The 72,089-nt window shown below is 49.0% G+C and overlaps 2 protein-coding genes across 2 annotated transcripts in view; both read right to left on the bottom strand.

Annotated features, from left to right (window-relative positions):
- LOC119113040 (organic cation transporter 1) overlaps window positions 1–20,060 on the bottom strand; it is a gene marked incomplete in the record, with an annotated part of 36,316 nt that extends 16,256 nt beyond the window's left edge. Inside the window, 1 exon segment of the mRNA XM_037237359.1 lies at window positions 19,749–20,060. Within this exon segment, the coding sequence (XP_037093254.1) occupies window positions 19,749–19,975 (227 nt within the window).
- A 10,502-nt stretch (window positions 20,061–30,562) lies between these two features.
- Window positions 30,563–65,279, bottom strand: LOC119112557 (solute carrier family 22 member 5). The gene is made up of 10 exons (XM_037236772.1): window positions 65,255–65,279; window positions 56,943–57,242; window positions 46,335–46,483; window positions 45,851–46,013; window positions 41,086–41,240; window positions 40,263–40,431; window positions 35,435–35,659; window positions 33,203–33,417; window positions 32,678–32,865; window positions 30,563–32,345 (listed from the first exon to the last, which is right to left on the bottom strand). Exons 2-10 carry the CDS (start codon window positions 57,197–57,199, stop codon window positions 32,211–32,213), a joined length of 1,656 nt encoding a protein of 551 aa, XP_037092667.1. The 5' UTR covers window positions 57,200–57,242; window positions 65,255–65,279; the 3' UTR covers window positions 30,563–32,210.
- Between the last annotated feature and the right edge of the window lie 6,810 nt (window positions 65,280–72,089).

Raw genomic sequence — 72,089 nt, 5'->3', positions numbered from 1 at the left:
GGGAGTGCGCGTGCGAGGTTTGTACCTCTGAGAGAACATTGTTTTGGTATTCTTTAAGTCTAATGACTCCTAATAAAATGTGATATATTGATACCTGCCTCTACCGTTATGTTTGTGTTTGAACATGACGAAGCAGCGCTGGCAAACTAAGAGAAGCGCTAGCACTATGTTGTAGTGATGTACGAAGTCAAGCTGATGCTTGATTATGATCTTGCCAACATTTTGAACCTATTGAGGTATTACAGCATGCAATTAATTCATCGTGTGTCGTCACATTAGCAATTCATTTTAGCCGTAGGGGCTAGTGCATACAACTCATTAATGCACATGCTCAGTATAGGCTCACATTATATGGCTTTGCAAAATTGTCTTTCCCCAAAGAATTCTGAAAGTATGGAGCTATATTATTACTGATGCACATTGTACTGTCTTTACTAATTTTGCATGCAGGCTGGCATTGCTCGTGAGTCATCAATGTCAAAGTTACTGCAACTTGCGTGAGACGCTGGGTGCTGAGAAAGGTGGAAAGGTATTGCCGTTGGTGTCTAGGATAACACTTTTCATACTTTTATCATGAGCCTTGTGTGCACTGGCAGCTTCATGACTTCCTTGCATTTTGCCCATCCAACCATAACTAAATGCACTTGTCATGTTTCCAGCCTTGTGCAAGGTCAGCATGTTTGCAGTGTCATTTGACCACATTAAACATTTCCTATTATTTTGTAGTAAAGCAGCCTGATATCTGTAGCGTGTTGCATGACTGTGGAAGTGGAAGATGTGTTTGCATCTTTCTCAACTGCCTTTTGTGGATTCCCAGAACAGGCTAAGCAAGTGATGCCACTTATTGGCTGTCTGCTTTGTTGAGAGTGATTTGTATATTATTTCATGTATTTTGCTCAGTCATATGCCAGATGGGGAGTCAATACAAGATAGGACACTTGACCCATCTTTTCATGGTGAAGTTTATCATGAAGGCAGCATGGATTGCTGCGCAAAAACCACATCATTTTTCATTATGGCATGCAACAGTACAGCACCGAGGTAGTGCCACAGCTGTTGACCTGCGCCATACACAATGTACCACATTGGTGGACTACTCTGTGAAGCCTATGGGACAAAGCCTATAATTTATAAATGCCTGGTAACACTGATTTAACAATGCCAGAGGACTATCAACAGCAAAAGGTCATTGCACCACAGTGGTTATATCAGGGTTAACCATCAATTGCATAAATAATTCTAAGCACAAAAACAATTGGTAGCCTAACCTTACCATCTTTACCATAGCAATAGCAAAGGTTTGCCAATCAATTCACAGCAGCGTTACAGCTTTATTAATTTTCGTGTGGCACCACATTTCCAGGTACAAACACTAAAGAAAGTAACTACCGTGTACATCGCATGATATCGATGTCAGGACTACAGCACTGCAGGTAACCATGGACGGGCAATAAAGTATTGACAAAATCATCAACAGCACAGCAGCAACAGCAGCAGCACAGCATATCCTGCTGTTATATCAAATATATATCCGCCATAAATGCTCGCGATCGCTACGTTGCTCATGTCAAATAGTCCACCAAACCTTTTCTTACGGCCAGCACCAAGGTAAAAATCCACAAACAACCCACTAATCCGCCACTCCACACAGCCCCCGCGACGAGAATGGCCAGTTGTCGTCAGCTTTCGTGTGTTTCGAGGCATAATTTAGGTCTGACTGTCAGGTGCTGCCAGGCACGGCTGTCGTTACAGAACCATTTCATGACGCCATCAAACAATGACGTAATGGGGCGCATTTATACACACTTTGAAATTCTGCTACTTAGCATCGTTTTTGAACCTTGATAGTTTGCCAATAGTTACAAGAAAGCTTTTTCCATCACATCTCATGCCTACCTCAATATCTTCAAATGTGGAACATTCTCCTCAAATCGCAGGACATCAATGGTTCAGACCACACTTAAAACCGGCATGACTTGAAGATTAATATATATATATGTTCCGGAAAGCAGGATGGGGCCCTCCGAGCATTGCCATGACCGGGACTTCCGTCAACAACGCTGCGTCCTCTGAACTTGAGGAGAAGAACCCATGGTCAATATGGTACACCCCTGTACGAGCGGGGACTGTCCTGGCAAATTAATACATCTGTGCACAAGAACGTCCACGACTTCCCGCAGGGCTTGCGGAAAGGAAGAGAGAGAGAGAGGGATGGAGAGAGAGAGAGAGAGAGAGAGAGAGAGAGAGAGAGAGAGAGAGAGAGAGAGAGAGAGAGAGAGAGAGAGAGAGAGAGAGAGAGAGAGAGAGAGAGAGAGAGAGAGAGAGAGAGAGAGAGAGAGAGAGAGAGAGGAGAGAGAGAGAGAGAGAGAGAGAGAGAGAGAGAGAGAGAGAGAGAGAGAGAGAGAGAGAGAGAGAGAGAGAGAGAGGGAGAGGTGGAGAAGAGGGTGGGAACGAAAGATGAACATACCTTCCCCACGTTATTTCGTCGACGGTATGAGACAACCATATCGAGAGACCCTTCAATTTGAACTGCCTGCGCAACTGATTTCTCGGTCGTGTCTTCTGTTTGGCTGGCTTTTTCAGATTGCATATCTCCGGTAGGCATTGCACGGAGCATTTTCACAAGATTAGTTGTGCTTTAGCTGGATCAATGGTGCTGGTTTTCGTGCGAGCTCCTCTCCGTGTGACGTCGGATCTCATTTTGAGCGCTGATATTAGCGGCGGGGATGCGTGGGACGAACGTTGGGCGGGCGAACGTTTCATCGCTGCTCTCTATGTCGCTGCGATACCAGACATTCGCAAAGCTCTGTGCAAGCCGACTGCGAACAGCATTGCTGTGTTACTCTCCCTGGGTTTGGGTGGAGATCGGAGCAGCCGTATTCGTACGGTGTTGTCGGCCGTTTGAAGGACATTTAAGGTAAAAGTATCTGCAAAAATCGGCACTACCGCGTCATGTGTGCTAGAATGGGTGCTTGTCCAGCCACCGTATGTGCGTCACTTAAGCGCTTTGCTTTGTTTTGCAAGAGAAATCAATATGCTGCTGCACTGGTCAGACCCGCCGTCAATATGCTGAGACCGGTAAGACCAGACCAGTCAGGTGTGCATCCATACCTACACTGAGACCTTCAGGCAGAGGTCGCCCGAGGAGCCCATCTAGTGAAAAGGTGCATGACATAAAATTTGTTATCAATAGATTTAAATTCATATTTCATAGCACGTGGAGGACATGACGCTTTTAACGAAAAGCTACATCAGGACCTCCACCGCCCTTCCATCGTCACCATGGCCTCTACACACATTTTACATATTGCATGACTGAAAATAGCATGCAACCAATTGCGGAACCTATGAATCACAGGAGTGAAATTTATCGTGAACCACTATGTACCCGTTTGGTAGGATTCCAAGTGCAATGCGCAGCGGTAAAAATGGCCTCAAAAAGTGTTTCGAAGTGCCCAGCCATTCAGAGTTTTAGTAGCTTTGTCCATCCAATCTTTAGTCGCGAGCCATTTGGGCCAGAACCAATCGTTCAGGCTCATGAAATGAGATAGAGTGGACAATACTGCAATACTCATGGGACACCTCCGTAAACGAGCCCTGTCCAGCAGAGGGGTCCCTGTTCGGGCTACGTGGGAGCGTTCGGGCGGGATCCCCGCGAGGGCTGACGTTTACGCAAGCGCCAGGCTGACGGCCGCAGACCGCCAGCAGGGATGTGACACTGCAGCACTCAGGACGAAACGTTGAATAGGAGCGGTGTATGGAAATAGAGTCTTATGAAAAATGTCAGCGAGCGGGTAAGTGAGAGACGTGCCACACCACTGCTGATTAGCCGCCTTGCTAAGACTATCCATTCTTAAGCGCAAAAGTCTACACTTGATGCTAATATGTTCGCGACAAACAAATCTCAGCCAACTCATTTTCTTAGCATATACGTCCTATCCACTCACGTGGCTTAAATGAAATTCATTGACACATTATTGGCTTTTTGTTACTCTCTTGGTTCCTTGCTACAAAGTTACTGACAGCACATAGACATGTTTACAAGTAAATTGATTTGGCTGACATTCAGTCCGGCATCGTGATTCAAGAACAAGGTTACAAGTAAATTGATCTGGCTGACAATCAGTCCGGCATCGTGATTCAAAAACAAGGATGCTCGTTTTTGTAACCAGCTGAGGGCTCAGCTAATAAGGTGACGTGACCTTTCTCAAGACCTTGTTTCTCCCGGATTTCGGCCATTTGAATTTACGCTCCCTGTGTCAACGGTCAAACATACTCAGACAACAATTTGACCGATAAGATATTGCTTGACCTGAGAGTGACTTACCATTTCCAGCTGAGGTTTTCTAAGCCTATAATTGGGTGTAATTCACAAAACATTTTTTAGTGAGACGGACCGATATGATCAACGGAAATCGGTCTCGTTTATCGTTCATGGAAGATGGCCCGGGTCGCACAAACTACTTCTATGCAGAATAAAGTGGTGTGGCAATGCAGACCAGAAAACAGAGTGTACATTATGCATTTTCCATAGAGAGGCTAAGGAAAATGTATCATGTGCACTGCCAGCAAGTATATTTATCTAAAAGTAAAGCTGGACTTGCACAATCTCAACAGGCACCACATAACTATGACAGAATACGCAAACGCTGCTGACCACAAGGCGTATCAGAATGGCCGTCCTCATAAAAAGCTGTAGCCAGTGCTTTGATATGCAGAGCATCGAGTGCATTCCGACGCTTGTGCAGCACGTCCTCGATTGAAACAACAGGGGCGTACCTACATAGTAGGCCCTGGAGCATGCGTTCCCCTTTACAAAATTTATGGCATCTATTTAACGTACGCCACTAGATGTTGAGAGTTTAAAAATTTCAAATAGACGCGGAGCAATGAAAAGGTTCAGAACATGCTATGCTGTTTTACGACACATAAGACATTCGACACGGCTAGGGGAGGGGGGGAGGGGGAATCTTAACCTGAAATATAGTTAAAGGCGTCATAGACGTGCGCAATTATGGCACTGTACAGCTAGCATATCCCCAAGGGGTGAAAATTACATTTTCTGTCGAAGAAGAAAGTTGGAGCGGCCTAAATTGTACACTAGAGCCAAATCTATCACACACCGTCCCAACCAAACTATGCATGCGCTAAACCACACAAAACAAATATAAGTTAAGTGCAATGAGTCCTAAACAACCTCAACAACCCCGTTTCGGAACATTCACTTTCCGGCCGTGCCAAAAGCCCCGTGGTTTAGACGTAGGTCTTCGTGCATGAGCGGCCGGCACAGCGGACTTAAGGCCGGTGAGCTCAACGGTTCGGTTCAAAACTAAGACGTCACATGTACGGAGAAAGGCGAGAACCTGTCCGGTCATCTGCCACATCACAACCATAAATGGCATGTAACAAACCCGTGTACGACCCCACGACATACTGAGGTAATACTAACGTTGGAGAAAGAAGTTTTACAGGGCTTAATGCACCCAGTTTTTACCAACTTTGTCTTCATTTCTATAGCTGAAATTTTTACTCTTTGCCACTTTGATATTAGCTGCACGCTCTTTTTGATGTCACATACTGCGTTACCTCAACAAGTGCTCGGATGCGGGGTCAAATTGCCCCCCCCCCCCCGAAGGTTTTCCCAGAATGGTTTCCGAACGACGGAGCATAGCTGCGCCAAATGCTGCGTACCTGTAGACAATTGAATAGCGGATCGTTTGGCACTAACAGTTTAGATGTACCTTGTAAGGTCACTGATCTATGACAGATCAAAGTCAGGCCATGGTTTCATCGAAAGCAATTTCTAGAGAATCGTTCAATCTGATCCAATTACGGAATGTTAGACGAAGTCGCACATCTCTGAGATACTCTCTTAGGCAACACAACACCTGAATGTGCAAATTACATTGACCTCAGGTCAGGTATAAAGGTTAGATCAAGGTCAACCCGTTTTTTATTCTAGACCTTGCTGTATAGGGTAGTTTCCGGTGCTCACTTCGAATTTATTGATAACAGGAACCATATTTTACTCATTCCATAGACTTTTAAGGGTTAGAATAGACCACTGACCTAGAATGACCCGGGTCAAGATTTCATTTTTAGGAACATGCTGCCTAGCGTAATCTTTGTCGCTTATCCAAATGCAAAACTCAAAGCGGTCTTCTTTGATTTTGGTCATCATGACCTTCAAAAGGTCAGACAAGGTCACTAACCATAGATGAGCATGTGACCTTTGCCTTGGAGCAGTTATCTAGGTTCTACGGTTCCTTTGAAGACCAGCCTGAAATTTGACTTTGTTTGACCTTTATGACCTAAAGGTCATGACCTAAGAACCTTAAGCTTTGACCTAAGGGAGGTAACGTACAGGTCAACAGACCCTGTAAAATGGGTGTCTCTAGCTCTCTTAGTTCTTGAGATCTCAGAGGGGTCAAATTGACCCCCACCGGAGCAAAGGGTATCCAACCGGCCACCCGGGCGAGTGGTAAGTTCAAGATTTCTGTGGCATTTTATATCACAACTGTGGCCTATGTCTGTGACTGCGGAGTCTGAATTAAAATTTGACAGTTTCTCATGTTGCTCAAAATTCTTATTTCAGGCAGTTACAATCCACGACCGGAAAATTTTGACCACCCAATCTAGGACCGCCAATCCGTAGCCTTTCTCAGAAAAATTCGTTACAAACCGTTTGTATTTTGTAAGTTGTAATTTAAGGTTTACAAAATCCAGTTAACAACTGTTTCATAAAACAATCCTGTTGTACAATCGAAGCTGTAAAACTCGTTGCCGTGCGCAATTTGTCGACGCCAATCAGCGGTGTTGCCAAGGACGTATAAGAAGTACGCCCGACCGGCTTTTTAGCACCCCATACGCTACGTTGACGTGACGTCACTGGAGTCTTGACACAGCGAGAGCAGCGCGCAGGCCCGCGCAGTGTACATTACGATCTGGGTATTAGCGTTTCCGTTGGTTACAGCTGCTTTCCATGCCAAATTTGATAGGAAAAGCTACCCTTTCCTCCCTCCGTCCCTAAAATGCGTTACGTTATCAAGCGATTAGTTTGGTGTAAATTCGGGAAACCTAACCTAAATTAAATCGCTCACACTGAGCGGACGTTCGTGACAATGCATGCAGTCAGGCTCGCCGTCCTCGCTATCCCCGCTTCTGCCGGCACCGGTTTCCGCGTCACCCATGTGCACATGCCCAGGGTCGCACCCAGAATCTTGGTGGAGCAGGGATAACGCAGGGCCTTACGAAAGGTCCTTGGGTGAGAGAGTCATCAAGTTTTGAGCTGTTTCCAATATTTTTTTCCTTTCGTTTCTTTTTTATCCAGTTATTCCGAAGGGTGTGTTCATGAAGGGGCTATGGAATGGACACACTTGGCAAAATCAGGCCCCTGGGCGAAACGGAGCGAGGTCCTTTGTTGGTTATTGGGCCCACTGTCCGACACATTACCATTCTATTTTGTTATTGCGGGCCCTTTTAGTGCCCTATTTCCTATCTCCCTTTATTGTCGGGGGCCTCGAGCAATGCAAGAGGCCCGCTGACATTCCGGGTCCCGTCGCTGTCCCTTTCTAACAAACGGCCCCGTTGTCGAGTAGCATTCCTTTGCTGACACAGGATCTCTCGTCAGGCACTGTGGCCCCATGATAAGACATAGTGACCTATATTTGTCTGTGTTAAGCTAGCCTCCGCGCCCACTTGCCATTAGTTCGTACCACTAGCAGGGGCACAATCAAGATTTTCTTAAGGGGATGGAGGTAGACCTCGATGAGAACGCATCACGCCAATTTTTAACTTTCTGTTAAGAGCCAGCTACGGTAAAAATGAAGACATGTAGGCGGAATGGGGTGCCCCTTGGCTGTGCTCCTGCGTGACAGTCAAACAGCAGCGACAGCAGGGCTTGTAGACTACTACCTTGTAGGCAGGGGTCGGTTTGTTTCCTTTCTGAGGGCCGTCGTGTGACATCCGTTGCCCAGATTTGGTCGTCCCCCCCCCCCCCCGACAAATCTTCTGATCCGAACGTCACAAAATCTTAGGAAAAGATTAATATCGCAAGAGCCTCCATCAGGCATTACCTGCGGTTGATGACCATACAGTTCCAAACGGATTATTATAAAGGACTATTCCAGACCACCAACTTAAAAGCAGGAGCTGCCGTACATCAAGATAAAGTGGCATTAGAGCCGGTGAGAAACGTATATAGGGCGTGTTAGGTTCCCAGGTTCTCGCAAGGGCGTAATATCACTGAATAATCCGTTGAGGGGGTGGGGGGGGTAGGGGAGTACGGGGGTAGGGGGGTAGGGGGGTAGGGGGGTAGGGGGGGTAGGGGGGGGTAGGGGGGTAGGGGGGTAACGGCTCACCCTACCACAAAACATGCATCTCACCCGGGTCCTGGGCTTACCCATAATCGTTTAGAAAAGTTGACGCCCGCCGTGCTTACAGAATAATAGGAACACTAACCGCAACATCACGACCTTGCTTGATGCTTCTAATCAAGTTTTGAATAGCTCTTAACTGCCTTGCCTCCAATCACTTTAAATGCTGCATCTAACCTATGTTTTCGCTACGCCACGGCGATGGAGCCAGCAGCGGCGGGGCCAAGGACACATGATGGCACCAGTGACGTTATTGCCCTGTGCTGAGTCGCACAGGATTCCACCAATAGGAAATCCAGTGATGCCCCCCCCCCCCCCCCTTCAGTGTTTCACCCGCCAGCTGACATTGCCAATGTCCGAAGAACGCAGGAAAAACAAAATGGATGGATCATCTTCATCATCATTATCATATGGAGCATCATAAATACCGCGATGTACACGCAAAAGCGAAAGAAAATGCACCGCCAGTGTCAGGGAACAGAACATTAGGTTTCCCAACACCAGCAATCAAACACATTTATCATTGTATTCACCGTGCGCTTTATAGTTTTAAGCAGAAGCAAACAAACAGAACATTGGCTGTTATAACAATCAGCGAAACAACGATTCAGTGAATCAGCATAATACCAGTGCTATATTACCATGACAAGCATCGATATTTTACTCACAGACATAGGGCTCATGGATCGTTCACACCCGGCAACAGTGTTCAAAAATTCATTTTTGGCAGGGTGCGCGGATGTAAAAAAAATACTGAAAGGGATGTCGATACCTGATATCAAAACGGGCCTAAAAACGGCGAATGCACCGTCGAAATGATAACATGTAAATAGAACGCGTAGGGACGTCCGTATTCTTTGCTGAACCTTTTGTAAAGATGCAAACATCATATTGCCATCTGCCCATCTGCCCAAATATATATATATATATATATATATATATATATATATATATATATATATATATATATGGTATTCAATATGCACCAAAGGTACCCTTCCGGATTGATCAGCATTCGTCGCTAATACTGAATCCTTTTCCTTTCCAGACCGCCATCAAAGCACGGTCGCATTGGATTCTTTTTCTGAAAGAGACCGGCGGAATCCTGATCTTGAATCCTGTTCATCTTTGAAGAAGTGTTTATGATGCGCCATTTACAAAAATAATATCCTAAAACCGTTGCTCTGTGTTTCCACTTGACCTTTCATGCTATTCGCTAATAACCTTCATAACTGGGGTTCAGGTGAAAAGGGGAAGTAGTTGATAAACGCTATGACTCATGTATCAGGCACCAAATACCTAAGGAGGCAAAATGTTTCAGTGCTCAACTTAAATTGGTGAGCACTGAATAATTGGCATGCGACCAGCATAACGTCCCTTCTTCCAAGAAAAAGGTTTTACATAAATTAGAGGGGCACCAAATAATCACTGTTCACATAGAGACATAATTATGCAATTATCCTATAAACATCTTGTTCATGTTGATACGAATATCAGCAACTTTGATTTGTATTACAACAGTGCCCATGCAGCCAACATCAAATGTCGCCAACTTGCTGGGGTCTGTAGCAACCTGCTCCCTTTACTTCCTACGCCCTGAATAGGAACACTTTGGATTATTCCAAAACTGTCTGATAACAACAAGAAAATGTTATCATAATTAACTTCATGTCCTTCATTTGATGTCACCTAAATCAAGGTACATGCTACCTGCACAAAAAACATTGATGTACATATGCCAGGCATAATTTGGCAAGATACCGTTGGGAGGACTGCCTACTGAGAAATGACAACATGCGCCCACAAAATATGTTTATAAATGGTCTTTCCATGTGTCGTGTTTTTCTAAACGTTTGGGAGCAAAGCAAGAAACCAAGCCGGAGAGCCCACCACTGCATAAGAGACTACATACCTATTATGTTGAGGTCAGTTGAAAAATTAACATCCATACACATAGTTGACAGCCCACCACTGGCCTACACTAATTTCTCGTCCCATCCGTATTCATAGGTGTACATGGTGCGCCATAGTTTTTGAGGCTGGGGCCCGACCTGATTGTGTACAAGCGGCCTGGAGGCATTCTTCTAAGTGAATTATTCACCTTAGCAACATACATTCCTCAAGACCAGGCTTTAGAAAAGATAATCAAGGGCACCATAGATGGGGCAAAGTTTGATGGTTGTTTCACCAATGTGCACGTTGCATAAGTCAAGCACTACACCCCCCACTCATCCAGCACTTCAACACAAATCTGTACGTCCGTTCAACGCGCACCGGCGTTTTTCCAGGTCGCATCCAGTGCTACTAAATCAAAATGTTTTGACATTACGACGCTAAAGTCAATGTAGTGCCCCAGAAGTCGCATAGAACAGCCTGATATTTCCAAGACTCGTAGAAAACAAAAACGCACTTTCTTTGGTCACTAGCTCTTTACAACTGACAGCCAGATAGCCGAAAAAACTAGGATGGACGTTTGGGTGGCACTCTAACGCAGCAGTGACAAATGGAAAATAGACACATGCTGCAATTTCAAGGAAAATTTAGGAAAAAACGTGATTTGAACGATTTGTATGCAACGCGATTTATCATTTTGATAAAATTTTGGTATTTCAGCTGGAGTTAGCTTCAGTTCAGTCATATTAGCCACAAAGAGCAGCTTTAAAACGGGCCCCTGCTCAACTGAAAAAATGACGCCGGAAACCACGAAAAATGCATGGTGTAACGAGAAAGGAAAATGTACATATAAAAGCGCGATCATTTTGACTCACATTTTCTGCACTGCATGACCAAACTCCAAGGTATCGTTTCATATGCCTATGATCTTTAATCGTTCTTGCTGACAGACTAAGCGAGTGCCGCGTTTAGGGTGGTAATCGACATCCCTAGGGTGACAATCGACATCCCGCTGCCGGCGAGGATGAAACTATCGGGGGCTGATCTGGCGCTCGTGTTACGATCCCGATTTGGTAATTTTGCATATCGCCTTGGTTTGTGCATGGCTAGAGATCGGTGGTGAAGACACGATAAAAATAGACCGGTGCCTCTGATCAGAGTGGCATTTGAGATCATCCTAGATTTGGACTGGCTGCAATTGTCTCCAAATAATTGGCACTCCTGTCATTACCTTGTGGTGTGATTATGTCCCCGTGGCCCATGACCGTGTGGTGTAATGGAACACTTCAGTGATGTTGGGTATGCTATTGGCCTGTAGATTGCAGCTACCAGCCTCTTTCTATGCTGATGGAATCTGTCAATGATTGCTGCATTATTGTCATCGAATATTGTTCAGTTTTAGGACGCTTTTGTTCGCGAGTTAACTACATATTCTGTAGGCATGTGGCTCATTTCAATTCACCATGAACTAAAAAGGAATGCATTTGGGTCTCAGGATTGTATTATGATACGCAGACCAGGTCAGGTCAAATACAGACGGGATAAGGCACGCAGGATGCACAGCTATGCACAGATAAGCGATGCAGGATGATAGTTTTAGAGAGGCGTCATCTTCTCCTTCTCTTGTAGATGACATTTTGCAGGATGCAAGATATGATGAAGGATGAACCCAGGTTCTTCTGTTGGGTAACCTGAGATATAAAGTCAGATTGTAGCCATTGAATGCATCACATGATGCAAGTATTGCCCGTATCAAATGCGGCGCATGTAACTCATAGGCCGAATCCTTTGTTAAGTTCTAAATGGCAGTTGATGGTGCGCTCAGAAAACAATTGTTTATTAATTTGATTGGTTTTGTGGTGGAGAGCATGCAATAAAAGATAGTGTGATGATGCATGAAAACAATGAAAAGGTGTCATTTTCCACCCAGATGCCAGACAAATCTAACACTGCCCGCCGCCCGGCGATGGCTGTCCTTGTTTGGCGTCAAGGTGAATGCCGTCGCATGCCCGCGGTTTCATAGATGGAGCGTACCTGCTTTCACTTGTATGAGCAGAAACTACACTTAAAATCAAGATATTCAATAACCTATTAATACAGACATGTCATCCTGGCAGTGACCTGTATGTCAGTAGGTATAATCGCGGAAAATAATCACCTTCGTATCAGTACCTTCCCACCCCTTCCACGCGCGAGCACAAGACAACGCAGGATTTGGATTGCATCGGTGCAGCTGCCTAGGTTGCTCATAATGATGGGTAATAACGCAAATGAATACATTTGCTGCACTCTTGGTTACGCGAGCCATACGCGGAGTTGGAGATTATTTATCCATCAACACCGTCATTGATCTCCTTCCTCTGAGCCTTGTGTTACGCGAGCTCGTTTATCCTCCCTCTTCCTCGGATAATTGGCATATTTTGCTCCGGAAGATTCCTGCAAGCATCTTTCTTCTACGAGCTTCATGTCCACTATCCATTTTTACTGCTGCCATTGTCATCAGCTCACGTTTACCCTTTCTACAACGGGGTAATCCATCGTTAATTTACAGTTACAATTCATGTTTTTGATCTTACAAATGCGCCGCGGCTGGAAAATCAGCTGACGTTTATGAAATGTACCAAAGTACGTTCGTAGAAATTCTCGAGATATTTGCAGAACTTTTGTGTGGATTTGCAGATTTGCAATTTGTAGTGGTTGTTTGTAGGTTTCTGCTTCATGAAACACATTTTTACAAATACACCTACAAATTTACAACCAACTACCTTTATGAGAAAGGCTACAGGAATCCAGCATTCGGTAACCTATTTCATGGTCTGGGTTACATGGATGGCGGGTCTATGTCCATGGTCTGGGTTACATGGATGGCGGGTCTATGTCCATGGTCTGGGTTACATGGATGGCGGGTCTATGTCCATGGTCTGGGTTACATGGATGGCGGGTCTATGTCCATGGTCTGGGTTACATGGATGGCGGGTCTATGTCCATGGTCTGGGTTACATGGATGGCGGGTCTATGTCCACGTTACGAGCGGTACTTAGCGAGATTGGTTAAGTGTTTCAAATCTCGGGCGCTGCGACTGTTTCATTCTATGGCAACCATGTTTAGTGCTGAGCTACAATTTTGATTTCAGACTTATTCAGATCAACGATTGGTTTCAAAATCCCCAACTTTTTAAGTAGCATGTGAGCAGCGTGCATATTATAACCGTCCATAGCATTTCTACGCCAACCTATTATGGGCATATTCACGTGCAGCATATCATATGTTTCAGCTATAGCCCGAGGACTTAATGGCCACATATCGCAAACTCATAAAAGATACGGTCAATACCTACGATCAACGCTTGGCTCCTTGAGTGAATCCTGATTACGTCCCTGACAGACTGATACTCACAACTATATACCAATGTAGCAGGGGATCCTTAGTTTTAATCAATGCCACACTGAAATGCGGCTGTCTGTCAACCAATGTCTACTTTAAATACACATCACATACATACATACATATATATTGTGTGTAATGGTCACTCTACCACGCCCCCCGGCTGGAAAGTCACCCTGACTGCCACGTCCCCAGACCGGAAAGTAACTCTGACTGTCATGCCCCTAGGCCGGAAAACGCGCTTCAGCGGTCAGCGGGTCGTGCAGTGTTCGGCGCTGCCATGATCTGCGCCGAGCCGGACCCTATAAACAGCAGCCGGGCCAGATGGACGACCCTGGCCGATGCCGGCCGCACCGCGCGCCACGTGCGACAGCGCTGTGGAGCTGGGCACGGGAAAGTTCAAAGTACGAAGAGTGGCCCTGGACACTCAGAGCGCGCCACTTGCGACGGCGTGGAGCTGGTCACTAAGACAGCCACCCTGAGTGAGGTCATGGATACCTGTTGGAAATATTCTGTAGCAGACGAAGTGCATGGGCATTTTCGTGGTGCTTGGATTCTGGCTGGGTGGAGACGCGACTATAATATCTCCTATTGATACGGTTTACACTGTTTTGATCCAGCCTTGATGAGTATAGCTAAAATGTACGTACTGCACTGCGTTAAGCTAGGTCAAGCTCTGACGGTTCGTGACCGTATTGAGCCCTTCGAAGGTGATGCCAATCGAAGCGAAATGACATATATTGTAAAGGTTTGGAGGGCCTTCCCATCTCCTAACGTCGTGATTCCTAGGTGATCTCAGCAAAAATGATCTTAAGCAACTGCTTTTTGGTATCATGTGCTCAGGGTTCTCATGCTGATAATTATTTATGTTCAACATGCCAGTGGGACTGATTTTTACATAATTACTATCTTGCCAATATTGGCTGAAAAGCCGTGGAGATCTTATTGATGAACCGTGCATTTGCCGTCAAGTCTAACACAAAGAGAGCGCTTTATTTTCACGTCCGTGGCCTTCCGGTATAGTGTGTCCGGTCCGCCAACTGCGAGGAAAAGAACACTGAACCAGTAATGTTGTTTCTTCATTGATATGCCTTGCTTTGTTCCTAATACGACAGTCAGGGGACCAATATACCAATATTGTGTTATCGCTTTAGACCTCACATGACATCATGTCGTATATCTGAAATGTTCACCCACAATTAAAAAATCAAAAACATTGCAGCTGCCAACGTGGTGCTGAACTGTACCGCCTCAGGTAGTGCTGATGTGCTCGTCGATCCCGCGTCGTAAGGCAGGTAGGATTAAACACAGTTAGCCATGTTTTCCCTCCAATCGTTTCGTGGTAACGACGGTGTAACGACCACGCCCCAGGCGCGTTTTTGTGCCTTCCTCACTCGAAGGGTTCTCAGAGGCTCCCTAAAATCTCGAGCCAGCGAGAGCCACGTAGCGAGAGCCACGTAGAAAACCACATTGGAAAACCCTTGTCAAACTACATCACAAAGATGTAGCAGAACAACGCTGAATGTTACCTTTGACGCATCAAATCAGGTCAAAGGGGTCATGTTTATCCTTTATAAGCCCCTCCTGTTACCTCAAGAAGTAAGCTTGTTGCGACAATGCGGAAGATGGTGTCGAATATCTCTTGAAAATATTCTCAGATGGACACTAGTGTACAGGGGCGGATGCAATCTATTATTTGGAGGAGGCAGACCGTTCTTCTGGAGCATCATGGAGGGCTGATAAGTATTTTGGGACTTACAGAACTGCACGTAGTGTCGCTAAAAAGGTCACATACTCCACATATGGCAGGAGGATGGTGCTTGACAGCGTGACGGTGGCCATCTTTACGCAAGACGGTGCACCCACCCACACAACGTCGAGAGCGCGGGAGAAGTGCCAGGCAAGCCCTTAACGGTTCTGTTAAAGAACCATGTTCGGGAAGTTCCCCTGACCTGAAACCCGTTGAAAATTTGCGAGCACCAATAACAACACCTCAACGAGACAAGCCTCTGTAAGATGACTGTCAAGCTGCAGAAGGTGCTGCACAAAGAGCAGACGGGCATCACACCCTCGTGCAAGAGCATCGCCAAGCTGCAGGGAGTGCTGCACAGGGAGCGGAAGAGAATCTCGCCCTCGTGCAAGAGCAGCAAGGGCAGCAAGTTCCATGGGTCTGATGTGTTTTACAAGCGGTAGAGTAGTGGAGAACTTATAAAAACATCCTGTTCATCTACATTAATGAACAGCTCATGGGCGATGGGTGCCGGTGATAATGTAAGAGCCATGCGCTGCATAGACAGGCTGTAATGCGGGGCTTCCTGCTGATCAGCTGTGATGGAACAGCATAATTTCCATATGGGTGTTTGTTACGTAATGCCATTTTTGGTGCAACGAAACTGATTGAAAAGCAATTTAAATCTATCGCTTAATTTCTGAGGTAGTTGTTTGGATTGGATAATCCCTTGCACTGGCACACGATTTTCACCATCAATAATGATGCATTCGTTCTAATAGTAAAGAAGAGTAGCGTAATCAAGCTCTTTCCCATCAACATGCATTAACTGGCCACAACCAACGATAGGCAGCAAAAGACGTCCACACCATGCTATCAGATATAGTATCCCAGGCTGGTGTGGACACCAATAGGGAAGGTTATTGCTGTGAAATCCGTGGACGTAGGGTGAGCTGGCTAATAAGTGGCGTGTCCGTTCGGATCAACGATCCAGTCACACTGATCATAACCGCCATGGGAGGTGTAAGCCAAGCCATGCAGAGCCAGTCAGTCCACCATCCCCGCCAGCCAGTCAATGCTGGCTTGATCTCTCCTTGATCCGCCTAGGTTTTTCCTGCACCATCAGACACTTGTTGTCACTGGTTTTGCTCAACTGTATCTTGGACAGCGTTTATGAAGAGCTGACATGGTCTAATTGTCTGACCCCGGGCACCAGGTGCAATATGACTGTGTGGTGAGTGCGGGTGGTAGGTGCACATCATCCCTCTTACTCAAGCAGCAGTGGATAGGAACCTAACTTAGCACCAAATCTGAGATATTAAAGAAGCGATCAAGCAGGGACAGGGCCGTGGTTTGCCGTTAGGGCCATCGAAGTTGCCGCAGTTTTTAATTTAGGAAAGTTTGCGTGTATACCTATTCGACATTTCACCTTAACGGTGCTTTATGCTTGGGTCCCTTAGGATCAAAAATACAAACGTAAAATGGTAAAGTAGTATACGCTGAATAGACAAAAACGTTTCCAGAGTAAAGTTTTCCGACTATTTCGATAGGGCTGACGAAGAACAACGACTATTGCCACGGGTTATGCTCCTTCCTGTGAGTTTTAGAATTAGTTGCCTATGGAATGCAATGAGGCTAGATTAGAGGCCGTTGAATCATATTGTCCCGTCTCGTTCCAATGCGCCATAGCTTTCCAAGATCAATCCTGGAACATCGGGTTGTAACCAGAGGCATCACTCTGCATGCTGATGGGAGACCTGAGACGCACATACTGACAGGAGCCGCTCATTGCTTTTCTGAGCTCCCCTCACATTTTCAACGCATATAAGCAAAACAAAATCCGAACCAACGAAATGCCACAAATTTCTGTGAACTGTGAGCACACTAGGCACAGTAACATGTGCGTGTGCTCTTACACCTCCATCCGGGCGTATTAATCCGGGTTAATTTTGAATCAACGGATCACTATGCGGAGAAAGTTTAACGTGCCGCTCGGTACGGCCTACCCATCTGTCTAACGTCACCTGATGACGTCATGACATCTGTCTGACGTCACCTGATCGTCGAGAGAGAGAGAGAGAGAGAGAGAGAGAGAGAGAGAGAGAGAGAGAGAGAGAGAGAGAGAGAGAGAGAGAGAGAGAGAGAGAGAGAGAGAGAGAGAGCACATTTCGGGACGGGACGGATACAAGTGTAGAGTTCACTGGTACATCTTCCACCTGTTGGTCTCACCAAAATGGTGTGGAGAAATGTAATCATCAAATTTTCTGCAGTGTGCTCCAGCGCGAAAGGAATATCGGGAGATGGCGATCGATTTTTTTCTAAGAAATCTGACCATGAGCACAGCATCTAAACGTCGGATTTGTGTTTATGACGTCGCTTAACCACAGCCTCCTGGTGAACAGAAGGTGTTTTATTTTTAGCATGAAAACTCCCTGCTCGTGCCTAAACACCAAGAGATATTCACTGAAACGCCAATGCACCGAAAAGCGCCGAAACACTAAAATGCAGCTTCCAACACATGTCAAATCGATGGTAGCACTGCCTTTTCAAACGGTCACTCGGGTGGCCGTACAGTCGCCAGCAGCTTCCAACCAGATACATGTCCATTCAGAAGGCCGTGCGGTTCGGTTCCATTTTTAATATAAGCGCATCCTGGCAGTGCACATGCATGTTTTGTGGCGTCTCGTCTGTACGTGTCAAATCACACCATTACGAATAAAACTTACTTCGTGCCCAGGCCACCATCGATGAACGAAAGACGATAACCTTTTTTGTTGACCACTGTTTCGAGATTTTTTACTTTGGACTGTGCCGCATTCTGGGCGTTGCACAAAAATCCAGCTTTACCCCGGCTTCAAAGGAGAAGCCATTTTTCAGCATCGAAACAATTTTGGGATCGGCCAAATCTTTTTTTCTAATCAATGTTGGTACCGTGGCGCAACTTTAAGTGGTCGAAATCCAGGAAAAAAGCAGGACCTGGGGTAGGTCAGATCGAGCGTCTGTATTCAGGTTCGTCTTCTGGTGGCGGGGAACATACAAGTCCCTTTATGCGCCTGCTATTTTGTCCTTGCGGGCATGGACTGTAAACTGTAGCAGCGGGCGTGGTAAAGGTCAGATAATATCAGGGAGTAGGCGGGCAGAGCCAAGCGTTGCGGCACGTTAAGCCTTCGCCGTAAAACTCTGCCGTTGGCCCGGCGTCTCGCGATCAGATGGTGGTGTTCAGGGTCACGAAACAGAAATCATTCAGCGTAGTTGCTGGTCCCTAAAATGTATCCGATCAAGAGGTCAGGGAAAAATCTTTAAAAAAATGTCACAACAAATTCCTTGGTTTCTTTTTAATATATATTGCCGAATTACGGCCAAATGACGATGGATGCCAACCACTCACTACCCTGGCATTCCCAGAGAACCAGGCATACAGCAGCCTCTCCAGCACACTTCAATGTCGGTCAAGCTTTATTACCAAACCTTTGAACAAATGGGCCGGCCGCCAATCCCTCCAGCCGTCTGACCTGTCTGCTGCCGAAGGCATGCACCGGGCTCAGGACTGTTCCGCAAAACAGCTGTGGCTGAGTTACAGTCTAAGGATCTAGGATTAACCTCTGAGAGCTGTGGCGCACTGGAGCGCGAGGGGACTTAATCTATGCTGTAATTGTACAAGTCGAATAAACCCTAGCGTGAAAGGACTAGTGTGCACCAACTGGGTTTCGCTTCTCGGCTGGTCCATCTTCATGCCTTCTCACAAGTTTGAGAAAGGTGCATGATGGCTGTGGCTATCTAGTCTCCTTCCATTTGGCCATTAGAACGAAAAAAATCTGCTTTAAAACTGTCTGGTTGACAACGGCGCACGTCGATTTATACCAAGACCGTCAAAGGTCACTGCCGACTGGGAATCGTTAACGTCAGTCGAAGCACTCTCCCTTGTGATTGACTTACGTGTTTGTCAAGGGCCAATTTGAGGAGGGGGGAGGGGGGATGATCTTACTTGTAACGGCCTGGTGGCTAGCGTATCGAACTTCCACGTCGGGGACCCGGGTTCGAATCTCGGTTGCACATAACCACTGGGCTTTAATATGGCCAAAGTAGTCGCTAGCGCTCCATAAAAGAGACGTAACGATTTTCCTGGTATTCCATTAAAGCAAATCAATTTTACGGCTGGGTGTAACATATATTTTTCCTAGGACAGGGTAGGTGCCAGTATTACGAGCACAGGCCTAGACCGCCCTTAATACTGAAAGGATTTAAACAAAGGTGGACCAGAGTAGCGGCCTTTTCGAATGAGCGGCGGGGTTTTCGGCCGGAGCCGCTGCTCGCTCCGTTGTGTCGCCCCTTCGCAGTCCTCGTCATCGCCGTACTCAAAAACCGACCTGGGTATGGTGAGATTCTTCCACTCGTCGACCGTCAGGTTGTAGAGCTCGCGGCCAGGTACGTGGCACCAGTGGTTGGGCACCGACACCATGAACAGGATGTTGAGCACCATCCACGCCAGCAGGAACGAGACCGGATACACCAGCAGGTAGATCAGTCGCCGCTGAAACCAGTCGGCGTTGCCCACCAGCTCCAGGATGTCGTCAAAGTCCATCTCGGTCGCCATGGTGCGCGCTGGCCAGGCGTCGGCGGACGGTGCCACAGGTGCGGTCGCTCTGCGCGGCCGACACGCGGCGCGCGGCCCTCACCAGTGCCGCGTCACGCGGAGCTGGCCCCGGCCCGGCGGCAGCTCATCGACGCGCCGTCTGGCGGCGCCCGGCCCGGTGTCCGTACCTCGCCGCCGCACTCTGCGTGCGCGCCCAGCAGCTGGCCGCGGCGTGCGCGTCCCGATCCGTGGCCGTTGTGGCCGACCCCTTCGCGGCCGCGCCCTGTCGCCGTATGCGCGGCTGACACGGCCCGAGCGTCGTTCCCGGCCGCGGCGCCCTCTGCGTCGCCGGCACTGCGGGGCTTCGCGCGCCGGCGCCGGTGGCGCCCCCGGCGGCGGCCGACGCGGCGGCGGCATCAGCGGCCCCCGCCGCGCCCCCGGGACCGGGCCTCCAAACAATAACGGCCGATACGGCCTGGCCTCAGCCACCTCATTGTCCTGCAAAGGCAAATAATCAACAGCGAATGGCTCATAGGACGCGGCCGTAAACGGTCTTGGTGGCTGGTGCGGGCTCGTGATCAGCTCCGCGGGTCATGCTCTGGCCGCGGCCCAGCCGGTTACACCGGCCCAGCGCCGAGCTCGGGGAGCGCCAGCACCGCTTAACGGGCGCCCAACTTCGTATCAGGCACTTACGGTGAAAGACTGATGACAATGTCGCTGTAATTGTCCGAGCAGGATGTCCATAAGGGGCCTTTGGCGGCGGCGATAGTGGCTCAGATCTATGTAAGGAAACGGAGAGGTGCTTCCACCAGGCTGACCCGACATTGGAGGTACCAGGCTGTATGGTGCACTGCCTCGGCTCCATAGCTCGCTTCGGAACGAGGGCCCAGCGACGGTGAATGAACCGGCATGACACTGCGGTTATCCAACTTACCAACCACGCATCTGGCATAATAACACCACCGGGCCCGCTGTGACGCAGCCGTCGAGAGCGCTGTGTCCTTGAGCTGGTCTGAAGTGACGTCACACCGCACGCAGCCTCGAGGTCATCGCACGATTATTGACGGTCCAACACGCTACGCCCGCCTCATCAGCTTCCGCCCCGCTCTGATCCCACCCGGAAATCTCTCACAGCCGGCTCTCGCTGGCGGCAGCCTCGGTTCCCTTGAATAGGGCATGCACTTCCTTTCATTTCACTTCTATTGCAACCCTCACGTATAAATTCCTTTGGTAGCTTTATGAAGACGAGGCATGCTAAGAAAATATATGCATAATTTGACCAGTGGCAAAATTATAGCGGCGGTGATGAGATCTGCGGGCATGTACATATAGCTTTAGCATGGCCCGGTGGGAAAATAGTGCATGGTTGTATTTTTTTGCTCGCATTCACGTGCAGAACGCAGTTGATATGCTGGTCGCTGCGGTATAGATCGGGTCCGTTTTGAGATGCCCTCGTCCTGTCGGACCGTTGTATCCGGTTGAGTTCGAACTGCTGTTGATGGCTCGGGGTTGGGCTTGGCGCAAACGCACAATGTCGGTGCATAGATAAGCAGACAATATCACGCAGGTAGCGCAGATAACGCGCAGATAATATTCATGCAAAGAAACTGTTAGATAAAGGGAGTGTGGCAGCGATCACACCCAATTTCACAGGACACGAACCCAATAAGTGTGCAAATTTATGAAGAATACTGCCACCTCAAGTTCACCCTAATCTGGTTTGTCTGCCCGCAGTTAGGAGGTGGGGGAGGGGGAGGGGGTGCACGGATTCCCAACCTAAGATCTTTAACATTACTGGGCCTATTTCCGACGCTGAGCCGCTGACTTCGGCTTTAGGTATCATGGTTTGTAGACTTGAAAGCCTGATTCACAGAAACAATCTTGCCCGTCCTTTCCCCTAATATATTTAACAGCTTTTCTATGCTGCGGCGCATATATGACTTAGAGCCCAAAACCAGTTAGTCATTCTCAGGACCAATTAATACCTGATGGGAGCCGGAGAGTTAACAGCACGAAATGTTGTGTACATATGAACAAGATATGTACAAATATGCACAAGACGACGACGAAAGTCCGAAACATTTTCCACCCACAATGCCCACACCCAGTCTCAATCATTGCGCAGAATCCTGGTTGTTTCTTTTTATTCAATGCAGTTTTAGCAGGGGGCAAATGTGGTTTTGGACTCGCACAACGTCTGCTTTGGCTGCAACTTCGGCTCCATATCATTGTCTTAGCTTCGAGTTTTTACATGAAGGCCAGAAGCCTCACTTCGTCCCTATTGCCGGTTCTGAGTGATGTATTTGTGCAAATAAGATAATGGGTGACATAATTTATGCCGCTTTCAGACGACTCCGTTGGGCATCTTTCGTTCCCCCGTAACCTTTGCAGGTGTCAGCGACGTCTCTTCAGTATACCGAGACGTCTCTCCAGATTTGGGAGCACCAAGCTATTAGAGTAGCCTAACCTGGTGGGTAGTTTCAGGTCTCACGGGAGTTCATCCCTAGTTTTACCTGTCCATTAAAACTACGTAAGCTGTTCAGTGCATTAGCGAGGAACATTAGTCATATAGATAAGACAGTAGTATTAGCCTTATTCCTCGGGAAAACCGGGAGAATAGAGATATAGTTAGGTTGATATTTCGACAACATGTCTCTCGAAACAATAGCAGAACTCGATATAGCAAGTGAACAATAGCAAGTAACTTCTGCTCTTGCAACCTATCTGTATCTCTATTCTCCTGGTTTTTCCGAGGCATAAGACTAGTATTACTGCCTTATCTACGTCCATTAAAACCTTGGGAACATTTTCAGATCCCAGGGAAGCCTTTGCTCGGGCGACGCAGCAAACAGGAGGGGGGGGGGGGGGAGACAGAGGGGGCAGTTGTCACCGTGCTGTCCGGCAGGGGGTGCAGTAATGTGTTCTGGCCCCTGAATTTTTGGAGACGCCTTCGCCTGAATTCACTGCTTTGTAGCTACCTATCAATGTCCAAAACCCTGTCTTTTTGACGTCCATTTTTTGTGTTGGCGTCAGCCTTGTCAATGAAACCAGACGTCAGACATGCTGATAAAATCCTGACGAACTGCGCTCCGAGAATCTGAACGCTCTTTTGTTCTTTCGATGTTCTTTTCACTCTCAGAATATGTTTTTGTACACCACTGGCGTACTGTGGACGATGGGGGAAACCATCCGGTGTTGGAACATCCAGACTCTCTTGGGCGCTCTTCAAGCCCTTGGAGCATATTTCCAGACCTCGGAGACATGTTCTGAGTCTTCAGGTACACTCTGCGGTTCGAGGCTTCCTTTAATCGTAAGGGTGTTTTCTGGACTCTAGGACATATTCTCAGCTTACAGGCCCACCATGTGAACCCTTAGGAACGTCTCATGGATACCACACAAAAATTATTTTTAAAGCGCCTTAGAGAACACCTGAACACCTGGGACATCTTTTGAACATCAGTGGTGATCTTTGAGCCCTCGAGCGCCGAAACCCCAAGGTTTGAGGCACCCTTAACTGCTTAGGGTGTTACGATTCTTCTTTCCCTCGAAACACCTTCGAAGCTTACAGGCGACCTTTGAGCCATCGGAGGCGGTTCCAGTTGTTGGGTGCCCTTTAATTGTTATGGAAGCCCTCCCAACCTCAGGCCATACGCTGTGGGAGCCGAAGAAGTACTCTACGCGCGGGGAGGAGGAGGGGTGGGGGCGGGGTGGGGGGGGGGGGCAGAAGCCTTCCGGCCCAGGGGTTTGGGACATCCTTTCTTTTCACAGGGCACCTTGTAGACTTCACGAGAAATCGGCAGATTCACAGAACACATAGCATCCCTGCATTCCTGGGGCGCCCCCCCGCCCCCCCCCCCCCCTTCGCCAGGGTTTGGAGCACAAATATTTATGATCATGAACACCTATCTTGCTCCAACCCGTGCCGCGCGCAACTTTAGAGGTGCTACCATAGGAGAGTTCCTCCAATACCCTCAGGAGTCTTTAGAGAAGTGCCTTTTAGAGAGTTATTTTTCGATCAGAAGGGGCATGTGTCGCACTGCCTTGCCCGACTTTGGATCCGTCTCTGCATAACTCCCATGCACTTAGTTAAGGACTATTTAATTAATGATGCAAGCATTAGAAATTTCAAACCCTTTGGTCAAAATAAAGTGGGCTAAATCAGCTGAGAAAAGACAAAACATGACACCCCGCTAAACAGTTTAGTCAATCGTCTAAGGTTTCTGCCAGCTGCTGCTTTGCCGACAGAGGGCCCTTTGCGCCGATCAGCGACACCCAGAGTCCATATGAGTCTATACGCCGGTCAGGCCCCACCAGTGCCGCTCAGTCCGCTCCGGATCGGCATGGACCTCAGGGCCCACTTCCCAATCAGCTAAAAAGCCGGGGCCAGTAATTTACACTGGTCGGGGCCCCTGTATCTGTCAGCGGTCCACAGCGCCTAGCAGAGGGTTCTGTGCTCGCAAGGGGCCCCGAGCCGACTAAAAGCGGTGTGTGACTAGGCCCGAAGAGAGTCCGGGCGCCCCAACGGAACCGACTGTCAAAGGCCCGGCTGGAGGGCATGAAGGCCCGAATAATTAGCTGTAGATGACACAAAAATTCACTGCCCGTAAAATTCGCTGCTCGTGACCTGAAACATCGGTCAGAAGTCCCCTTACACCGTTTGAGGACCGCCTGACACAACGCGGGCGTCTAAGTCAGCCAGAAACCATGAGCACCAAACAGTTGGTTGTCAGTCCAAACCCTGGGGGCCCATTTCACAACCATAAGCAAGACCGAGGGACACGATTGGCACTGGTCTGCTCTAGGCCCTGGAACAGTGCCTTGGGCCCCTGTGTCGGTCAGTTCATCTCGCGGTAGCTTCTGGCTTCTATTCCAGTGATGGAGAGTGAAAACAAAAAGTATCAAAGATGAGCATACTTTCATTAGCAAAAGACCATGTTGGGCGATTTGGGGGGGGGGGGGACCTTTTACTATCATGTGGTCTTTGTCAACACTGTGCCCCTCCTTTGCCAATGCACAGGCTGCGCGCCTGGTTTGGCACAAAGGGGACACATGGGTGCCCTCCACTCCGGCCTGCTTTCCTCCTTCAACTTATGATGAGCCCGTCTCTGATCTGAAAAGAGCCCATTTCCAGATAAAAATGCTCACGTAAGTTTAGACTAGCAAATGACCCTTATCCGATCACGAAAGGCCGTCATAGACTCAGGAAGAATCCGTTTTTGATTTTACGATTGAATAGATAGCCTCAGTGAAATATAGCGGCCCATCGGTTTGGAGGCCCTTCGTTAGGTCTTTGCCCCCCCCCCCCATCCCAAATTCGGATACGTTGCCACTGAGTGTAACAGAGCTTTTCATCGCCTTAAGGATTAGCCGATCGGAAATTAAACTTAGAGCACTGCCATCGACTCGAAAACAGCTCGGTGGGGTGCGCACTCGGGGGTATGTTGCGATCAATGTTTTCAAGCACATCATCATCCCATTTTGATAAAGAGTACTCCATGATCAGGCGGATGCCCGGGTGTTATACATTCATTCTAATCAAAACTGGGTGCATGTCCAAGGCCATGGGCCCGCACGTCCAAAATATGGGCAATGCAGCGTGCGCGCAAGGATGGAGGATATTCGAGACTGGACACGAACCATGTCTCTAGTGTGCGCATGGAGTGCCTGAGTGATGTGGGTGGTCGCAGGTGACACCACCCTGCCACGCATGGCAACGCCAAACATTTGTCTATAGAACTTTGAGTCGAACCGCATGCACTGGGTTTGTTAGGACATGGGCCAGGAACACACGATGTCCTTGATCGCAATGTCAAGTAAATGTATTTGAGCTATATTGCTTACAATGATACTCATTACTGCGTCAAGTCCCTAACATTCCCTATGAACCTATGGTCTACATGAGAATACACTCCTCCGTCAGAGACTGGGAGAGTAAATGGGCGCCTCCGACGAATCTTTGGCTGGAGGCGGCCAGGGCGTATGGCATGAAGGAGTGACGTTCTGTTCTCTCAGAACCGGCACAACCGTTTGTGCATTCAGCACTGAACACATGGACAACATTATGTTTGCGACCATCATGTGAACAAACGGACATGGATAATAGCATCGAAACCAGCGCTGGTTCATCGCCACATTTCTCTCCTTGTATGTATCCGCCTACGACAGCAACATCACATATAACATAAGATTTCCTCGACACACCTGTTCAATGCCCAGTTGCGACACAAAAGATGGCACCAGGGCTGACTTCTCCACGATCGGCTTTCAGCAGCTCACAGCTAATATGTCAACGCCTGCATATGATAAAACAGCGATCTGTTCCCTTGGACCTCACAAGAGTCAAGGCCTGGAACCACCCACGCACAATGCAGTATACTGATCTTTTGCTAGCTCAACGTTAACTTGATATGCACAAAATGCTTTGAGGTGTTATTGCTCTAACAATTAACAACGAAATATTTAGATATATATATACATATATATATATATATATGTATATATATATATATATATATATATATATATATATACATATATATATAAATACGGTGTGTTGCGTGCGTGCGGGTGTGTGTGTGTGTGTGTGTGTGTGTGTGTGTGTGTGTGTGTGTGTGTGTGATGGTGTGTGTGGTGTGTGTGTGTGTGTGTGTGTGTGTGTGTGTGTGTGTGTGTGTGTGTGTGTGTGTGTGTGTGTGTGTGTGTGTGTGTGGTGTGGTGTGTGTGTGTTGTGTGTGTGTGTGTGTGTGTGTGTGTTGTGTGTGTGTGTGTGTGTGTGTGTGTGTGTGGGTGTGTGTGTGTGTGTGTGTGTGTGTGTGTGTGTGTGTGTGTGTGTGTGTGTGTGTGTGTGTGTGTGTGTGTGTGTGTGTGGTGTGGTGTGTGTGTGTGGTCAGGACAGGAGGTAAAGTAACGACGTTTTTTGTCATCAGCCGAACGTAGAACCGGACAAAACGTGCCAGAAGCTTGATATATTCCCTACGACGCTGGCGAGTTTGACATAGAGCCTATAAGTTGTGGAAAACGATGATTGCAAAAGCAGGTATTGAAATTCCAAAACTACAATTGCCCAAAATATGACTTCATCGTTTTGTCTACGGCCGCAACGCTACCGACCATGAGGAGTGGTAATGAAATACTGCAAGAAACCCTTACCATCTAATGAACCCGTGTTAAGCCCCAGAATAAAAAGTCGATATTGACATTCAGCACAACCGACACCATCTGCAAACCTAGCCTCTTCAAGCCATTAAGGATAAATTATGAACTCTGATTCCAACCATCCGTCGAAAGTCACTGGTCCACCTTTGAGGAGCTGCTGGTCACGGTCGTCCACACAGGACCGCTGGTCCCGGCCATCCACAGAGGACCACTGGTCCGGTTATCGGTGCGCCGGTCGGCCACCCGGCCCTGTCCTGCGTCAGCCGTCGCTGCGCCCCTGCTGGCGGGAGATGCCCAGCCGAGAAGGCAGCATCTCAGCCCTATCGCGCCGAGGCCAACAATTGAGAGCAATCCCCCCTGATGATGCCACAATAGCGGCGGCACGGGCGGCGCGGCGCGCGCGGCCGTCGCCAATAACGCAGCCTGTCGCCGCCCTGTTTTCGGCGCCGGCTGCAGGCTGAGGGATGGCCTCCCCGGAGGCCGCGCTGGGCCCGGCCGGACTGCGTGACCTTCCGCGCTCCTGACGACGACACCCGACGGCCGCCGACACGTCACGGCCGGCCGCCACTCTCGCCGCCCATGAAGCCGGAATGCGGCCGGCACTATTTTTAGACGGTCTTCTGGACATACTTGGAGTGGGAGAAACTGTTTGTTTCGCGTCAATCTAAAATTTGATGTCAGGTAAATTTCGTTCGCAGTTTCTCACATTATCATTGTAAGGGAGAGGCAGTGAAAGCATCCAGTGAATGGCTCTTGCTTCCATACTCCGTCAATAACAGGTATGAGCCTTGTGATTCGCTGTAGGAAAGTGGCCATAGAACACTACTGCCCGGCAGCCTCGCGCACGTGCCGCACGCTGCCATTGACGAGCAGGGGCCGTTCGGCCTACGCCAGAGCTGACCTTGTTCAAAATAGCTGAGAGTGAGCGATAGAATCGTGGCAGGTTCCGTTATTTTGCGTGAAACCTTTGCTGGGTGATGAACCATACACGGCATTTCTGAGTCATGCAAACGTACTTGCGACAGCTAAGCGCATCTTTGCACTGCATATAGATCCAAGCAAAATTGCGTCTCAATTTTGCATTTCTTTTGAAACTTTGTGCAATTAATGAACAGTTAACTTTGACATGGCAGTGGTAGTCACATGACATGGCAGTCACACTTCAACTCCGCTGCGACTGGACGACTCCCCATATGTTGTCCACCACTTCAGGTGCTGTGCACTAGTGTCCGCTGCAGTGTTTACAGTGTAGTACCGTAGTGTTCTTGATGTCAGTGAACCAGCACAGCGGATTAGGCCGGCTTATGCGAGAGAATAGCTTTCTAGGTGAATATCCATGCATTCCCAAATAAATAAAGCTGTTTGGTACTATGTTATTGCAATCTTACACTAATTCTTACATTTAGGATTACAATTTAAAAATGGCCATCAGGCGTTTTTCGTGAGCCTTTATGTGGATTTTGCGTTACAGTCTTGCGTCAAAGCATGACAAAATTTTCGGAATCGCTCAAACTACCATCGCACGGCTCAACGTATTCTCTTTAATCACGGATATGATTTGCATGTCCTTATTTGACACTATCAGGCCGCTTCTCTATACTTACCGCACAGATCTTCCGACATCCGCTCGTGTCGCTACATTTTGGATAAAAGAGCAACCTGCATGTGCATATAGCGCAGATATGCGGCATATAGCGCAGACAGGCCGGCAGACTGGCTACATACGTGCTGCAACGGCCTCCCAGCAGCTAAATCCATGGACAATCGGATGAAAGTGGTTTAGGAGAGACCCATGCCCTTCAAACATTACAGCACAGGCCTGATCTGCCCCGCCAAGGCAGATGTTATGTCTGCACTGCCTTGTGCTGACGGACGTCACCATTCATCTAACAAGGGCAATCTAACAAGGGACGAGGAAATCTAACAAGGGACACTCATCTAACAAGGGACGTGCAAAATGACTTTTTGAGCCATGTAAGTTACTCAAAAGGTCAAAGGCAAAGCCAAAAGGCATGCCACACACGATATTTGAGCTAACTTTGTTCCGTTTGCACACCTTAGTGCTTATGTCAGTGATTGAAACGCATCTAGAGAGAATGATGAGCCAACTGGACTTGGTTTGATGCAATCCCTTTAATCAGGGCCTTGTTTGCACCTAACACAACGTTTCCCAAGATCAGTATTTGTAAATCGTACGCTGGACAAGGCCAAAAACTACTCACTCAAATTCGTACCTTAGATTATCTGGCAACCAAGTTTCAGCGAAATTTAAGAGCAGCTGGCACATAATTTGGTACCTTGGTGGTCAGTCTATCCTGAGACAGTCCCAGGATAGGGACAACCTGCCATATCACCCACCATTCTCAAGTCAATTCTCTCCAAACAACACCGTAGCCTTATTGCTCATCATCCCCAGAAATGGGAATGCACCCCGCTTCCGCCCTCCCCCTCCCCCACCCATACGCCTTTGCTGCTTACGAAGCTTCGCATACCTATTTCCGTCAAACCAACCTTATCCGCTTCAAACATTTGCGTGCAGTCAATAGCTTACGAACAATTGCGTACGTACTTACTGCACTGCGAGTTTTTCCCGATACGAGCTTTTGTTCTGACGAATTTTCGTTGATACAAACATTTGCCACGCGTACTTTTCACCATCCGAACATTTACTTACGAACAGCTGCGATCGTACTTTGACGTGAGCAATTTTGTCATACAAACTTGCAGGGTAGCATCGTGCAATACGCTCGGATGCAAGATGCATTCAGCAAGACTAGCCAATGATTGCCTCATTCATTATGACATGGTCGAGCAAGTTGTGTTGATTTCTTAAAATGCGGCTCTTAAAATGCGGCTAGACCTTATCTCTAGACCTTATCTCTAGACCTTATCTCTAGACCTCTCTCTCTGTCTGTCTCTCTTTCTTCTCTCTCTCTCTCTCTCTCTCTCTCTCTCTCTCTCTCTCTCTCTCTCTCTCCTCTATCTCTCTCTCCTCTCTCTCTCTCTCTCCTCTCTCTCTCTCTCTCTCTCTCTCTCTCCTCTCTCCTCTCTCTCTCTCCTCTCTCTCTCTCCTCTCTCTCTCTTTCTCCCTCTCTCTCCTCTCCTCTCGTCTCTCTCTCTCTCTCTCCTCTCTTTCTCTCCCTCGCTTCTCCCCCTTTTCCTTTTCTTTTCTCTCTCGCTTCTGCTCCTCTTCTCTCCTTTCCTCTATGATTAAATGGATGCATAACCGTGGATAAAAATCAGTGCATTTGAGTGATGAACCATGGAGCAAACTAGAAAATGTAAAATCGAGTAGTTTTGAATTCGACACTGATGCGGAATGAGCAATGGACTTAATCACGGCACAAAGATGAGCCTTTCGTAAAAAAACTACTTAAATAGGTCACAGAGGGGATTCTACAGTTTTGTCTGCATTCGGAGATAAGCGGCTTCGCCTGCGCTCGGAATGCCGGCGAGTAAGGCTGACAACCCGCTTCCTCGCACGGCTGCAGCGGCACGGGGCAGCAATTCTCTGGTCATCGCCTTGATGCTGAGTGACGTTAGCAATAAGCTGCAATTTGGTCGCAGGTTGGTGTAGATGCTTGCTGCAACACAGATTCGCCGCAAAACCCGGCCTCTCCATATGAAGACATTTGTAACCCGATAGTTTATAGACTGCAATCGGCAGCTCACAGCTTCACACTTACGGTTTTTGTTAACCAGAACAAAATAGACAAACAGTAGTTATGGCATAATCGTGATAATTTCTAGTCAGCTAACACCAGCCATCACTGTGTCTCCGAGCTGGTGAGTTTGCTCAGGAGATGTCATGCCTGAGAACAGGCTCATAGTCGGGACACGTGGCTCATAGTCGGGACACGTGGCTCATAGTCGGGACACGTGGCTCATAGTCGGGGCACGTGGCTCGTAGTCGGGACACGTGGCAAGTCACCGACGCGCTCAGCCCGCCAAAGCGAAAAATCGCTGCCGATGGAATGTCTGCTTATAAGTGGCGTAGCCTGAATCTCACCAGGGAAGGGGACAACTTGGATCATTGAGAACTTCTAGGCAAAGAGCTCTGTTCGTCGCTTATTGGCCCTGTTTTGGGTTTAGGGGACATACGCAAACATAAGGTCCTATTTTGATGCCTCGGGTCAGTTTTCATGTTATGTAATCCAAACACGTGTCTTAATCTGCCAAAGAGCACTGTTTTGTTTTAACTCAGGGCTCCAACCACCTCAAGAAGAGGGTATGGCTTCACAAGCCCCTTCCCTTCCCTGGCCAGGCTACTATCTGCTTTTTGTACAGCAGTAAGAATACCGACACATTTTGCTCTCCATGGATGACCATGCCGTAAGCCCATTGCAATGCGTTGATGGCAGGCAGACTGGCGCTGAGATATGGACCGATTCTTGCTATGAGCTACCGATCCTGAGAGGCTGAAAAGCCTGACCACAGACAAACTCGCCTGCGACGGTGTGCCGACGACAGCACCACCTGGAGTGCGCCCGGTGAGTCACACAGAGGGCGCTTGAATAGCCCTCGATGTCTGCTGGCGTCCAGCAAAGTTACCGACTCGTGATTCCCAATAATGGGGCCGTACGGAGGAGACTCTCTGGTTCAGAGTCCCCACATGAGCACATATCAGCTGCGTTCCATGTCGTCCAGTTCCCAACAGCAGGCTGCTTTTGGTCCCGGACAACGGAGCCATGCGGGGGCACTTCAGTCGCGTTCGGCGTCCTCCAGCGTCTCCGGCAGAGGACGGCTTCTGGTCCCGGACAACGGAGCCATACGGGGGCACTTCAGTCGCGTTCGGCGTCCTCCAGCGTCTCCGGCAGAGGACGGCTTCTGGTCCCGGACAACGGAGCCATGCGGGGGCACTTCAGTCGCGTTCGGCGTCCTCCAGCGTCTCCGGCAGAGGACGGCTTCTGGTCCCGGACAGCTGAGCCATGCGGGGGCACTTCAGTCGCGTTCGGCGTCCTCCAGCGTCTCCGGCAGAGGACGGCTTCTGGTCCCGGACAGCTGAGCCATGCGGGGGCACTTCAGTCGCGTTCGGCGTCCTCCAGCGTCTCCGGCAGAGGACGGCTTCTGGTCCCGGAGAGCTGAGCCTTGCGGGGGCACTTCAGTCGCGTTCGGCGTCCTCCAGCGTCTCCGGCAGAGGACGGCTTCTGGTCTCGGGCAGCTGAGCCACACACAGAGCTCCGACGCCGCCCAAACCTCCCATGACAATGAACGGGTAGGATGGACTGAGTATAGCCTGCCGACGCAGAGAACAGTGCTTAGATATGCCGAGGAACGGTCGACTGGAGACGGCCGTCAGCCGACCCGCTGGCAAATAACGCGCAGCCTGGCAACGCACTGCGGCGCAGAGGACAAACAGCCTGGAGTGTGTGTAAATGTTCCTTCATGATGACTTTCTTATTTTGTGACTTCTTAGCCTTTACTACTTCTTCTTAGTGTGCTGGCAATGCGCAATGAATAGGTAGCATCCTGAGCCAGACATGGATGAATGTTTACGAGCACCTCGCATCGACCATGTGCTTAACAAGACCTACATCAGCGACTAGCCGCCTGCAGAGAGACACGCACCAGCCGGAGGATGTAGGGGGTGAAGATGCCGGCGCCGATGCCGACCAGCGACGACAGCCCGATGGCCATGGAGCGGACGCAAGTGGGGTACAGCTCTGCCGACTGCAGGTACAGCACCACGAACGTGAGGCTGGTGCAGAACTTGCCCAGCATCAGCAGGGCCGTGATGGCTCCGCCGGTGCCGGAAACTGGCGGACAGAGGGCGGCGTAGAGTCAGGGCAGAGCGATGCCCGACGCAGATAGAGCACATTACAGCACTGTAAACACTCTGGGATGGCGGCGCCAGAACTGCCGGCACTGATGACAAATCCGACAGGGACTTGAATATGTCCAGGACACAGTCATTGGCCATCGATAAATGAAGATGATTCAACAATATAAGATGACAACAGTCCGGACCACGCGAACTTGGCGGGAAGGGCTTTGGCCACGCCTGCCCAGATGGCAGGAAAGCAGGGGTCAATATCAATAGCATCGCCAAGCCGCAAAGCCCACTAGTCGGCCACCGTTCCTGTTGCTTCTCACCATACTGCAACGGAATTACGGCCATCAGGGAGAGGCCAGAGCCGGTGAAGAACAGGAGCTGCGTGGGCCGGCGACCGAGCCGGTCACACACGTATAGCGCCAGAACGTTCGAGGGCAGCTCCACAACCGACAGCAAGAAGAAGTTGAGGAAGAGGTTGCCACTCATGTCGGAGAAGCTCAGCATCAGCCCGTAGTACATGATGACATTGATGGCCCTGCAGACAGGGGAGATGATATGCCATTCGGCGTTTTTCGGTGCGGAGCGACATGGTCATGTGCGCCAGGCTCCGCACGCATCACCATGTCAGCAGCCGTGAGCTCCGAGACGAGATATAGCGGTGCTGCAATCACAAACAGCGAAGACGGCTCCGCTGGTTACGTGTGCTGGGCTCCGCACGCATCACCATGTCAGCAGCCGTGCGCTCCGAGACGAGATATGGCGGTGCTGCAATCACAAATAGCGAAGACTGGCTCAGCAAGCTAGCGGTCCCAGCACAAGTCATAGAGTAACAGTTTCAATTAGATAACCCTAGATTGTGCCACTTGGACACATACCTCAAAACTGTTCCCTCACAAAACTCAAATCAAGACCGGGGCCTAGGAGCATTCTGATAAATCTTGCTGATGCTTTCCCATGTCGTGTGTCAGCATATGACTCAGCCTGCCCAAATGTGGATATCTTAATGTGACATTATTGCACTAAACGTGTGTGCCCAAAACGGTGCGCAGGCATGGGATGGGCACAGAGGGCGCGTGCCCCCTCCTTAAATTCCGCGGGCACTTCGAGCCTCCCTGGACCGACTATTAAGAGGCCGAAGGGCTGTTCGGAGGGAGTCCCGATCCGAAGGAACCGGCCCTCAAAGGCCATTTAGGCGGCCCTTGGCGCCGATTGGAGGCCCCCTGAGTCGACGAGGGCCTCACCCGTCAGAACGCTGCCATCTTGCAGCCTCAGCCCCTGCCTTCGCCGGTAGAAGGACACAACCTTTTTCTGTCGGAGGCATCTGCGGCTAGCCTCTTTACTTGAGCACCTGGGACAACACCGGGTAAGGGGAGAAATTGTGTTGTCTAGAGCAGCCTTTACCCCTTAAAAATACCCTACAAGTTGTGGGTGAACTTATTTCATCATGTCTGATGCTTGTTTAAATATCTCCAACTTTCAAACATTCGCTAACTTTTCCGTAAAACCCAGAAGAATTCCGAGGAAGCCTCCAAGAATAACATGCTTAGAAATGAGCCTTTGAAATGAATCACTGAACCACTGTGAAATTAATAGCACTTACGGTTTATTCCATGTAGTCGTCTAAACTCTGTTTCCTCCGGTCTATTTATCTTAAAATACAAACAGAGCTGCATCTTCTGGTAGCTATTGACTTCAGCTTCAATCGAAAAGACACAGAAGAAAATCGTGCCGCTCAAAATAAAGTGAACTAAGTCTCTTTTGTTTTGGTTTTTAGCGGGGGCGCTTTCACCATTAGGTCAACCTTCTGCGCCTCTCCCCTCCCCCCCCCCCCCCATCGTGACCAAGGCTCTGGCTGTGGCTCTAAGCGTATGCAAGCTACCTTTAGTGAGCATGACGACATGCTCGGTGGTCTGTGTTGATAATAATTTTGATGTTTGACGGCAGATTTTGCATTAAAAAATCTCATGAAATGCCATCGCGAACCGGGTCCAAGGCAGCGGTGTTCGACCCGGCAGGCAATGAGGTCGGCAGCAATAAGCGCACCAACAGGAGGTGAGGGCAACAACGTGTGGACCCGCGGCAATATGCGCACCAACAGGAGGTAAAGGCAACAACGTGTGGACCCGCGGCAATATGCGCACCAAAAGGAGGGGAAGGCAGCAACGTGTGGACCCGCGGCAATATGCGCACCAAAAGGAGGGGAAGGCAACAACGTGTGGACCCGCGGCAATATGCGCACCAAAAGGAGGGGAAGGCAGCAACGTGTGGACCCGCGGCAATATGCGCACCAAAAGGAGGGGAAGGCAACAATGTGTGGACCCGCGGCAATATGCGCACCAAAAGGAGGGGAAGGCAACAACGTGTGGACCCGCGGCAATATGCGCACCAACAGGAGGTGAAGGCAGCAACGTGTGGACCCACAGCCGGCGAGGATGACGGCATGTACCCACTAGTAGGAGGTGAGATCAGTTTCCGTGAACGCACCAGTAGGAGGCGGGACCAGTCTCCGTATACGCACCAGTAGGAGACGGGATCAGTCTCCGTACACGCACCAGCAGGCGGTGATGACGGCCGTCTTGAGCCGTAGCCGGCGTCCAGAGAGCAGCTGCAGCAGGCTGGGTGAGGCCGGCTGACAGCTTGTTCCGCTGGTGGTCTCTAGCAGCCCCTCCATGGTGCCGGGCGGCACGCCGTTGGCGACGGCCACCCTCCTCAGCACGGCAGTGGCGTCCGTAAGCCGGCCCCGGCTTAGCAGCCAGCGCGGCGACTCGTCCACCAGCCTGCGGCCGCCAAGGTACGGTCAGTGGACCAGACAGAGATAGAATCGTCCACAAGCCCGAAGCCGCCGGGCAACGGGCCATGGATCAGATGCAGATAGGCTCTTCCAAGAGCCTGCAGCCGTCAGGGAACCGTCAGTGGGTCAGGCAGGGACAGAGAGAGCGAGAAAGAGAGAGAGAAGGGGAGAGAGAGAGAGAGAGAGAGCGGGAGAGAGAGAAAGAGAGAAAGAGAGGGAGAGAGAGAAAGAGAGAGAGAGAGAGAGGGAGAGAGAGAGAGAGAGAGAGAGAGAGAGAGAGGAGAGGAGAGAGAGAGAGAGAGAGAGAGAGAGAAGAGAGAGAGAGAGAGAGAGAGAGCGAGAGAGCGAGAGAGAGAGAGAGAGAGAGAGAGAGAGAGAAGGAGAGAGAGAGAGGAGAGAGAGAGAGAGAGAGAGAGAGAGAGGGAGAGAGAGAGGGAGAGAGAGAAGAGAGAGAGAGGAGAGAGAGGAGAGAGAGAGAGAGAGAGAGAGGAGAGAGAGAGAGAGAGAGAGAGAGAGAGAGAGAGAGAGAGAGAGAGAGAGAGAGAGAGAGAGAGAGAGAGAGAGAGAGAGAGAGAGAGAGAGAGAGAGAGAGAGAAGAGAGAGAGAGAGAGAGAGAGAGAGAGAGAGAGAGGAGAGAGAGAGAGAGAGAGAGAGAGAGAGAGAGAGAGAAAGAGACAGAGACAGAGGCAAAGACAGAGACAGAGACAGAGAGAATCACTACCAGCCTGTGGCCGCCAGGGACTAGCCAGTGGATTCGACATGCATCATTTCATCTTTCGCTTGTCTATTTCATTTCGTCGACGCTGTGTGACAGCGGAGAAAGTTTGCAGCATGCAGTGACCTGCTACTGCTCTTGTGGCGTCACTTATGCAGTGTGCATTGCCTGATATGGTGACTTCTGAAATAGCCGACAGCAATAGCAAGGCTGCGAGGCTGCGACAGCAAGGCCACGAGGCTGTGACTGCTGCTCGGACATGGGATCGTGGCTGCCAGTCGGGACATATGCATTGGTGCATCAGCATTGGCTGCCAGTCGGGACACATGCATTTGTGCATCAGCATTGCCTGCCAGTCGGGACATATGCATTCGTGCATCATCATTGGCTGCCAGTCGGGACATATGCACTGGTGCATCAGCATTGGCTGCCAGTCGGGACATATGCATTCGTGCATCATCACTGGCTGCCAGTCGGGACATATGCATTGCTGCATCATCATTGGCTGCCAGTCGGGACATATGCATTGCTGCATCATCAGGGGGATGAATATCTTGGAATCAACTGAGACAAAGTTTTGCATTGACACATGGATTAGTAATAAACTTTCACGTCTGTCGCACTGTACCAATGTTTATATTCGTGACGAGAGAGCAGTTTTTCTTTGATACTGCTATAAAATCGTATTCGATATTAGCGCAACATATTTTACGCCGTGGAGTTATGCACCGCCAGCAAAAGGTCATCAAAAGGCTTATAAAAAAACATCAATTTTTGGTAACAACCCAAAGCTGTGCACTTGTGAGAGTGCTCCAGAAGTGCGGGCCAGGTTCAATGTTGCGATTGTTTACACATCACAGTGATGACATCACTGTGATGATGATTTGCCGTTTATAAGCTTGCTGTGAGGGCGATAAGGGTTTGTTGGTTTAGTTTCGCCGGCAATGAAACGTTTCTTCCGAACAATGGTCTGAATAGGCGTTCCAAAGGCTACAGATAATGCACACGCATTTTATGATAGGCCACCCGGCTCCTCTGTTTACCACCAAATGACTACTACGGGAAAGCCTTTGTGAAGGTACCGGAAGCTTACCCTAGGGCAATGTGACCGGGCTACGACTTTAACTAGGGAGGATCGCGAGGCGCGGAGGATCACCAGACGGCCCGAGGGGCGTCGCGGCTCGGCCGGCAGTGAGGCGGTGTCTGCTACTAAACCCAAGTCATTCTCCCCGCCGGCTACTGAGCCCGCGCCGCGTTTTGAGCCCAAACCGATAGCTAGACGAAACTAGCTAGCTAGATAGCTAGATAGCTAGATAGATAGATAGCTAGCTAGAAACCGAACTCGAGCCTTTTCTTAAGCTTTTGTTTTCAATTGGTTAACAGTGGCCGCTCGCCCGCTCCTAACTAACATCTCTACCGAGCCCTCTAGCAGCGCTCTCAAGAATCTCATCCAGTACGTGTAGAAGGACCTCGTCTAGTTTGGCCACTATGTGCGGGTATGGTCCGCTATCCGGCAGAGCAGCATCTGTGACTGTAGCTCACGCAGCTTGTTCCGGAACATCGTGCAGCTCCGCGAGCTGCCGCAGCACACACAGGCCAAGGTGCGGCCCGTCCTCCAGCGTAACGGGTGCTGGGGCCGGCCGGAACAGCTGCTGCTGGACATGGCGGGGACGAAACCGTGATCCGCGAACAACGGATGCTGGGGCCGGCCGGAACAGCTGCTGCTGGACATGGCGGGGACGAAACCGTGATCCGCGAACAACGGATGCTGGGGCCGGCCGGAACAGCTGCTGCTGGGCATGGCGGGGACGAAACCGTGATCCGCGAACAACGGGTGCTGGGGCCGGCCGGAACAGCTGCTGCTGGGCATGGCGGGGTACGAAACCGTGATCCGCGAGCACGCGATTCCGACACGCGACACGCCTCACGTGAGCAGCAAACCGGGGGTCTTTTTCAGCCCAGGGTTTTTGCTATCCCTGAAATAAACTTCGAGGCCGTGAGGTGCTCCGAAATGATCTGGCGCCGACCAGTCTCACAGTCGCCACCGCTAGACCTCAGCGACGGCGAGCTGCGGGACATAGTGCAGGATCTGTTGGTCATCCTTCCCTATTCGGCTCACACACAGGCGGTGGAGAGGGCCGTGCGCATCGTCACCGAGGCGTGTTCGGCGCAGATAGGGAAGGGGCGTGGTATGGCCTCAACACGGCCAAGCTCAGGCAACGCCAGATTATCCCCAGCGTCACGTCTAAGAAAGATCTGCTCTGGAGGTTTACTGGAATTGATTAATTAATAACATTCTTAAAAGCATCAGACTCCCGTTTCGACTTCCATTCGTTTTACACTCGCCCGAATCTTTATCGTCCTCTATGTCCCAATTGTTCAAAGTGCAAATTGATAATGCATGCATGATTACAAGATGCGCTGTGTTTTCTTTTCAGCAACTCAAAGGTTGTTGTATTTCTATAGCAGCCGCTTTAAATGCGTCTGCCACAGGCGGTCGTAGCAGCAGGCCACGGCTAGGCAGCCGTCGCCGTCACTGCCGCCGCACCATTCCGTTCGCCCGCTACCCGGATAGAGGACAGTCCCTCGAAAAAGGGTGGACCAGAGAGCGGGCCGCTTCATCAGCACTCGGCGCTTCCACAGACAGCATGTGCTGCGGCTCCACCTTCTGCTTCAGTAGCACGGCGACAGGAAAGCTGGAGACGTGCATACCACAGAATGGCGACGGCAGCACCGCGTATCAAGCAGCCTGGCAGCGGCTAATGCAGCAGTGACCAGGTACCCGCCGCATCACAGAGTGAAACCAGCGCCGCACTGCCGAAAACGTCTGGGGCTGAAGCTGGAGCTTCGGCAATATATAGAGCCCAGCTGCGACGGTATTTCCCCTACCGTGGGATCTCCGCCCACACGCGTTTCAGGTTTCCGGCCTCTGAGCATCTCCTGTTTGGGCCGGTGGATCGAATACGCAGGCTCGGCCAGGAGCAAGATGTGCATGGGGTCACCTTACCCCCCCCCCCCTCCCCCCTCTACGCCCATGGTGCAGGTTGTGGACCTTGCTAGATATTTTAAGCTGTACGTCAGGCAATATATTCTGATGCATATGCTATGCATGGTTTTATTTGCAGCGCGTGAGCTGTCTTAGAGAAGTGAAAGCCCAAAGCAGTACTAACCAACGAACTCATACGAGTTCATACCCGACAAACAGCACATCAAGTTTCTCTCGTATGACAATCGATCGAGCAGTGCCTGGTCTGCATATTAGACTGAAGCCCGGGACATATTCGTACGACGGCTTATGGAGCGCTCGGTAGCTTTGTTTCCGTATGGAAACCTATGTTGTATCTCTTGCCGCCCACGGTTTGGTGTCATCTGTGGCGGTCAGCGCCGCCCAGCACATGGTGACTGCAACGCCGGGCGTCGGTTTACAGCGATATTTCAATCAGCTGGCGCGTCAAGAGTGTAGGTTTTTGGGAAGAACTTTTCTATGCCGTATGATTTTGGGCTCCAGCGTCAAAGAACTTCTTTGTCTCAGTTGGTTCTGTTACCGATGACGCACTCTAATATGCATGCCATGAGCTTCCCCATACCGAGGGCGGTGAAGTGGATCAACATGTCATACGTTTACGTCACGATCATGGGTGATGCCTGGAAAGAGACGTCTTAAAACCCTCAGATCACCCTCTCAACTTCTGTTTTGCAGTTGGGTACTCGAACAGGTCTTGAGTGCTTCCACAAAGGCCATTCGAGGGAGAGTCAATAAGGAGACAGAGGGCACCCGTTGCTGCACCATACGCAGCTAGTGCCACGAGGCGCGGTGTACTGGTCGCGCGCCGCCTTTCCAATACACTGGCCAAAAGCAGCGATGTGCACTGACCAGAAACAGGGCAGGAAGAGCAGCGTTGGTAGAGCGCTGGCCAGACCCAGGTGCACCCAGTCGTTTAGCAGGTAGGCCACAAGTGGTAGGGCACACATTCCCAGAGTGAAGGCCATGGACACTACCACGGCGTAGCAGGTACGCCGCGAGACGCCAGTAAACTCCATCCCTGCGGCAGAGACGCCAGTGAACTCCATCCCTGCGGCAGAGACGCCAGTGAACTCCACCCCTGCGACTGAGATGCCAGTGAACTCCATCCCTGCGGTAGAGACGCCAGTGAACTTCATCCCCGCGGCAGAGACGCCAGTGAACTTCATCCCCGCGGCAGAGACGCCAGTGAACTTCATCCCTGCGACTGAGAGCCAGGCGAAGTCCGTGCCCACGGCGCGACGACCCGCAGCGCGCACGGTCAGTGAAACGCCGTTGCTATCATGCGGATTCAATTGATACTGACGTTGCGGACTTATGAACAACGCGATACAAAACTATTTGATATGTGACTTTTACATAAACTGTACTGGTATCGGAATAAGGTGTCATAAGGCTTCGCAAGGAGATTGGCAATAAACCAAGGCCATATTCCAGATCAGTTCATTGGGCTAGGTTGGACCACTGAGTGGCCATTTCAACAGTGCATTACACTGTGAAATGATATGAGCCATTACATTTGTTGGGCAGACATAACTGTTACATGAAGTGATGGACGCAAGAGTATTCAGCGTCACATGCATTGAATAGAGGTGATTCAGATCTGCCTGCCCACGAGTACCCTGCATGATCCTGACCTAGCAGCGATGTCACAACGCGGAGAGCGCATGCCCACCGATGGTGAAGACCAGCTGATACATGACGGGGTAGCAGAGCGCGGCGAAGAAGCGCATGACGATGAACACGGTCGGCTGGGCGGCCAGCACGCCGGCCACGCTGACTAGCGGCTGCAGGACGGCCAGCAGGAAGAACACCAGGCGACGGCCGAGCCTGGCAGAAACGGGTACAAAGGCACTTCGCTCAGCTCACATGGTTAGGTCACACGATCACGTGACTCAGCCAGGCCGAACGGTCAGCTGCCACGGCAAACGCACAGGTCCACATCACACGGCCAGATTAAACAGCCAGGTCGCTGTGCTAGGTCACGGACAAACCATACGGATAAGTCACATCGCCAGGTTACACCGCCAGGTCACAAGGTCGGTCGGGTCTCAGGGTCAGATCAGGTCATGCAGTTATTTAATTATGTCAGTCATGTGATCGGGCTATATGGACAGGTCACATAGTCAGTTTACACGGTCGGGGCGGTCAGCCACGCTAAGTCTGTGCAGCGCTGCTCACTTGTGAGCTAAGGATACGCGCAGCGCATAGCTCGACACGATGGCAAAAATGAGGCCTCTGTATGATGGTAGGGCAAGACTGATGCTCTATGGTAAGCGTTGCCATCCGACGGCGTCCCCCAGAGTGGAAATACCGAAGTCTCTGAAGAGCGAAATGCAATGTTCCCGAGCACCGTCATGCAATGAACCGAAAATGTCTGTTTAGTAGCCAAAAACAGCTACAGTGTTCCACTGACAATGATTGTTCAGGTAAGAAAGTGATGCCAAAAGAGTTTAATAGTGCGAAAAGATGTGCATTTCTCTAATGCAGCTGTTGTGAAAAAACACTTTATTGGGTCTACACACCACTCGTATTGTCCTGTTTGCAATAAGAGGGAAGAACGCACATGCTTATGCTAATTAACATTTTTTGTTTGGCTCGGTGGAAATTACAGTGCGATCCATCTGCAGGGGGAAATCAACATGCGAAGGTTGGCAGAACTGGTGGCAGTGATGCTTTATAATGGTGAGTGTGTTGTGTCAATCACGAATCTCCTACACCAGCAGCCATTCTGAGGAACGTTTTAGTAGCGGAATTTGGAAACAAATTGCACGATTTCGTTAAGCGATAGCAAAATAGTCATGATTCACATGCCCGTGAAATTAGCGATTTCTTCGGGGACTTATTTAGCGACGGGTTCCAATTTCTCCAAAAAAGGTCTCAAGGTTCATTATAGTACGAGAACATCAAAAATGACCATAATTTTGCAGTATCATGTGACGTTCCAGGACAAAAGCAGGGTCAAAGGACAGGGAGCTCGATATCGTCCAAAAGATACCAGACCGATTTTAAACTTGCAAACATCGAATATTAAAAACAGAAAGAACTTACGTCCGCGTAAAGGTCCTGACCTCTCAAGGACACTCTTCAAGGTCAACCACTGGCTCAACGGATGGGGAGTGCAATATCAGCCAAAAATTATCGCTCGATTTTGAGCTTGCAAACATCAGAATATTCACCACAAAAAGAGCTAGTGTGCGTCAAAAAGTTCTTACCTCTCAAGGTCACACTTCAAAGTCAAACGACGGTTCAAAGGACAGGGAATTCCATATCAACCAAAGCTTACCGACCGACTTTAAACTTGCAAACATCAACACATTTACCACAGAAAGAACTAGCGTCTGTCAAAGTCTTGCCCGCGTTTGACCTTAAAGGGTGAACTTGAGAGGTCAGGACTTTTGGACGGACGCCAGTTCTTTTTGCGCTGAATATTCTGATATTTACAAGTTCAAAATCGTCCGGTAATTTTTGGATGATATTGAGCTCCTCGTCTTTTAACCCGCGTTTGACCTTGAAGGGTCATCTTGAAAGGTCAGGACATTTTGACGGACGCTGGCTCTTGGCTTGTGAATGTTTTGCTGCTCGCAGTTATCATATCGACCGGTATTTTGCGGGGTGAAATCGAGTTCCCCGTTCTTTATGCCCGTGTTTGACCTTGAAGGATGACCTTAAAGGGTTAGGACCTTTTGACGGACGCTAGCTCTTTCTGTGGTGAGCATTCTGATGCTTCCAAGTCAAAATCGGTCGGTAATTTATGGGTGATATTGAGTTCCTCGTCTATTGAGCCAGCGTTTGAGCTTGAAGGGAGACATTAACAGCTCATGAATTTCTGACGGACACTAGTTCTTTACGTGTTGAGTATTCTGACATCGGCAAGTTAAAAATCAGCCGGTAATTTTTCCGTAATATTGAATTCCCCGTCCTTTGAGCCCGCGTTTCACCTTGAAGGATGACTTTGAGAGTTCAGGACTTTTCAAAAAAACGCTAGATCTTTTTGTGGTGACTATTCTTATGTTTGCAAGTTTAAAATTGGTGCGGTAATTTTTGGGTCATATCGAGTTCTTCGTCCTTTGAACTGGCTTTTGACCTCGAAGGTCACATGATATTGCGGAATAAAGGTCATTTTCGATGTTTCCGTGCCATAATGGATCTACAGATCTTCTTCAGAGAAATCGGAACTCGTCGCTGAATAAATATCTGAATAAGTCGCGAACTTCACGGCCATAGGATCCATCGTATTTTAGGGTTGGAACGCTGCTTGGCAACAACGTGCTAAAATACGAGAAATGTTTTTGGTGAAAAATACGGCTTGCAACTCCCAAATACCCTCAGACGACTTGTAATGGCAAAATCATTTGACGCGCCAGTCCCCCAGTTAGACGACCAAGATGCCGTCATCCGTGGTGGTGCCGAAATCAGTTGTCATTGTACTGCGTTGACACATTTGTTTGGAGCTTGATGTATGCTGAGTGTATGAAGTCACGTACATTATAATGTAGGGGAGGGTAGGATGAGTTGCATGCTTTTCAAGTATTGTCAGGGGGATATATTCAAAACATATGCGACGGATAACAGTCTTGCGTCACTCAGTCGACGCAGAATAACCCCCTCTACCTTTCAGTTTTTTTTCGACCGCATACATGCACGCATCTTGGGATGATCGCGACAAATCTGTGTTTGCATATCATTGAAAACTACGGCGATGGGTGCAAAGGGCTTTAAGGGCTTAGGGCATAATAAGAACGATGAAAATGCAATACTGAATGGTGGGGAAGTGGATCTGTCGTATATACTGCAAAACAGGTGGCGTCTGCTTCCCAAGGATTTCGGGGAGGGGGCGCAAACTTCTTTCAAAATGCCGAACGGTGCCTGTTGTATCAGCTCGCCATGAGGCATGTTGTATCATGAGGCATATAGTGATATAATGTACCAGCAGCATGTCACTGACTGACTTCTTATCAATGGTTGGCTGCCATGATTGCCATGAGTTGCTGTCATCAGAAAACATAGCTACATTACCCATGCAGACCTTCATCCGCCCGAGTGACCGAAACCGAGGTGTCAGTAGTCGTAAAACAAACACGAATAAAAAGGGCAAACATGTGCCATGTCATAATCACGACGACTTGACAAATAGCACAGACGAGCAAGTCTGGTTGTCATTTCACAACGCATCAAACTGGCTTGCGATGCAACTTACTCTGACAAAATGGCATATGACAAATGACAATATGACAATTCTAAGGGCAACAATAAAAAAACAAATTCCCCACCTCGTGATGCGATTTACCTCAGGCTGTGGCAGGCTGTTTCGCTCGAAACAATGCAATTCAAATATGAAGCCGAAGGCTATCGCTGCCTTTATATATAACCATCTTAGTCCTTATCTCACTAGTTACGACCGAAGGGGCACAGAGTAAAACCTGATACAGCTCTCTCTACTCTCGCCTACTTGCCAAATGCGTGAAACAAAATAGTCGTCCACAGAACAAATTCGATGGTCTAATCTGATTGATCTCTATAAGAGCTCTGAACAGGTTTTTCTAACGTGTATGGTGTGGAAGACACTGTCGCCTTCATTTTTTAAAATTATTGGTTTCAGATTGGTTTGGAACTATTTGGTTATTTATTGGAACTATCGGTTTTCTCAGCCAGGGTGAGAAGGTGTGATTATGCATTTTGCATTTTGCATTTTGCATTTTGCATTTTCCTTATGCATTTCACACCCTAAAACCTTCCCCATCTCTCCAAGCGTTCTACTCATCACAGGTTAGCGCCTGCCGATTTGAGACTGGAAACAAGTGATGGGCGTCTTCGGTCTCACCTCGCGCGCTGGTAAAAATCCTCCATCGTGACGATTGTTAGAAAGCAGCGACGGTTATCCCGAACGTGGTAGCGGACGGTAGGGGCTGTTATTTGGCAGCTGGTCGTGCCGGCAGAGCGAATGTGCCTGACAGACCCGATCGTGACGCCATAGCGAACATGTCTGGCAGACCCGGCCGTGACGCCAGAGCGGACGTGTCTGGCAGACCCGATCGTGACGCCATAGCGAACATGTCTGGCAGACCCGGCCGTGACGCCAGAGCGGACGTGTCTGGCAGACCCGGCCGTGACGCCAGAGCGGACGTGTCTGGCAGACCTGGCCGTGACGCCAGAGCGGGCGTGTCTGGCAGACCTAGCCGTGACGCCAGAGCGGATGTGTCTGACAGACCCGGTCGTGACGCCATAGCGGACGTGTCTGGCAGACCCGGCCGTGACGCCAAAGCGGACGTGTCTGACAGACCCGACTGTGACGCCAGAGCGGACGTGTCTGACAGACCCGACTGTGACGCCAGAGCGGACGTGTCTGACAGACCCGACTGTGACGCCAGAGCGGACGTGTCTGACAGACCCGGTCGTGACACCGGCACGGTCAGGCACGTGACGCCGGCACGACGCACCTATCGGCCAGCCAACCGAAGACGATGCTGCCCAGGAGATTTCCCACGGAGGACGTGGTGAGTAGCCGGGTGCTCTCCTGGCTCTGGTCGCACACCCACTGGAAGGCCGACACGGCCGTTTCCGAGAAGTCATTCCGGTCGAATTCCCAGCCGAACTGGCACGCTGCCAGCAAGGACACAAAAGTTGAAGTACGGACGAGCCACAAGTCACAGCAGGCTGGTCGGTAACGCTGGCCAGTCTTGCGCTTGGGGGGATTATTTAGGAATTACAAGTCGACGAGTTAACTCGAGGGCGTTATCAATAATAGAGGGTTCCTAGGACGGTGAGCAGATGAAGCTTCATGCGCTTTGCGGGAACGTACCGCAGTTCCAGCGGCAATGCCGGTATTTGCCTAGTACGACGGTATTGCCGGCAATCAATGCTGTCGACGGTATTGTCGCCATGGTGCCCGCGCTGTTTCGAGGTGCAGCGGTGTGACCGTACCTGTCACGCCCGCCGTTTGGTTTGAAGACGCAGCTGGGGTCGCGCCAGCGTCGTAAGTGGTGTTTCGCCAGTCATCAGTGGCGTTTGTCAGCGCGGCGCTGAACATGAGACACCGGCTGTGGGTCGCCGAGCCACCCGGAAGGCGCCGCCTGGAAACGGCGCCGACGCCATGGTCAGCGGACGGCCCGAGACTGCAGCGCATGGTCGCACTGCTTAGGTCGACAGATCTGCATCCAACGCAGCCCACTCAGTGATTTGTCAGCTCGGATACACGGGCAAAGTTATCTACCGGACAGACCTATCAGATTGTCCCTGATCATATCGCCTTACGCAGGGCGGTGCGAGGTATGGAAGCAATGAGTCTTTTTATAAACAAACATGCAGTAAAGGTCATATTCTGGACGCCACGCTCTTTTTTCTGAGTGAGTACGTATGATGGAAAAGAGGATTGACAACACATTTCAGCACTCTGTTATAATATTCCGTGTTATTTGTCCTCTCTGATTATACAACACTTGCTTGGCCTAGAGTGATCATACCACGGGTATGACATGCGTTACCACGTTACCACGTTAGTGCTACCGCAAATAGTGCGATCGACAGAACTGAGCTGGTATTTCTTCTACGCGAAATTACATCTACTTCAAATAGCTACGAGCATTAGTCCCACGTGATACAACCTATACTTCACAAACATATGCTCGTCTTTACTCCCACTGAAAATACTTATGCAGTTTTTTGTATATGCCACAGTAATTTTGCTGTCAGTGTTTCATTGCGGCAACGCACACGCTTCAAACCAATCATTATCACCACCAATCATTACTAGTACTGCAAAACCATGCACTTTTTACTTGCATGCGCATTACTTGTATTGCCAATGCTTATATGGCAAGATAATATGCCTAGGTTTAGCCATTCCGTGGTGTTACAACACTTATGATACAACATTTCTTCTACTGCAATGACTCCTAAAGCCTACTTTTAGTAGGTCTGCAGCCTAAACTTAAGCGTGATGCGCAACAAAATGACAACATAATGTAACATAATGTATTGCCGACCGCCCATTTTGCCCCATTTCTTTTCATTGCAAAATTATCTAGTTGGGAGGTCCCGTACCAAACAACAAATCGCTTCTACACCCGTGCTGGGAATCCACGTATATTAACATCCACGATTGTCTTGCGACAGCCCGCTGTTTCTTCGATTTCATGGCGCCTGCTGTGCTAAAACACCTTTCGGCATGCTGATTGGAGCTAGGCTGAACTGTAAGAAATGAAAGTCGTGATATGGTGAGCTGGGCGGAGCGTGGTGACCTGATGTGCTCCAATATTACAGCACTGTGCGAGTTCTGCCGAGATATGGTGAGCTGGCCGGAGCGTGGTGACCTGATGTGCTCCAATATTACAGCACTGTGCGAGTTCTGCCGAGATATGGTGAGCTGGGCGGAGCGTGGTGACCTGATGTGCTCCAATATTACAGCACTGTGCGAGTTCTGCCGAGATATGGTGAGCTGGGCGGAGCGTGGTGACCTGATGTGCTCCAATATTACAGCACTGTGCGAGTTCTGCCGAGATATGGTGAGCTGGGCGGAGCGTGGTGACCTGATGTGCTCCAATATTACAGCACTGTGCGAGTTCTGCCGAGATATGGTGAGCTGGGCGGAGCGTGGTGACCTGATGTGCTCCAATATTACAGCACTGTGCGAGTTCTGCCGAGATATGGTGAGCTGGGCGGAGCGTGGTGACCTGATGTGCTCCAATATTACAGCACTGTGCGAGTTCTGCCGAGACTTGGTCTCCTGGGACACTGCTTTATTCGGAGGAAAGAAGAATGTGATTCCATTTGACACTTGCATGAAAAAGTCCAGTTTTCCCAAACGAGTTTCATCGGTGCGGGAACGTCATTTAAACCTATAAAATTGATCGCTTAGCTCCTTTAGTCTCGCAAAAACCACAGCAAGACAGCATTTCCTAGCCTTAATGTAACATGGCCAGATACAGAGCTTTAACAGTGGAATTTTCCTGTACCTTATCTAAGGTGGGAACAGAACAAAACTGTACAGGACCGAGGAAAAGCATCAGAACAAAGGACAGCGCTGGTGCGGGACAGATGGCAGGACAGAGGCATCAGCACAAAAGGACAGCGCTGGTGCGGGACAGATGGCAGGACAGAGGCATCAGAACAAAGAACAGCGCTGGTGCGGGACAGATGGCAGGACAGAGGCATCAGAACAAAGAACAGCGCGAGTACGGGACAGATGGCAGGCAGAAAACGAGGCAGAGGATATGATTGGGGACACGCCAAGGCGTAATATGACCTGATCAGTCGGAGCATCTAAGTAAATGGATATATAATACAAACAACAAAAAGAACAGACCAAAGGACTGTTTTGATGATAGCAAGGAGTTTCTACATACGAAAGGAAAGAGGGCTGGGGGCAAATTGCGGACAAGGGTCAATGCAGGGCTGGAAATAGATAGGGCGGGGTATGGGCTGGAGCTCTCTTTGGGCAGGCTGATCCAAGAGAACAGGGCAATACGGTGGGCATGTTAAAAAGGGAATGGACAGAGGGTCGGGCGGCAGGCGGCAGGACAGGCAAAACAGGCAGAGGGCCAGACATTACAATGGCAGTGTACCTTGTCTACCTCGAAACCCGTTCTGTGCTCCCAGGCTCAAACTTGTCCTTTACCTGCCCTGATTTGCCATTTCGTCTGTCTTGCCCTGACCTACCTTACTTTGTTCCGCCCCGCCTACCTTGTCCCGTCCCATTGCGTCCGTTTCGCGCCGTTAAATTGTACTCTTCCGTTCCGTGCCGTTACCTGCCGTGCCGGATCATGCCGGTCAGTGAATACTGTATGTGCAAGCAACGTCGCGTATGACTTAAGACCTAGTGCATTTTTGCAGCACGAGCAGTGGCCGGTATAAGTTGGTAAAGCGCAACTTTCGCCGTACAGCAATAATGTCGCGTAAAAGTATTCATAGTTTAAGTAATGTCGTGCGTAGGTCAAGCCTTTTGAGTTTTAGCGGTATAAGCGATGACAGGAATAAGTTTTTGATGCACAATTTGTGTGGCGTCCCATTAATGTTGCGTGTAGGTATTCAAAGTAGAAGTAATGTGTACAGTTAATAGCTGTGAGTTTTGCAGTGGAAGTAATGTTATGCATAAGTAAAGGAGGTACACATTTTTGCAACATAAATAAGGCCATGCATATCTCAAGGCTATAGACACATTGCGATAGAGGTAATGTCGCCTATAAGTAGGAACTGTAGATATTCCGCACCTGTGAAAGTGACGGATATCACTTTTGAAGAGAAGTTTTACGGTGCAGAGCTAATGTAGCGTATGAGCATTGGCAGTAAAAGTAATATCTTAGCACTAGTGTCACGTATAAGTGTTGACGGCAAAAATAATGTCGTTAATGCCGTAGCATCCCTGTCAGTAGTTTTTGCAGCTGCGCCTATGTCGTGGAACCAGTGTGACTGATCTGCAGCACAGTACGTGGCTGTGTGACTGATCTGCAGCACAGTACGTGGCGGGTATTTAGCTGTCGCGCCGCGCGGTTGGAGGGAGTTCCACAATCCGCGGCGGTGATCAGGCGTCCCGGCCTGAGCCAGGCGGACGTGGCCCACGACAGGCCAAACCAGGCGCACAGACAGACAAAAACTCGACTACCGCTGGGGGTAGGCATTCAAAGATCGGTCGGACTCGTGTGCATGGTGGGCGCTGAGCCCAGCAAGCGAGCCTGCCAGAGCCGTCTGCAGCCGGCACGTATGAGCCCAGCAAGCGAGCCTGCCAGAGCCGTCTGCAGCCGGTACGCATCTAAGATGTCATGTCTGACAGTGTGTGGTCTGCCGGGTGAGCTGCGCTGGGAATAATTCTTTTTTTCGCATTTTTTTAAAAGTTGCACAAGACATAACATAACAAACACAGCAAGCTGAAACAAATTTACATAGCTGCATTCCGTTATAACGCTCACATAATCTTTTCTGTGTCACTCCACAGTGGCATGAATCCCACGGATCTACCTTCTATGTCATGAACGCACGCTTGCATTCCTTGAAAGGTCCTTAAACGTATCAAAAACAAGGGCTCAACCAGATTCTCTCACATTTGGCATGCTTCCATGTGAGCGATTAAACCAGAAGGAAAACGGGCTGAGATCGCGCTTACTATCGGTGTGAATTCCAAAACGATTTAAGGAGGTGCAGTTCCATCTCTCGATATTCCCGTTTACCACTTTTGAAAAAACCTAGCTATTACCAAAACGTCTCAACCACTTGGCAATCAATCATCAAAACGTACGTTACCTTCTGCTATTCGTCTCGATAAAGACATGTTGCCGAAATAGCAGCGCATCTATGTCTCCATTTTCCTAACTTTTCTCTGATGATTAAGACTATTGCTACTATCTCATCTATGTGAATGACGTTTCTCACAAATGCATTTAATAACTTACGTAATGTCGAACATCACGTAATACCACTATTTCCAAATACCACTAAGCTTCGCATGAAAGCCCCCCAGTCAGCTTGGGTGCCGACACGGATCTACATGCCTACTTCGTGGCATTTTTCCCAGACTCCATCTTTGTCCAAGCCGTTGAGGGTGTCAAACTCTTCTCAGCCGTTGCATTGATCGCCGTGTTTTACTTAGCTTGCTGATCATGGTGTTACACGTCTAATATCCAGATAACCACATGTTCCCTTTGCTCCTCGACTTTGTACCACTCTCTCACGAAAAGCTACACTGGCCTTTAACATCAGCAAGTTTTGTCTTTCCAATGCAATTTTACTTCTAGGAAACGATTAAAAGACGATGGCTGTGGTAATACCATGTTCTTCGCGTTTCCGTTTCAATGCATTTGAGCTAATGCGGTTAAGGTCTCATCCCAGAAACCAGCGAGATTTCTGCCACGGGTATGGCAATCTCTAATTGCACATCGAAAAATACTTAATCTGCTTCCAACATAAAATTGTCTGTTAACAAAAAGTTTCCAACCAGTGAGTTTTGAGTGAAACCATTTTTTAATCCCTGTTGCCCTGAGCACACTGGTAAATGATCCAGCATTTGGATCTTAATACCGCATTCTAAGAACTGTTTATTCGTAAACGCCAGCCGCTTATGTTGTCCCTCCGTCCACATACAAACGTTTATATTTGCAACTCTGCGCTAAATGTTGATGCATGATTTTACAGGCATGTCCAATGCAGAAAAGAGATATGGGAGTCTGAATAACAAAACTGTATTCACAAGTGCTTGGCCATGCGCCGTCAAATCGTTTTAAATCCATAGGTGCAAGGTTTTTTATGCCATCGATTTTGTCTGTAGTTCCTTTCACTCGAGTGATTAGTGCAAGTCACGATGTTCTTCCGCGGAGGTCTAGCACCTCTCCTTTTATACGCCATTATAGGCTTGATTCATGACATACGGACGGCCGCTGATTATTTTCGCCATCAATCTATACCCAGATAATCGTTGTATAGATAAGCCTAAATCCAGTTTCTTCAAAAAACGTGTTCAATTACGAGCTACCATATTGCGCATAGAGTCCTCCAATCAGTCTAAAACCACTGCCAAGTCACCTTTATCCGCTGAAAGCCAAATTTCAGCATCGGTGACTTAAATGCCTTGAATAGAACCATTTGTCCATACTCTCGCAACAGCGGTATGAGTTTTAACCTACAAGTCGGAAAGCTTAGTGGGCATCCTTGTCATTTTCTACGTTCGATTAGGAACTCTGGAGAGTAGCAGTTATTAACATTTGTTCGCGTGCTGTGTTAGAGTCGGGTAAAATACGGATATCCAACATCGAAAGTGGGGCCCGAAAACCCATGCTTTTAAAGTCTAGTTTACGTAGTCCGAGCTTATGCAATCCTACCTTGCAGTCCAGTCCTGGTCTTGAAAAAACAGCGCTGAACTAGCGATCGTTTAATTGTATTGCTCTCTGTGTACTCCATCAGGTCAAGAATCAGCCTGAAATTCTTATCAACATGTCAGTCATCTAGGACAGACTTGCTTGAATGAATCCAGCGGTCCACCACCTTTTTTTTCCACAAAGCCATCGTGTTTGCAATAATTTTATAGGCTATAGGTAAAAGACCTATCAGTATCAAGGTTTTTATATGCCTACTCCTTATTCTTTCCTTTTTAGGACCAACGTTGCTACATTTATGGTAAAGAACATTAAGAAGAACACACACAGAAGTTACATTTATGGTAAAGAAAAGCACTTGTCCATAAGTTTCCTTCGACGTAACCAAAAGCAAAGGGGAAAAATCCTCAAAGGTTTAAAGAATTATGCTGTCCACCCATGGGTAGGGCGACATTTTGACACGGTTACGAGCACCGCCGTCAATACGGCGGCTGTGATTGGCGGCTCACATTTCTCGCGCTGTGCACTAGTGATTCTCTGTACCATTTCTAAACCTCTATTAGACTCAGAGACCTCCCGTAGTGCCCGTTTGTGAGACTTAGCATAGAAGACAGTGCACTCGTTCTGAATCAGCTATATCTCAACGGCAAGCACGCCTTTCATTGTAGATTGATATGACAACATATATGAATGGTGCGCAATCTTGCTCTACATTTTTCTTGAAAAATTAAGATGAACTGTTTTCAGCATAGGCTGCTTGATACACCTTCCTGTGGGGAATGTTTCCATTCCTTAATATCTATATTAATCTGTTCAGTTACATCTGCCTCTTCCATGGCACTAATTATTTGGGGGGCATCTTCATTTGAGTCGATCAGCGGGGAAATTACCTTTTCTAGTTCCAGCAAGTGTTTGTTTTTTGGTTTTTCTATCACGAACGCACACCGAAAGGGAATGTGTCTTGTCAAGCTGGTATTTTCGACGTTGCACGTAGGATAGTAGGGAGCTTAGATTAAATACTTGGTGTCATCGATTTCTACCAATTTGCCTTCACTGACGAGATATTGCCAAAGCACGCGAATGTTCTCTGGTTTGTATGGAAGAACGAAGCTATCGGGCAGACCACAAGCAATATACAGTACTCAACACATCAACATCATTGAGAAGGTATCGTTAGCTCTAGCAAATGGCTTTTCGAAGATGTCGTTTGTCAGCGCTGACAGCAGCTTGCGAACACGGCGATGGTGGCCATTTTGTTGAATTTTTACATTCAGCTGGGGGCTGCGGGTGTTCAGGGTTGGACGTATGGTAAGGATGGTCAGTTAATACGCATCGCGATTGGTTCATGTTGGCCTACTTTATACTGAGATGAGGCACAAGTGTTGTATCGCGTCAATCGGCTGCACTATGCTCTAGGAAAATGTGATTGTTCTACGTTGTTTTGGCAGCGGCTATAGGCGGCTAGGATTCCTACACCCTAAAATTAATGACCGAATTCCGAATGCATGTGAACGAAATTCAGCGTTCGAAACAACAAGGCACATGCGCTGAAATGGTTGCTGCGATGTCGCTGATTCGCCAGGCATGTAAAGGGCATCATATTTTTCCGTCTCGAATTATGCAAACGATCTTCAAGTGCGTACCGCTCTGTGTCGCCAGCGCTCTCCGTATACGCACGAGATCGTGGCAACCAAGGTAATGACCATGCGACTAGCGGGCAGTTACTCGCCACATACAAGCCAAGGTAATGGCAATGTCACCAGCGGACAGTTACTCGCCACATATAGGCCAAGGTAATGGCCATGTCACCAACGGGCAGTTACTCGCCACATATAAGCCACATATAACATGACTGGGTAGCAGGCGCCAAGCATCGATATTGGTGGCATGTTAATTTCGTACCAAAAAGTATCCTGCAACCTTACGTCTTTGTCATGCCAACTTCTTCATGTGTTAAGCCAGTCTGCAAGTGTTGGCAAATTTGTTTTCCAAAGATTAACGCCTGGATTGAGATAAAAAGCAATTTACTGCAAGGTGTGGTAGCTTTTAAAATTACAGTGGCGCAGATAAAAGTTAGCACATGTTTTTCCCAAGTGGCAAGTGTCTTGTCGCATAACCGTGGCTGTGGTGGCTATATAGCATGATTAATGACAGCGGTAGTCATAAGTTACTCCGTATTAAAATTTACGAAGAGGTTTTTCCTGTGAATGCACCCCATTTGAAATCTTTTTCAGGACAGCAGCCCACATTAACTTGAACTGTGAAATCATTCTTCCGCCGGAAAACGACGTCAAATTTACAAAATACTATGCAAGTTTTTCTTAACACAGATAAGACAGCAGTACTAGCTTTAGGCCTAGGAGAACAACCAGGAGAATGGAAATATAGATGGGTTGATGTCTCGGCAAGATGCCTCTATCGAAACAATAGCAGAAGTTTTGCTTTTAAATTTTCCCGTATTCTCTATTATATATCTCCATTCTCCTGGCTTTCCTCCGCGCAATAAAGCTATTACTATTGCCTTATCTAGGTGAATAATGCTCCTCGCTGGTGCACTGAAGAACTTACGTAAGTTTTTTGTTACTTCGGGATCGGGGACAAAAAAACGTCGTCGAAATTCAAGGAGGAATCAGGTTGTAAGATAGGTTACAAATCAGGGATAGATAGGTAAGATAGGTTTGGCAAACCTTTTCGCCTGAGCTTCCCAGCCGATTTTAGAGAGTTACACCCCTGGGTCCGTTACTGGTTAATGCAACAGCTGTTGGTCGGCTGCGGGCGGTCCGCGGAATCCTCGGTTGCCGCTTAGGTGACAAGTGCCAACTGACGCTTTGACAGTTCTTTGACCGCCCGGACAAAACTAAATTTACTCGTAAGCCCTTTGGAATATCTTGTAAAAAATGAAGAGCGATCCACTCAAGGCATGTCGATCTGAAGCCCACCTCTATTGGCTATTTTCATACTTCTCAGGCCAGAAGATCCTATTGTTTATTTGGGTGGACCAGTGGGCTTAAGTCCTGATATACCGATATAGTGTTTGCGTAACAGGGCCCGTGCGCCCATCCCCGCCCTCCGCCTGGCCGCAGCCACGCGAACTTCAACCACGCTGTCACGGCCACCGCCCGGGCATGAGCTCTATAAGGCACTGCTGCCATACAAGTATGCAGGGACCGAGATGGTATCCGCCTCGAGCGGCGCCGGCATCGACCGGCTCCGCGCTGCGCTTACACCGCTCGTGAGCACGTGTGCCGGCGCTGGACTCCTCGGCCGCTGTTCAGCAGCAGGGAGCCCTGGGCCTATCGGAGTCAGGAGATACGCACTCATCCCCCATGTGGGGCCAGGCTCCGTGCAGTTGATCCCTCCGTTGAGTCAGGAGGCACGCACTCATCCCCCCATGTGGGGCCGGGCTCTGTGCAGTTGATCCCTCCGTTGAGTCAGGAGGCACGCACTCATCCCCCCATGTGGGGCCGGGCTCTGTGCAGTTGATCCCTCCGTTGAGTCAGGAGGCACGCACTCATCCCCCCATGTGGGGCCGGATTCTGTGCAGTTGATCCCTCCGTTGAGTCAGGAGGCACGCACTCATCCCCCCATGTGGGGCCGGGCTCTGTGCAGTTGATCCCTCCGTTGAGTCAGGAGGCACGCACTCATCCCCCCATGTGGGGCCGGGCTCTGCGCAGTTGGTCCCTCCGTTGAGTCAGGAGGCACGCACTCATCCCCCCCCCCCGTGGGACCGGGCTCTGTGCAGTTGATCCCTCCGTTTGTCCGAGCGGTCATGTCCATATTATTTTTTATGCGACTCGCTGTATATTTCGGGGAGGTAGCTTGATATTCATAACAAGATGACATGTTGCTCGGATATAAATGGCAGCCTGCATCCCAGGTTTTTTATTCAGAACATTCTGTGTTGTTGACCAGGGGTTAGCGACGTCACGGATAAGCAATGCAGATTGAGCAGGAGCAATGCAAATTTGTACTGGGTCTGGTCACGGCTTTGTTTTATGCACACACGCCAGGCACAGGCCAAGAAAATTGGCAATCTTGCGCTTTCTGGCCTGGTTTTAAATGGGGCTATTATATTTCAGGGCTATTTTTGGGCTCATAACAAAAGATGATTCCAATGCTTATAAGTCGTAAGCTTGTTCGTGTGGGCAAAAGAAAACATTGCCGTGTTGGTGCATAACAAATGTCGCTGTTCATGTCTTACCTCCTTGCCAACGGCCCAGTAATAGCTCTTTTCTTGGCGATGAATGACTTCTGCATCTCTGACCGCAGTTGCATTGACCCGTTACTGTACTCTCTGATCCGATGAAATCTGGTAACAACATGATAACAAAGCAGTCTGCAAAAGCAGCGCCACCACCTGAACTAATTACGCAGTTATCATATGACCAAACTCTGACCATCGTTTTTGCTTACGCGAAGTTAAATTTATGTATGTTTCTTTGGGTCCTGGGGGCTTCCGGGCACTGATTTTGTTTATTTGTCTGTTATTGGCAGCGGGAGCACTGAGTTCTAAAACTTTCGAACAAATAGTCGTGAGCACGTGGGGTGCATCGCCTGCTCCTGTGGTGGACGCGCTCCCTGCGTGTGTCCGGATCTCGACAGTGCACGCTATTCATCGTTTTACTCCCGCATAGCCGCAGGCGAACGGAACGTCCTTTGGCTCGGGAAATTCATCGTTAATCACAACACAACCATCAGCGGTGGACCTCAGCGCGGCGGACGCCCCACTCACCGCGGCAGGGTGCGCTGGCGCCACTGGTCCAGGGACACGCTGTCAGGCCGGCCGGGCACGTGGCACCAGTGGTCCGGTGCCGTCACCTGCATCAGCACGTTCAGGCAGACCACGGGCAGGAAGAAGCAGACGGGCAGCACGAACAGCCAGAGCAGGCGGCGCTGGTACCAGCCCTGAGCGCCGACGCCCTCCAGCAGCGCGTCACCGGACACCAACCGGCCTTCCGGCCCGTTCATGCAAGTGCTACTGGGTGTCATTGCACCCGGAGCAGTCTGGTTGGTCGGCACGAAATACGACAACCTGCCGGCAGACGAGCGGTGCGCACCTTACTGTGTTAGTCATTCCTGATGAAATAAACATCATCAGGCAGAAATGCGGTTGTACATGCCCAGATGATCGATTACATACATATATAGCTATATGCACTCATGCTCTGTCGCCTGACTTATGTTTGTACAGCTGAAGCCAAAGCCGCTCTTCCATGTTTTGACAAACCCTGTCACAGAAGCCTCCCATTTCGAACACTGCGATGTGTTGGGGTCATCTGAGTCTCTGCCACCCTGTCGCCCCAGACCCTTTCCTCACGATTCTCTCCGTACCGAATTTGTGTGCACCAGATTACGTCTCATGCAATCCACTCGTTCTCACACCCTGTGACCCGGAGCACTACCGCACCGGACTCCATGACCCAGCCGTTCCCAGCGACGCCGGGGCTCCGTGACCCAGCCGTTCCCAGCGACAACGAGGCCCCGTGACCTAGCCGTTCCCAGCGACGCCGGGGCTCCGTGACCCCACCGTTGACGGTGACGCCGGGGCTCCGTGACCCCACCGTCGACGGTGACACCCGGGCCCCGTCGGCAGCGGCTCACGGTGGAGTGGCTCGGGCCGGCACGTTACGGTGCGGGGCGGAGCCCTGATGACGATACCCGAGCGCGGCTGACACCCCTGCTGACGGGGCGGCGCGCGCGGCGGCCCGTGTCCAGCCGAGCCGAGCACGGCCTCATCTGTCAAGGCGGACCGGTCCCACCGCAGACGTAACGGTCTTCTGACGCGTTGGCGACGATCTGCTGACGAGTACGTCTGGCCCACTCGGTGATACAGCTGCTCTCCAATACAGCGTCCGGAAGTCGTCACGGCCAGTGGCGCAAGCAGGGGGAGAATACAGGAGGCACGTGCCCCCCTCGGCCTCCCTCTTACGTCCCGAGACGCCGAAGGAACACCCGTGACCGTCCATTAAGGGCCAGTTTTGAGGGCCAGAATGGCACGAAAGACTGGCCGGAGGGAGTGTAAGAGACCCCGGGCCGCAGGAGTAAACCCTCAGGTGCCATTCAAAGCGTCCTTTACGCTGATTAGGCCCCCTGAGTCGATGAGGTCAGGCACCATCAGTAATGAGCAGTCGGCTCAGTGTGGGTCTGGGCCTGAGGACCAATTCCCCAAGCCGGTGGCAAGGCCGGGGGCCGGAAATTTATTTTGGACGGGCACCTGAGTCAATGAGCGGCCTCTGTCTGGTCCAGGGGCCAACAGCGTCTGACATAGGTCCAGTGTTGGCAAGGAGCCCGAGTCGGCCAGGGTCAGTGTTTGAGGAGGCCCGTAGGGCAGTCATGACAGGCAATGAAGGGCCCGAAGAGCTCGCTGTAGATCACAAGGACCACGGCCCGTAGGGCTGGTACTTCAAATGCCAGTAACAGAGCCTCTTGCACCGATTGGGAACCCTATGGAACAATGCGGACCTCCATCCCGGCCAGAGACTACTACAGTGAACAGTGGGCTCCGGGTCGGTCTGAGCCCTGGAGCCCCATTTCCCGAGCAGGGGCAGGGCCGGGGCCCGCTTTTTTCTTTGGTCGGGCCCCCGAAACAAGGAGGGGCCCGTGTCGGTCAGGGACCCACAATGGCTAACAGGGGGTCTTGTTTCGGCAGGTGGTCCCGAGTCTGCCAGGGAGCATTTGCTGAACAGTGCCTGGGACGGGCCCTCGAATGCTAGAGGGCCTCCTGTTTTGGCCAGGGCCTTCTGACAATGAAAGGAGATACGAGAACTGACGTGAAAGTCCACAATAAGGCGATGCAAGTCACGTCAGTCGGGTTTGTGTGACTCAGGGTATCCAGCACGCAACCGGAGAGGGGGTTCTCCTTCCCATTTCAGCCAAGGGTCCGTTAAGCCGAACAGAAGTCGCTGCGCCAGTTACTGAACTCCCTCCGGCGATATTAAGGGATCTTTTTTTCGTTAGTGTCGGCCCTTGCGTCGATCCTGGGAGAGCTGCCAGGATTAGACGGCCTCCTGCGTCAGCAAAGGGGCCAATGTATGAGACATCCCTCTTAGGGCCTCCGGATCGACCCGTGGACACCTGTGTCGCCAGAATGGCAATTGGCGCGTTGGATGGAATGGCCCTCTATCTCCTGACTGGGAAAGAAACTCTGCCCCCGTATTCTACCCACGGACCCGCTGTCCCGGAAAGGGGTAAGGGATCTCGCTAGTGTCCAGCAGAGTGGATCTAAATGAAGCAAAACGTGAAAACGGGAAAAAGGCCAAACCTTGTTTCACTTATGTACATCCATCTTTGATATTCATCCGTCTTTATCCATCTTTGCAGACTCGGCTAGTGAAATAAATTACATAAACAAGTATTGAGCCTGCGGGCTCGCAATCATAGCAGCAAGAGCACCGACAACCAGACTTGCAATTTCTTTCAAACCGAAAAGCGTTGACCGCCGCAGATATCATCAGGTGGTGGTTGCGATCTCACACAAAAAACAAAAATACCTCCATTATTTCTTCAGCTTCCCACCACATTCCAGCTCCAGGTTGTGCTATAAATGCTGATCCGTTTCAAAAATCAGTCTAAAAAATCCCACAAGTGAAATATGCGTCCGTACCGCTTTTTACACGCACGGTAGAAAGTCTTAAAGCGTTTGTAGCTGTTTTTTGAATACGCCATCGTTGTCGGCCGCTGCCGGCTCACCGCCTTATGTTGGCCACAGAGCCAACGCCACGCAGCCTTTGGAGACTGCAACGCCGGGCGTCGGATCGTTTGCTCTGGAGACTTCCAAGTCCGCATGCTTGAACTATGTTGTGGTCGTTGTTCAAGCAGTTCTGTTCACTAATCGATTCTGAATGAGTGATCACAATTTCCAGAAGACCATGGGTTGACAACGTAAATTCAAATTGCTGACCCCAGTTCGGTCTTCGTTTGCGGGGCCCTTGCAATATCTGTAAAACTTCGATATTTCTGAAGAAGCCTCAGATTGCTATAGGCTTAGGAGGCGTCTACTGGATCATTGTAAAAGCAGCGCCGGTAGGTTATTGCGCACATTAGTTGAACGCCCAAATCCGCCCTCAAATATTGACTTTAAAACATAAAGAGAAATGCATCTTCCGGTAGTTTATTACTTAAAGTTCAGTTTAAAGGAAAGGAAAAAAATCAAATTTATTGAAAAATTTCAAGCTCATCGAAAGGAAAAATGACGGCAAAACGTTTTCGTGAGCTTTGTACCATCAGGAGGCACTATGTCAATTCTGCGCCCCTCCCCCTTTAACAAGACTCTGGCTGCGCCCCTGGTCGCGGCCGAGGGTTCGCTTAAGGTAGTTAATGTGATTCATCTTTTCAAACTGCGGAAATATTGCGCACAAGATTTGGCAAAGGCGTGCTACACTATTTCCCGGCTCAAGAGAAGCCGTTCAATACCTTTGGTCTGGTAAAAAGCAGTTATATGTTATAGACACAAAGAGTTGCGCAAAGCAATGCCGCGCGAGGGGATACGGGCGTAATAATGGAGCCTGCGATGTCCTGGGAGCCGCATGTGAGTCATGCCACCAGTCGGTTTTGCATTCTCGTCGCTCCCCTAACAGCCGAATATGTGTTACCTGCTAATGTTTTGTCACGCATCACGGACGCGTTTGTGTTCTCCCATGTCCGTTACGGCGCCCGGACCCGGGGAGCACCGACGGCACGACAGTTGTCATATTGCAGCACGACAGTTGTCATATTGCAGAACGACAGTTGTCATATTGCAGAACGACAGTTGTCATATTGCAGAACGACAGTTGTCATATTGCAGAACGACAGTTGTCATATTGCAGAACGACAGTTGTCATATTGCAGAACGACAGTTGTCATATTGCAGAACGACAGTTGTCATATTGCAGAACGACAGTTGTCATATTGCAGAACGACAGTTGTCATATTGCAGAACGACAGCTGTCATGTTGCAGAACGTGTTTAATATGAGAGCTAGGATGATCTACGGACAACAAAAATTGGACAGTGTGCCGGATGTTCTATGACTGTTTGACTGGCTTAACACGCGCTCGGGTGGGGGTCACCGGCAATTGGCAATTGGCAAAAGGCAGTTGACCCCACCGAAGGTTTTTCCCAAATGGTTTCCGAACGGTGCGGCGTATCCGCGCCAAATGTTGCATACCTGTAAGCAATTGAATAACAAATCGTCTGGTATTAAAGTTTGGATGTAACTTGTAAGGTCGCTGACCTATGACAGGTCAAAGCTAGGCTATGGCTTCAGCAAAGTCAATTTCTGGGGAATCGTTCAATCTGATGCTACAACGGAGAGTTAGACGAAGCCATACGTCTCTGACATGCTTTCGTAGGAAACGCAAATATTGAATGAGCATATTAAGTTGACTTAAGGTCTGATGCTACAGGTATGAATCAGGCATGGATGTCAAAGGTCAGGTCAGGTATGGTACAGGTACAGGTCACGTATGAATGTCAAAACAAGGTCAAAAACAACCTATTTTATTACTCTAGGGCGTGCTGTATGGGATAGTTTCTGGTACTCATTTCAAATTCATTGACAGTAGGAACCGCATTATACATCTTTCATTGACTTTTTCGAGGTCAGAATAGGCCATTAACCTAAAATGATCGAGGTCAACATTTTGTTTTTGAAACATACTGCCTAGCGTAATCTTTGTCGCTTATTCGAATGCCAAGCTCAGAGCAGTCTTGTATGACTTCGGTCACCATTACTTTTAAATGGTCAAACAAGGTTACTGACCTCAAATGAGCATGTGACCTTTCGTTTAGAAACGGTTATCTAGGTTCTGGGGACACTTTAAAGACCAACCTGAAGTTTGACCTTGTTTGAAACTATTTGACCCGAAGGCTATGACTTAGGAACCTGACGCTTTGACCTAAGTGAGATCACGTACAGGTCAACACACCATGTAAATCTGGTGCTTCCAACTTTCTTAGTTCCCGAGATCTCAGGGGGGATCAAACTGACCTCCACCCGAGCGAAGGGTATCCAGCCGGCCACCAGGGCGCGCGTTAATGCCAAGACATGTAGTGACTTCTTTGGTATATGCCTTTTACAAAAATATTGACCGACGACGAGACAGAGACTTCTTCACGTTCTGAGCTCTCCTATAACGAAAAAAACGCCGAGCGCAGTACGCGGTACCCTAGTCATTTGTCTCTTTCACACCCCAAGAACAGCCACGGAAAGCGAGCGTATGCCTACTGAGCTGCGCTCATGTACAACAAAGAAGGTGTCATCAGCGATGACATTGCAATCTTGTCTTTCTCTACTTTAAGGACTTGTCTCCATGATATTAATCAAAGTACCCGACGTTTTAACCGCTTGTACGCAAAACTGTTGTTTTTTGTGTCATGTTTATGATAAACGCGTTATGACCGCGCGCTGTTGCCTTGCGTTGTGTCGATATGGCTGCTGACAGAGATCTAAGAATAACCCAATAACGAGGAATGGCATGATAAATTGCAGTACAATGCAACACAATGCTCTCTTGATGGTTTTGGTACCTTTCTTGTTGCCATGAGTTTTGTCGTCATGCTAGAACAGGTCTGCAAAGTTTTGACCTTACCATGGGCTTTATACGAAAAGAGAGTGGTCTCTAGTGATCACCCGTTCAAAGTCCTTGAGTCCAAAGCGCCACGACGGATGACAAAGCGTTAAGTGACAATATTTCATTTTCTCCAGCTTTGTTGGGTTCAAAAGATTGCTGTTTAGAGCAACAATTTTTCGTTCGTTTTGGGAAAGACAAAGGACCCCTTTCTGGTTCCCCAATCTCTGTAACATCTGTGATGTGACAAGAACCCCTTCTAAGATGCAACACGATAGGCCGTTCTCATGAATGGGGTTATGGCGCTGGACAGTGATACATATGATTAAGGTCTGGAAGGTCTACTTAGGCGCCATGCACATGACGCAAAATCGAACATCATCTAAAAGGCAGACCATTTCCCTGCTTGGTTCTGTTGTCACTGCATTTCGCTTTGCACCTTCTAGCAACCGTCCGTGAATCGGAAAGTTCCTGAACTTTTCTCAACAAATTCAAAATAGCTAAACCAATAGATTTGCCGATGGCAGCCTGCCTGGATATGGATGTGGGTAACATGGAATGTTGTCGCTCATATTCACTCAAAATTGACTGGCATGTGCCGCTGGCGCTCTCTCTTCTCAGCTCACCCGGTCCCTACCTCACAAACAAGGCGAAATGATGCAGTTAGTTTCCGACGAAGCGTTGCTGGGTGCAAGGGGAGCCAAGTGTGAAGCCGGTGCTCACCACCGGCCCGTACAGCCGTGCCGTACAATAACAGCCGTGCCTGTTGTTATACTCGACGGCTGGCCGAGTGGCCATTGTACTCCGTCAGCTGGAGAAAGCAAGCCCGCCACCATCAGAACGGCTGCTGTACTCCGTCAGCTGGCGAAAACAAGCCCCGCCACTGTCAGATCGTCTGCTGTACCCCGTCAGCTGGCGAAAGCAAGCCTCACCGCCGTCAGATCGTCTGCTGTACCCCGTCAGCTGGCGAAAACAAGCCCCGCCACTGTCAGATCGTCTGCTGTACCCCGTCAGCTGGCGAAAACAAGCCCCGCCGCCGTCAAAACGTGGTCCCGCCTTGTGAGCAAGTATCGCAGCATCTCGGACTCGCGCAAAATAACAGGCTGGGGCGAAAGCGCCCGGGTTTTTGTTCTGCGCAGTCATATTTTGTGGTGTCGAGTTTGCCGGTGCGTGATCTGAGGCGACCGGAGAAGTGTCAAACGACAACCTTGAACCGCTGGAGCGGGCTGCCTATGGGAACCCGGAGGCACGGGATTCGATGCGCAGTGGAACCTGTCAGGATGAGAGGCAAGCGACGCCTCATCAGCTGCAAACGTCTTAAATCCTATTGACAACAACAGCAGCCTCTGGAGCTGGGAAATGCGTCATTCAGCTTTGTCCGGTCGCAAAGGGATACAGACAGATCTGGGATGCAGTTTCGTATTCGGTTCAGAGGAACGTTCCGGGGCACTACGTTCATGTCAAGGTGTCAAAATACGTTCTGCCACTGCGCATTACATACAGTGATATGTAAGTTGGGAGAGATTTTGCGCACAAAATCTAGATTCAGTGCACCACGAGGTACTTGTTTGACCACATTTATCAGCTAACATGGTGAAATGGCTGGCTATGTCTGCATTATTGGGTAAGTTGCTTTAAGATTAGTCCATGGTACCGGAGCTTCTTTGAAAATGTCGCTTAACCAATGCCTCCTGGTACGTGAAACATCAATCATTGTAATCGTAAGATTTGCCAGCTCAGAATGCCTCCTCCACCCACCAAAAAACAACAAGGAATTCAAAGTATATCCTAGGTGTACCAAGCAGTTGTGTAACAACAAGCTCATGCATGCAACTTTTCTGGTGCATTTCGTCTCCGTCGCAACAACGTTCCCAAAAGCGATAAGTTTTCGTTTGATGGCTAAATATGTATGAACGAAACACGTGGGCGCCATATGGCCAGGGTCAGCGGCGCGTCCTGAAGCCTAAATCACCGCGAACTGCCCATCATCGATGAACCGGGGCAAACAAACGACAAACTGACCCGTATTCATGGCCCATGCTCAAGGTTGGCACAGAACCTCCTTTCCCAGACTAGGTAAGACGACAGCACAAGGCAGGCCACCTGTTGTAGTTGAAGACGCATAAACAGGTCACAACTTGGGCAAACCAAACCAAGAGACAGACAGACAGAAACCAAACCAAACCCCCGATCACGACCAGCTCAGACAGGGAGAGAGACAGAGGGACAAAGAGCGATCAACTGGCCACGGCTCAGGCTCAGGCTCAGGCTCACCTGACCAGCTGGCCACAGCTCAGGCTCAGGCTCATCCGACCAACTGGCCACGGCTCAGGCTCAGGCTCAGGCTCACGTGACCAACTGACCAAGGCTCAGGCTCAGGTCGCCTGACCAACCGGCCACGGCTCAAGCTCAGGCTCAGGCTCACGTGACCAACTGACCAAGGCTCAGGCTCAGGTCGCCTGACCAACTGGCCACGGCTCAGGCTCAGCCTCACCTGACCAGCTGGCCGCGGCTCAGGCTCAGAGGAAACACTCCCACTGGCCAGCTCGCGCCGACTGAGGCAGTGCGGACGGTCAGTCGGGCGACTGCAAACCTGCTGGGCTGGACTGGGGGCGGGAGTGGGACGGATCGGTCGACCGCCCGGCCTCGGCTGCTCTGGCCGACTGGGCCTCTCTCGTGAGGTGACGGCGCCGGCGCAGCGACGCTCCACCCGCCGCCGGTCACCTCTGGTCCGCCTCCCGCCGCAGACAGGCACCGCGTGACGTCACACAAGGCCAGTTGACGACACCTCGCTCCCGCCGCTGGCAGATCATCGGATACATGAGTGAGAGCATGGAAGCCAAGTACGTCCATGATGCTGGCGGCTTAGAAAACCAGCAGTATATGAGCATTGCAGATAACAGAATCGTTGCTACCGTAGGCCGTTGAAGTCTTGTGTCAAATAGCACGACGTCGGTTTCAACGCACCGCCAATTTTACATCATACAACCGAATAAATTAAACTAGTTCCATGCCGCTAAGTGAGAGTGCCCCCCCCTCCCTCCTAATATACGTGACGTGCAGGTAAAACGCCCGACTCCGCTGTCACCGTAGCATGCATGGCATAAGAGTTTGCTGTTTTTTGCCCTAGCTCTACCTTCATAAAAAGCGAACAGACCGCGACATGTGCACCAGGGTGAATACATGCATGCGTTGTTTCGGCAAACTGTACATTTTGTTCCACAACATTGTGACGGTTTTCCCTCCTCTCGGGATCTCTTTTAGAAAACAAACCCTTCCATTTGCATTCCTTCGTCGTTATAGGCCATCTCATAAAAGTGTTGTGCTTTTAGTCCCCTGGCTTTACGAGCTCTAGCTGCGGCTCGGAAGCAGTGTCCTAGAATTGCCGACTTTGGGTGTAAAGCACCACCCTATGAGGAGGAATTTTTCACTCCTTTTCCCCGTATTTCATGTGAATTTTTCGCTCCTGCCTGACATTGTCTAATCGCACATGCCAAACTCCCACTTCTCTTTCTGAGGTTTTCATATGTCATCCAAAATCGAGCTCACTTGAAACCACCACGCATAAACGAGCCTCCGCAGAACCTGGACAACAATGGCTATGTCCTGCCTCACCTACATCTGAATCACGTTTATGTATGCACAGAGCAGGGGCTCCAGGTACCTCCAAGCCCAAGAACTCCAGCGACCCCAGCCGCTTGCACGCATTAAGTTTGGCTTGTTTACAAAATGCATCACAGTCTGCAGCTGTGCGCCAAATGCAAGGTTTTCACGCATCCCGTATTTTTTTGGCCTCACCACCACAACACGAAAGCAGAGCCTGGTGCAAACACCAGAAAGGCCTGGTAGATAATTTTACTCCACGTACTTCTTTTTCCCCGGGGAAACTTGACCACTGAATTGCATCACTCCCGAAATGCATGAGTGAAAAGCTCAAGAAATGTCTTCTAAATCAAACTTTCAATATGAACATCACCATTTGAACACTTACATCGACAGTTTTTAAGTCAAATCAGCTGACTGCAAAATTTCGCGAGAAAAGTACCAGTCTTTATATTTATTTAGCTACTTCTGTTTTTCTTGGTATCATACCAGTGTGATACCACTTTATTCCTCCCTCCTTTTCGGTTGATTTTAGAGGCGCCATCTGCTGCTTAAAATTTTGACCAATTTCTCCGCAAGATGCTCCAACTGCAAACTTGTACGTATTTAATACATAAATTGGATTAAATCGCCAGCCGCCCAAACATGTTTGATATGCACCCAAGCGTGAACAATTCACAGGGAATGAAGCATACAATTTGAAGCACGGAGCTCATTTTTACCGCCATTTTTACCCTGTTAAACCTTTGGTTAACCGTTTTCTTGGTTCATGGCTGTGCTCAATAATGATAAATCCAAGCCTATCGAGTGTCTGACCCGCCAGGCTACCTGGCAAGGCTATTCTAAAGCTGCCATAAAGAGCCTTGGGATAGACCTGACGCAGTTAATACGGAAGTGGTTGATGGTGAAATTCTGCCCTCTGGAGATGTTTGTCATGTACACCTCTTACTTGTTTCGCATTTTGAACTCAAAGGTTGGTGGGCATGATTGATATTTATATTTGGGGGTGAGTCGGATGACTGTCTGCCAGCAGATCATGCAAAAGGTACTGAATTTTCGTTTTTGGGGAGCAGGAAGAAGCCAGTAAGTCTCCTGTGGACCAAGTCATTGCTTACGTCGCCTGCTTTCAACACAGCATCGGTAACCAGGGTTAGCAATTGTCTGTTTTAATGCATCGCGTTTTGCCATAAGACAAATTATTATGCCACAAGCAATGCAATAGGCTTATTTTGTTCCATATTCTTGGTTATTTGTCCCGCATTTCTTAAAATGGTTCCTCGTGGCTGTTTTAACCATGTGCTTTCTATAGCTGTCATGGTTTGCTGACAGGCAAATGACTGTTTTGTACATATGCACTATAGTTTTAACGCAGTGATGCTCTAAGCTGGATAGCAATTATGAGTTAAATATTTGTATGTAATAGTCAGACCACCCAATTTATAATGTGGAGCCAGCATCTCAAACTTTGTCATTAAATATGAATAAACAAGCCCAAATGGATTCTTTTGCTGCAGCTAAAAAGGCAAGCAGCAATACTGGCATGATCATCTAAAAGTTATGTTGTTCTTGGAGAAGAGAGATTGTTTTGTGGAGCACGCCCATTATTGCCCTTGACATAAGTTAGCCATGACAGTCAAAATAAGTTGTTCAGAGTGATTTAAAGTGTTTTGATTTGTATGTTGTCAACTTTGATGTCAACAAGCATACACAAATGAACTGAATACAAATGCAAGTTGAAACCAGCCAAAAACTAGGTTTAAATATTATGTTTTTATCACAAGTGCTGCTGTCAACAGATAGGTGAGTTGAGATGATGTTCATCATATGGGCTACTCTAAGTTAGGTTAAGTTGGTCAAATGCATGGCAGGTGGCAATAGGAATTGTGCAAGAATCATTAACTCACAACTGCTGCTGTGGTACAAACAGGTTATACAGGATGAGATGATGTAACGCCTCTTTAGGTTAGGCATAGGCTACTTTCATGGAAATAAGCATTGGTATTTTGTAAGAAACAGTGACAAAATGTTTGTTTTCTCTGACCCCATCTTAACAGAAGCCAGAAGTTTGTACATTGTGTTTGACTTAGTGATGGGCTGATGTGTAGGAATCCAGGGAATTTTTGGTGTGAGTGTTTTATGCTTGTTGCATTTTCTTGTTATTTTGTTATTGAATTCCTTTGCTTTGTTTTGTGTTAAAAGTGCTGTGGAAGGGAATTGAAAAGTGCAGCATCAAATTATTGGTGTTAATAACTTGTCATGCTCGTAAAACTGTCATGAAATTACTATGCTTTAACACACACCCGGTTGGCCGGCTAGCTACCCTTCGCTCGGGTGGGGGCGGGGGTGTCAATTTGACCCCCCTCTGAGCTTTCGGGAACTAAGAAAGCTAGGAACACCAAATTTGCAGGGTGTCTTGACCTATACGTAAACTCACTTAGGTTAAGGTTTCAGCTTCCTGTGTCATGACCTTCAGGTTAAATAAGGTCAAACAAGGTCAGATTCCAGGTTGGTCTCCAAAGCGCCCCCAGAACCTAGTTAACTGTCTCTAAGTAAAAGGTCACAAGCCCACTTGAGGTCATTGACCTTGTTTGACCCTTTGAAGGTCATGGTGACCAAAATGATACATGACTGCTCTGCGTTTTGCATTTGAATAAGCGACAAAGTTCACGCTAGACAATATGTTCCTAACACAAAACGTTAGACCCGGGTCATCTTAGGTCAATGGCCTGTTCTAACCTCCAAGAAATCAACGGAAGATGCATAATGCGGTTCCTGCTGTAGATAAATTCGAAATGAGCACCAGAAACTATCCCATACAGCAAGCGCTAAGGGTAATAAATCAGGTTGGTTTTGACCTTGGTCTGACCCTCATACCTGACCTTAGGTCAACGTAATTTGCTCATTCAATATTTATGGTGCCTAACAAAGTATCTCAGAGATGTATGCCTTCGTCAAATACTCCCTTGTTGTATCAGATTGAACGATTCCCTAGAAGTTGTCTTCGCTGAAACCATGGACTGACTTTGACCTGTCATAGTTCGGCGACCTTACATGGTGCATCTAAAATTTGCATATCAAACGCTCCGCTATGCAACTGTCTACAGCTATCCAAACTTTGGCGCGGCTACGCCGCGCCGTTCAAAAACCATTCGGGAAAAGCTCTCGGGAGGGGGGGGGAGCAATTTGCCCCCCCCCCCCCACCCGAGCGCGTGTTAATGTATTTTGTTTCACTTTAATGGCCTAAGATGTTAAAAAACGAAACAGTTGTGTCAGGTTTCTGATATTACGTCCATGCCAACTTGAAATAGGCGTCTTTGTTTGCTGAAGCATCAGTCACGAGCTCTTAAGTTCCATCTTTTGTAAATTGATTTTTTCTCTCTCTCATGGTCCTTTTGCGATGGAATTTTTCACTCCCACCCTAGTTCAAAAGCGATTCTAGCTCCCTGCTCGGAAGAGGCTTGTATCGAAAACCCATTTAGGTTACATGTAAACACATGATAGAACTGGAAACCAAACTGTTAAAAATTCCGTATGACGTAGCGCAAGATTTATTCCGGCTAATCACATTCTAAAAGCCGCGTTGTATGAACCTACACAGGTTCATTATGTTAGGATTACCAGCTGAAGAATTTGCTGCGTAGTTAGACTACTGATCTGGCATCTCGCTCCTATGATATTGCTATTTGAATGGTCTTTCATGCGAATATAAGCATGCGTAGTGTGTCGCCATATTTTGTTTCAAATCGCTTATAACGGCTGTGTGCGTTGTATGTTTTGTGGCCAGACCTCAACTCAGTAACTTTAAAATTAAAATGTGGTGAGCAGTGCAGCGGACACTGTGAGATAAATGTCACTATATCCGTGCTAAACTCTGCCATGTTTATCATTTTTAGCTAGTATTTAGAAAGTTTTTTTGGGAACGAAAACCAAGAGCGACCAACGCGCCATGATGAAAGTGTATCTGTGTATTTATATGTATATACATAAATATATAAATGTATATGCAGATATATATATATATATATATATATATATATATATTGTTTATTTGTTGCACACTGCAGCATATTCAGTCTTGATGACCTATGTTCAAACCTCGTATAAAACAAATGAGCAAGAAGGCCATATACCCGAAATATACTGTGGTGTAGAACTAACAAGGTATGAGAGAAAGGATACTTCCGAAATACTCTAGTATATATATATATATATATATATATATATATATATCAACCTGTCCGCAACCTCATAATATAAATATATATCAAACCATGTCAATCTTCTCTTTCCATCACCCTCTTCATACAAGGACTTCCAAAGCTGTGTTTAAAAATCCAGTATAGAAGAAACTGGTCAGCAGGTTAAAGACCAAATATGGCCGAGGTTCATCACCGACCACCGCCAGCCCGGAGAGCAGCCCCCAATTGCCCGCAAGGCACCGCTGCTCCCTCCAGAACCCGCACGAAGCTTTGACAGCGTTAAAACGGAATATGAGTTATCACGCAGTGAAGACGCACCGCCGGGGCGAACATCACGCGCAGGACGAAATCCGATTTCGTGGCAATCCATGACATGAATTACCCTTCCGGCGAAGCGATCTGAGATAGCGAAGAGAATGGTGTCCCTGGGGGTTAGCCTGGGCCGCTATCTTTCACCAAAAAAGAACGCGGACGTGTCTCGGCTAGTTTTACCTGGGAAACAAGCGGGCATTTCGCACCAGGAGATCAGAGCCCCCATTGCAGAACATGTAATTTGTCTCAGGAGCGGAGTGGATAGTTTATGCTCCAGAGCACGGGACCAAACGCGCAAGTCCACCCGCACTTTCGCAGGTGCGGTTGTCCGTTTTCTTTTCTTCTCTCTGTCAGGCTCTTTGCGCTGAACTGCCGTGTCGCCGAGTCGTGGACGCGATTTCGGTCACTGTTTTTTTTTCAGCTTTTTCGCAATTCGAGAATCTAGCGCTTTTAATACCAAGTGAGAAGAAGTGGGCAGCATTGTGGCTACCATGCACAACTGCAGAAGAACTCGCCGAGCTGAGAGCTAGCAGTCAAGCGCCTAGCAATTTATGCAGAGCAATTTTGAGATAGCTGTATTTTTGGTTGCTGAAAACCGCGTAGACCTATCATCAGTGGCTGCAGAGGCATTGGCTTCCCGAAGCGCGACCCTCGAGTCTGGCTTCTCGTGCCGAAAATGTTTTCAGTTTAAGTAAAAGTCGCTTGAACTGTAGCCTCACTCATCAGCAGGGCACCCTGAAATATTGTTATTATTACAGCGATAAGGTGGATTTAATACGCCAAAAAGCCGTCAAGAACTAGCACCAGTGGTCCAGTGTTGCCTACAAGGTAAAGCTGCGGGAAGCTGACTTCAAATCTCCCTGTCACGATTGAATTGGCCTGATGACAATTTGATCTGACAGCTTAAGGGCTGATAAGTAATTATTGAGGTTTAGGGACGCTTCAACCGCCATTGTCATGCGGCGCCCTTGACGTTCAGATTCCGTCCAGAGATTACACCGGCGCCCAGCAGCATAGCCCAATGATTCTAATGACTTTACTGACGTTATGAAGAGTAACGCTCATCGTCATTTTTTTAACAAGTTATGCTACAAGCTTATACCAAGTTTTTGAAAGGTATCAGTCGCGTGTTTTCAATTTGACTGTTTTTGCGGAAAATCGTAGTGGGCACAACAAAAGAGATCAGTGACTTGGATGTGTGCACAATACCAGGTA

Source organism: Pollicipes pollicipes, unplaced genomic scaffold (assembly GCF_011947565.3).
Source record: "Pollicipes pollicipes isolate AB1234 unplaced genomic scaffold, Ppol_2.1 Scaffold_7261;HRSCAF=8764_pilon_pilon_pilon, whole genome shotgun sequence".
NCBI lineage: Eukaryota > Metazoa > Arthropoda > Thecostraca > Pollicipedomorpha > Pollicipedidae > Pollicipes > Pollicipes pollicipes.
Note: the sequence above shows the minus strand (reverse complement) of the source record. Positions and strands in the feature narration are given on the sequence as shown.

Excerpts from the sequence above, each read along its gene's own strand:
- LOC119112557 (XM_037236772.1), bottom strand. The coding sequence starts at position 57,199 with ATGACACCCAGTAGCACTTGCATGAACGGGCCGGAAGGCCGGTTGGTG. Across the intron at positions 46,484-56,942 it reads CGCCAGCGCACCCTGCCGCG|GCGGCGCCTTCCGGGTGGCT; the intron begins GTGAGTGGGGCG and ends CGCCGTTTCCAG. Across the intron at positions 40,432-41,085 it reads TCAGCTGGTCTTCACCATCG|GGATGGAGTTTACTGGCGTC; the intron begins GTGGGCATGCGC and ends TCTCTGCCGCAG.